This window comes from Oryza brachyantha, chromosome 9, assembly GCF_000231095.2.
Source record: "Oryza brachyantha chromosome 9, ObraRS2, whole genome shotgun sequence".
NCBI lineage: Eukaryota > Viridiplantae > Streptophyta > Magnoliopsida > Poales > Poaceae > Oryza > Oryza brachyantha.
The window spans coordinates 10,872,561-10,929,875 of NC_023171.2; the positions used below are offsets into that span (position 1 = coordinate 10,872,561).

Below are 57,315 nucleotides of genomic sequence, written 5' to 3' on the forward strand. Positions count from 1 at the left end.
CGGTAGGCCTAAGGCCGCGACGTTGCATATATACGTGTCGTACTTGCTGTGATCTGTACATGCATGGATGAATGGATGGATCAGATGCTATTGAATGGCAATGTTGCATCGATCGCATTGGAAGAGAGAAGCAGAAACCTGCATTGTTCTTATTAAGCACGGCTGCACATATTGACAACGGTGTAGATAAACTTGACGATGGTCAATGAAGGGATATATACATATGGATCGAGCTGCGTGGCAGGCCCAAGATCGAGACGGCTTTCCCTGCGCTTTGGATGAGACCAAAAAGCTTTGCATGCTCCAATGTTGGCAAATGCTAGACTCTTTTAATTATCCAATCGGTTTCGTCATCGATCTAACGTACGTGCAATTAATATACGAGTACACCTGTACACGATCGACGTCGTCGATCGATCGGGCAAGATTTTGGCAAATTGGCTAGGGGTTTTGATTATTTTTTGATGATCGATCGAGCGAGATGACAACTCTGAAAATCCACGTACTAGCATAGTGCGTACGCACGGGCGTGGACGGCCGGTGGACTTATCCACACAAGAGTATTGCGGGTGTATACGTCGTATACATGTTGGCGTACGTATTGCCCCAGATCTCACGTACGTACGTGCGGCGGCGACAGAATGGACGTGTTCTTTTGTGATAAAGGATAAATGATAAAAATTATCTATTTTTTATAGATATTTAATGATGGAAACAATGAATTTAACTCTTAAAAGTTAAATTTTATCTTGAAAATATGAGATAATGAATTGGTATATAGATTTTTTTTCTAAAAAAGAATTGTTTAGCCATTCATAAAGTATACACGAAAAAGTTTTGGCAAAAATATGAAAACAATACGAATAAAAAAGGCAGCTACGCCATCGGTGGTCTGCATTACGGATTTGCATGCGGTTGCTCGATCGCCGGCGGGCGGCGGCGAGGGGCTGCAGGATATAATGGTCAAGCCAACTGCCTCCGATAGTCCGGCCGCCGGCGCCGCTTTTCATCACGGTGCTGGAAGGAGGGTACGTGCAGGCCAGGTGCTGCTCGATCGATCGTGAAGTGTTGATGCGCGCGCGCAAGCGAAACATCGCGGAAGACAAGAGCGCAAGCAAGCTACGTAGGAGCACGTCGATCCCGTCCTCGATCGGTCAGCATGCAGCTAGCTAGTAGAGTACTACTGTGTACGTGTGCGCGACGTACGCGTGGCTAAGCTAGACGTCCGCCATTGACCGCTTTCTCCTCCCGCTGCCTTTGCTTGCACCGATCGAAGGATTTCACGGGATTAATTGGTGCATACACCACCTGGATTCCTGGAATTAATGAGGATATGTTTCAGTTGCAGGTGATCGGTACAGGGACTTACAGGCACGTACGTTAACCGTCCGCGTGGCACTTGCAGAACCCATCCATGCATATGCATATCGCTGGTCCTAGCCTCCGAGGCATTGTATATATCTTGGGTTGTCATCCATTGGCCTATGTAAAATAAAAGACCAAACAATATATTTACAAATAAAAAATAATTTATGAATGAAATTTTATATATATATATATATATATGTGTTTTTGGCGATCCAAAAGATAAGGCTAAAAAATAAATTACAGTAAAAAAAACCTCAAAATCTAATCAAAATTTAAGGTTGAAAAAATAAAAATTTAGCTTATAAGTATAAACAGAAATAAAAAGATAAGGCTATATGTATTTAGACGTATTGTACTTTGACACTGGTACGTGGATCCAAGATTCATCGGACCCTTATATCAGTGACAAAGTCACGTGACTTTCAGGCATATATATTGATTCGTATATCTTAAGCTTCCCATAAAAAAGATATCTATGTTCAAGGGGAAACGGAGATAAATTTAGGGAGACGGAAAATCAGAAAACATTGAAAAATATCCTGACTGCGATTGTTGAATTTTGTGGGACTGTTAGGATTTTCCTTTCAATATATTTGAGATATTATGATATGGACCATTCTCTCTGCGGTCACAAATAAGTGACTCTTTGACGTAAAGTTTCGACTTTGACCATTAATGGAATTTTGATTAGTTTCGAACCAACATTTAAAAATGATATGGTTAGTATAATGCTATTGAAAATACTCCCTCTGCATAAAGAACAAATTCTTTTTTGTTCAAATTTGTCCCATAAACAATTTATTTTGGAGTCATCCACCAAGCAAGTACAAAGGAATTAAATCATGAGTGGATAACGAAAGGTAACAACCAATCAGGGGACTTAATAGAGTGCATCGACATCTTTTTATCATGATGCTGAACTTTATAATCTTTTCTTAAAAATTAATTCTTTACGAGATGGGGAGAGTACTCAACCAAATAAATTTCTTAGTGATCATATAGACGTTTATAACAACACTTAGGCCGCGTTCCTCTTCCACTGCTACTAATCTAGATTGCCACATTTTTGGTACACATACTATCCAGTAAAGGAGCATAAGTCAAATAGACCACTAAGGTCCTGTTCTTTCCCCTTCTTATTAACGTATATTTCCTCGTTTTTCGCGTGTACATTTTCAACAGTGTGTTTTTGCAAAAAATTTCTATAGAAAAATTACTTTAAAAATCATATTAATTTATTTTTTAATCTTTTATAACTAATAATTAATTAAGCATATACTAATCTAATCTATTGCTACTTTTTTCGCGCGGGATAAGTTACTGCCAAACACAACCTAAGTGGCTCTCGGGCCATCTTGACCCTGACTTATTTCAAAATAAAGCTACATATACGGGAGAGAGAGGTTCTGTTTAGGATTTTTTAAGTACCCACAAGATCATGAGCCATCCCTACTTTGGATTTAAGAGATACGATAGTGTTATAATACACCTCGTATGTATAGTAAAAATTCTATAAGATTAAAATTAGAACTAAAATATATAACTCTATAATAAAATTATGTGTCATATGTTATTTTAAAATAAATAAATTGATAAATATATCTTACCAAAGTTTGGAATATTTTATTTAATATACTTATAAAAATTCATAATTAGATATAGATTTTACTACACTACTACCACTACAAGTAAAATATACTATAACATTGCCATCTGTTTAAGGAGTTTAAGAGTGTGAGAAACATTAGTAAGAAACTAGCTTCACATCATCTGAAAAGGGTAGGTTTTATAGTTCTAACTTCTAGTTTATCTTCTAGATTGTAACAATATAGTCTCGTAATATAGACGAGAATTAACTTCTAGTTTATCTTCTAGATTGTAACAATATAGTCTCGTAATATAGACGAGAATGTAGGCTGTTTAATTAGAAGAGCTGAAATTCAAGAAGAAACCGTAGCTAAAAGAAAGTCCTTCAAACATACCCTTAGACTCGCTCATTTAACTCTTGAACTGAACCAAGCCAACCAGAGTGGAGCTAGCTCGCGGTCCCGAGTTTTTTTCCCCACCTCTACCCTTGCGGCTGCGAAATTAAGACGGCGCTGCCTTATCCGTTTGATTCGAGCCAATCCGGAACACATGGAGCATCCCGGCCGTCTATCCCCGTACTCTCTCTGTATAAATACTTGCCCGGAGGAGTGCCTTCTCCACACACACACAGCAAGAGTCGATCATTGTCCAAGGAGCTACCAGTGTCCAAGGCCCTGATCACCTGACGCCGCGAGCAGCAGCTGCAAAAGGGCCATTTTTTTTCTTCACCAAGTGTCCGGCCGGCCGCACGTACGTAGGCCATGGGGACGCAAGTCGCCGCCATGTGTGGCCTCGTCCTCGTGGCGTTGCTCCGGCTGACACCCGACGTCGCGCACGCACAGACGCAGATCCTCTTCCAGGTGCTTGATTGATCGATCGATTTAACCTGCAGCCAAACGCACGACTCTATATTCACCTGCAGTATTTCTGCAAAAACTATTCACGCGCGGCAAGTCTATCTCACGGCTCGTGCCTGCTTGGTTTTGTGCAGGGGTTTAACTGGGACTCGTGGAAGAAGCAGGGCGGGTGGTACAACATGCTCCAGGGCCAGGTGAACGACATCGCCAGCGCCGGCGTCACGCACGTCTGGCTCCCCCCTCCAACCCACTCCGTCTCACCTCAAGGCCAGTAAAATTTGACCATCTAGTTACACTTAATTCGATCTCTTGGTAACATACGTGGGTCACGGCTAGCTGATTCTGCAGGCAAACATGTGTCTCAATCAATTCTTTGTATGCGTGCAGGCTACATGCCGGGGCGGCTCTACGACCTGGACGCGTCCAAGTACGGCACCAAGGCGGAGCTCAAGTCGCTCATCGCCGCCTTCCACGGCAAGGGCATCAAGTGCGTCGCCGACATCGTCATCAACCACCGCTGCGCCGACGACAAGGACAGCCGCGGCGTCTACTGCATCTTCAAGGGCGGCGGCCCGCAAGGCTGCCTGGACTGGGGCCCCTCCATGATCTGCAGCGACGACACGCAGTACTCCGACGGCACGGGCCACCGCGACACCGGCGCCGACTTCGCCGCCGCGCCCGACATCGACCACCTCAACCCGCTCGTCCAGCGGGAGCTCTCCGACTGGCTCAGATGGCTCAGGAGGGACGTCGGCTTCGACGGCTGGCGCCTCGACTTCGCCAAGGGCTACTCGGCAGCCGTGGCCAAGGCGTACGTCCAGAACGCCAGGCCGGGCTTCCTCGTCGCGGAGATATGGAGCTCCCTCAGCTACGACGGCGACGGGAAGCCGGCGGCCAACCAGGACGGCGAGCGGCAGGAGCTCGTGAACTGGGTGAAGCAGGTGGGCGGCCCAGCCACGGCGTTCGACTTCACGACCAAGGGCATCCTGCAGTCGGCGGTGCAGGGCGAGCTGTGGCGGATGCGGGACAAGGACGGCAAGGCGCCGGGCATGATCGGCTGGCTTCCCGAGAAGACCGTCACCTTCGTCGACAACCACGACACCGGCTCGACGCAGCGGATGTGGCCATTCCCGTCTGACAAGGTCATGCTGGGCTACGCCTACATCCTCACCCACCCAGGAGTCCCATGCATCGTACGTACTGTTACTGTAACCAACTTCTCAAACTTGTTAATTATTCCATCCATCATGCTTGCATCGATCATTCTTACGGAACAAATTAATTCGTTGTGTTTCCGTGTGGTGTTTAGTTCTACGACCACGTGTTCGACTGGAACCTGAAGCAGGAGATCAACGCGCTGGCGGCGGCGAGGAGGCGCAACGGGATAAACGCCGGGAGCAAGCTGCGCATCCTGGCGGCGGACGCCGACATGTACGTCGCGATGGTCGACGAGAGGGTCATCACCAAGATCGGACCGAAAACGGACGTGGGCAGCATGATCCCGTCGGATTTCCACGTCGTGGCTCACGGCAATGACTACTGCGTGTGGGAGAAGAGCGGTCTCAGAGTCCCAGCAGGGCGCCGCTAGAGAACTGCTTGCTAGTCGCTAGCTAGCTGCACTGTTCTTCTTAAATTGTACTCCGACAAATGCTTCGTTTCTGTTTGCAGATACAGCTCGTAATAAGATCTTTTCAATCATTCGCTGAAATTAAGCATAAACAAAATAACTTATTAAGGATTACAAATAACTTAAGGGTATGACATTTATATTTGTTCTATGCAATCTAAAAACAAAAACTAAAAAATAAACTAGATAAAAGACCCTAAAGTCAACTTCGATTTAAGTTTTAAAATTTAAAATTTGCAATATATAAGACTCTCTTTTCTACGTCAGTTCAGCTAGGCAATGTGATCAACTTGTCACATCAGATTTCCCTAACTTGGATATCATGCATATATTTCAACTCAAAATTTTCAACATGCAAGCAAAAATACAACTAAAATATGCAGGACCTAAAATGGTCCTTTACTTATGGTAAGAGCCTAAAAGATGCTTAGGGAAGGTTAGATGGGCTTCTGGTAAAAGTGAAAGGAAGAAAAAAGATGAAGAGGCTAAGCGAGCTTCTCGCGAAAAGAAATGGAAGACCGGAAGAAAGCAGCTTGGGTTGGGCGTCTTCTCAAAAAAGGGAGTCAAAGGAGGAACCAAGCTGCATGGGCTTCTCGTCAAATGAGAAAACAAACAATCAAGAAGGCTATACGATCGTCTCGTCAAAAACAAACAATCAAGAAGGCTGTTATATGGGCTTCTATTCCGAAAACATACAAATCAGAAAAAAGGCTACATGGGCTGCATGTTGAGAAAAAAAAAAGGTTCATACGGCATGGGCCTTAGAGACTTTGCCAGTTTCATGTTTTCTGGTCCATACTCCAGTTCCACTTGCCTCTAGATGCTCTTTTACCAGCTTTTTTTTATAAAAAAAAGGACCCTATCCTACCAATTAGTTAAATGTGATAATCAAATACTCAAAGAGAAAATTTACAGGCGAGTTCAAACTTCAAAGTCACAATTACTCTAAACTAAAAGTGAAGCCATTTTATTTTAAATGTATTTACTATGACAGAGTTAGCGACACTATGAAGATTATATATGGTATACCCTAAGATCATGAAGATAGACACAGAGAATACCGCATATCGAATATTATGCAGAAGGTGCGAGTACAAGAAATGATAGTAGCATAAGTAAGGTGATTGCAATGACCGATCTAGGTATAAATAGGATTGTCCTGCGATATGGCAAGAATGCCCCTAGTTCTACTTGGAGGAGAGGTTCTCCACCGTATAAATACAGGGCCTCCTTAGAGCGAGAGAAATCGAATAAACATTATGGTTTTGTTGATGCCACAAGCAATCCAGAAGTTCATCGTCACGCTTAAGTGGAGCTCTGTTTATTAGTGCATCAGCATCTCCTTCGTATTTTTGGTTTCGTTAGTTCTGGTTGTTTTCTTTAGTTTTCTATAGCTCTTCTGTTTCTGTTTGACTGTTGGCGTTGTATTTATTCCTTCAGTACATATAGCTTGATATCAAATAAATTGCTTCTCACTCCAGGAATTGACGATACGACTGATAGTACATCTTCAAGAACTGAGAACTCCACTTATTGAACCGAGCATGGTTTGTTGAGTGAAAATATTAGTAGCGAAGCATGCTAATATAGTACTGTTACTTATTCAGGTACTTGGAGAATGTGAAAACCAGGAATGGCTAGAAATGACTGAGGTTCTGGTGGCTCTCACTATATAATAGATACAGAAGACGCCCACCACTTTCATACCGAATGGCTGATTCTACCATCTGTCTGGAACTTGTGCATATGATTTAAGTGAGTCTGAATAAAATTAGATCACCGCTAGAGGGGGCAAAAATCCTCACTCAAGAATAATGCACGGAACTCTGATTCATCAGGGCAAAGTTTCATAATTTATTGAATGAAATCACATACAATCATACCCCGAGTAATTAACATGCTTAAATTTCTTATTCCAGGCATAAATAGTCCTGAAAGATAAATATTTATCTGTCATTCATATTTTTGGTTTCGTTAGTTTTGGTTGTTTTCTTTCAGTTTTCTATAGCTCTTCTGTTTCTGTTTGACTTTTGGCATTGTATTTATTCCTTCAGTACATAGCTTGATCTGCTATATTAAATAAATTGCTTCTCACTCCAGGAAATAACGATACGACTGGATAGTACATCTTCAAGAACTGAGAACTCTACTTATTGAACCAAGCATAGTTTGTTGAGTGAAAACATGCTAATATAGTACTATTACTTATTCAGGTACTTGGAGAATTTGAAAACCAGGAATGGCTAGAAATGACTGAGGTTCTGGAGGCTCACTCACTATATAACAGGTACAGAAGACACATTTTCATACTGAATGGCTGATTCTGTCGGCTGTCTGGAACTTGTGCATATGATTTAAGTGAGTTTACATAAAATTAGTTCACCGGTAGAGGGGGGGGGGGGGGGGAAATCCTCACTCAAGAATAATGCACGGAACTCTGACCCATCAGGGCAAAGATTCATAATTTATTGAATGAAATCACGTACAATCATACCCTGAGTAATTAACATGCTTAAATTTCTTATTCCAGGCATAAATAGTCCTGAAAGATAAATATTTATCTGTCATTCAATGGTTTTCTGGTTATTTAAGATATCATTTAAATATCTCAGTCCAGGCACCAAATAGTCCTGAAAGAAAAATACTCTTTGCCTAGTGGTGCCGCCCTGCTGGAACCCTGAGACCACTCTTTTCCCAGATGCAGTAATTGCTGCCATGAGCAACGACATGGAAGTCCGACGGGATCAAGTTGCCCACATCATACCGTGTCCCAATCTTTGTGATCACCTTGTCATCGATCATGGCAACATAGACATCTCCATCGGCAGCAAGGATGTTCAGCTTGCTTCCTGGATGAATCCCATTCCTTGACCTCACAGCTGCCAACGTGCTTATCTCCTGCTTCAGATTCCAGTCAAATACATGGTCGTAGAACTGCATAAACAGTGAAAGGCACCTTGTTAGCCAGACATTATACTTAAAAAGTTCATTTGATGGAGTTGGTGTTTATGCAGCTGAGCACTCACGATGCATGGAACTCCTGGGTGTGTGAGGATGTAGGCATAGCCCTGCATGACCTTGTCAGAGGGGAATGGCCATGAATTCTGTGTGGAGCCAGTGTCATGGTTGTCAATGAATGTGACAGCCTTCTCCGGCAGCCAGCCGATCATCCCCGGGGCCTTGCCGTTGCCGTCCTTCATCCGCCACAGCTCGCCTTGCACCGCCGCCTGCAGCACACCCTTGGTCGTGAAGTCAAACGCCGACGCTGGGCCACCCACGGTCTGCGCCCAGTTCACCAGCTCCTGCCGGTCAGCGTCCTGGTTCCACGACGGCTCGCCGTTGCCGTCGTAGCGCATGTTGCTCCATATCTCGGCGACGACGAAGGACGGGTCAGTGCTGTCGACGTACGTCTTGGCGACGGCCGCCGAGTAACCCTTGGCGAAGTCGAGGCGCCAGCCGTCGAAGCCAAGGTCATTCTTGAGCCAGTTGAGCCAGTCGGAAAGCTCGCTCTGCACACGCGTGTTGAGGTGGTCGATGTCGGGCGCGGCGGCGAAGTCGGCGCCGGTGTCGCGGTGACCGCGGCCGTTGGAGTACTGCGTGTCGTCGCTGCAGATCATGTCGGGGCCCCAGTCGAGGCGGCTGTCCGGCGTGCCGCCCTCGAAGATGCAGTAGATGCCGCGGCTATCCTTGTAGTCCGCGCACCGGTGGTTGATGACGATGTCGGCGACGCACTTTATGCCCCTGCCGTGGAAGGCGGCGATGAGCGACCTGAGCTCCGCCTCCGTGCCGTACTTGGACGCGTCCAGGTCGTAGAGCCGGCCCGGCATGTACCCCTGCGGCGCGACGGAGTGCGACGGCGGAGGGAGCCAGACGTGCGTGACCCCGGTCGCGGCGATGTCGTCGACGCGGCCATGGAGGAAGTTGTACCACCCGCCCTGCTTCTTCCACGACTCCCAGTTGAACCCCTGCGCCAACAACATCATGTCAACGTGCACATGTACGCGAAGTTTGTTCAGAGCCGTTACATACAGCGTAATATATTGTCATGCGGAGGCTCACCTGGAAGAGGACCTGAGACTGGGCCATGTGGGAGCCCAAGCCGAGCAAGACGAAGACAAGGAGGCAGCTCATTGTGGTGAAGCCCTTGGCCATTGCGTGTCTCCGACACAAGACGCCGCAAACCTGCTCCAGTTGAGCTGTGTGGATTGCGGCATTGCTGGTGCATGGGAATTTATAGGCGCAGCTCGACCGGCATGCAGACGTCGGCGGGTGAATGGATTGTATAACGGATAAGTTCAGTTGCTCCTAACGAGAAGAACACCCAACAGCATATATAGCTTCTACGGCGACGAGTTGCGTTCATTTATAAGAGGATAAAAAGGAGGCCGAGAAGATGTTAGAAAAGGCCTCGGATAGCGGTTGTGGGCTGCAGGTAAAGTTTCGTTTCGTCCTTCCCGTTCCTGGGGCCTGGTCGCCTGGAGGAGGCGAGGACCGAGGGCCGCTCCTGTTGGCTGCTGCAGGCTGCAGTGGTCGTTCTCGTCCCTGTTGGCGCCCATCCGCTGAAGTCCGGCTGGCTACATAATTAATTTGAACGTTTTTTTTAGTATAGTTATATTTATTTCTTTTCCAACGTTTTTTGTTTTTCTTTATTCATGTCCAAATAAAATTAGACCACGAAGCTAGCTGCTCTTCGTTATTTTTTACTTTCGATAAAGAGGGGAAAAAAATCCCCTCCCATTTTCATCAATAGAAATGACTTGAAAACACAAGAGTCTGTGAAAAATTAGTTGTTGGAGTCTGAGAGCTCCACAATCTAACAGACTAGACTAAGGCCGCGATCTTCCCCCTTATAAGTTAACTTATTTCTTTCGTTTTTCGTGTGCATACTTCCCGAACTACTGAACAGTGTATTTTTTATAAAACTTTTCTATAGAAAAGTTGTTTTAAAAATTATATTAATTTATTTTATATTTTTTTAATAATTAATAATTAATTAATCATATACTAATTTATTATTACGTTTTCTATGTCAGGCTAAGTTAACATACCACCCTCAAAACAAACGCGGCCTAAACCAACTTTCCAACCATTGTCATCGATGGTACAAAAGATCTCAATCGCCACTTTTACCTGGAGTGATCAACCTACCACCGAAGCCAAGCAGAAAAACAAAACTAGCAGAGTACTACAGGTGACTAGTCACAGAAGAAAACAAAGCATAGCCCAATCAGTTCAAACACACAGCCATTGTTTCATCCCAGTAACCGCTTCATCTACAGATTCCAGCAATGCCTCGTGCCATACACTTCCTCAGCTATTTTCTTCATCAATGTTGCTCTACCTTCAAGCTTTCCTGCCTCGTCCTCTGCAATGGAGACAATAATGAAATGTAATGAGCAACCTGAAATATAACCTCTACAGGATCAACTGGAAATTTATTTTGGAAACAAGCAGTATTTTGAATTTTCCAGATTGACCACAAAATAGCTGCAATACTAACAGCTATTAGATTCCTTATGGTTTTTAAACCATTCATCCGACTGCCAATCAACTCGTTTTTATTTTCCACTGTCTTAATGCCAAACACACATCTAAACACACTCCAGATAAAACGAGCTAGAACACACAGGAAAAAAAAAGATGATCAATTTCCTCCTTAGCACAAAATTGGCATTGCTTCGTTTTTCTCTTCCATCCTCTCCGGTACAGATTATCCTTTATAAGGATCGCAGTTGCTAGGTGCACGCTCCCGATCCATCATTCTATTTTTTTTAGAAGAATCCATCTCCAGTTTATATTGTAACTTTGTAAGACATTTTTTTTATTTATCTATTGATCAATATTATTTGCATATGTTTAAATTTATTAGCATCTATATGAATCAAGCTAATGCTAGATCGTCTTATATAAAATAGGAAGCATATAAAAGTAAGGCTTCGGTAGAAGGCACCGAGTTTTCCTCTATCCCTATATAATTGAGCTGTTTGTTATAGAAGCAGGAAATTCAGAAAGAAAAGGAACGGTGAAGTTTGAACGTTCAAAGTTGAATCTTGCAACACTCTATGTACTAGTTCGAAACCGTGGGTCACTTCCCTCTTGAACGGCCATAAGCCTAGTAAAATACGCTGGAAATTACCGCAATGCACAAACGAGCATGAGCTATATTGTGCGGTAGACCAACGAAACCATCGCAAAAATGTGTGTTCGCGGCCAGTGCCGAAAGTTCGTGTCTTTCGGGAGCTGATGCGATCAAAACTCGAAAGACCATGGGCCAATATGCTCAGAAAGGGCGCTACAAACCGAAGTCGCGCGCACGCATCAGAAACGCGCGCAGTAACGGACCACCCATACCCATACGTGCTTTTTATGCTCTGCCCGCGGCGTCCCTGAACCTGCAACCGCACGCCACCCGAGGATGCACAGCACGACGCACACATATCTGCACGCGTCCTTTTTATCTGCTTATAAATGAGATAGCCCACACAGGCGCACACAGCAGGCGTCGCCGTTCCTCTTCTTCTCGTTGGGAGCAGCCGAACTTATCCGTGCACCGGCTGCACTACACCTATAAATTCCCATGCACCAGCATGCCGCTCCACACAACTCAGCAGCTACTTGAAAGAAGCAGCAATGGCAAAGCGATCAGCCGCAGTGTGGAGCTTGCTACTATTCGCCTTGTTCTGCCTAAGCTCCCAGTTGGCACACGCCCAGGTCCTCTTCCAGGTGAGCCTCCTTCCTGGGCAATGTCACATTACTGTAGGACACCGAGGAGTCTCTAACTCCGAAGAATTTGACGTACGTACATGGATGTTGACATGGCTCTTGCAATGTTTTTGGTGCAGGGGTTCAACTGGGAGTCGTGGAAGAAGCAGGGCGGGTGGTACAACTTCCTCCATGGCCGCGTCGACGACATCGCCGCGACCGGGGTCACGCACGTCTGGCTCCCTCCGCCGTCGCACTCCGTCGCGCCGCAGGGGTACATGCCGGGCCGGCTCTACGACCTGGACGCGTCCAAGTACGGCACGGAGGCGGAGCTCAGGTCGCTCATCGCCGCCTTCCACGGCAGGGGCATCATGTGCGTCGCCGACATCGTCATCAACCACCGGTGCGCGGACTACAAGGATAGCCGCGGCATCTACTGCATCTTCGAGGGCGGCACGCCGGACAGCCGCCTCGACTGGGGCCCCGACATGATCTGCAGCGACGACACGCAGTACTCCAACGGCCGCGGTCACCGCGACACCGGCGCCGACTTCGCCGCCGCGCCCGACATCGACCACCTCAACACGCGTGTGCAGAGCGAGCTCTCCGACTGGCTCAACTGGCTCAAGAATGACCTTGGCTTCGACGGCTGGCGCCTCGACTTCGCCAAGGGTTACTCGGCGGCCGTCGCCAAGACGTACGTCGACAGCACTGACCCGTCCTTCGTCGTCGCCGAGATATGGAGCAACATGCGCTACGACGGCAACGGCGAGCCGTCGTGGAACCAGGACGCTGACCGGCAGGAGCTGGTGAACTGGGCGCAGACCGTGGGTGGCCCAGCGTCGGCGTTCGACTTCACGACCAAGGGTGTGCTGCAGGCGGCGGTGCAAGGCGAGCTGTGGCGGATGAAGGACGGCAACGGCAAGGCCCCGGGGATGATCGGCTGGCTGCCGGAGAAGGCTGTCACATTCATTGACAACCATGACACTGGCTCCACACAGAATTCATGGCCATTCCCCTCTGACAAGGTCATGCAGGGCTATGCCTACATCCTCACACACCCAGGAGTTCCATGCATCGTGAGTGCTCAGCTGCATAAACACCAACTCCATCAAATGAACTTTTCAAGTATAATGTCTGGCTAACATAGTGTCTTTGACTGTTTATGCAGTTCTACGACCATGTATTTGACTGGAATCTGAAGCAGGAGATAAGCACGTTGGCAGCTGTGAGGTCAAGGAATGGGATTCATCCAGGAAGCAAGCTGAACATCCTTGCTGCTGATGGAGATGTCTATGTCGCCATGATCGATGACAAGGTGATCACAAAGATTGGTACACGGTATGATGTGGGCAACTTGATCCCGTCGGACTTCCATGTCGTTGCTCATGGCAGCAATTACTGCATCTGGGAAAAGAGTGGTCTCAGGGTTCCAGCAGGGCGGCACCACTAGGCAAAGAATATTTTTTCTTTCAGGACTATTTGGTGCCTGGAATGAGATATTTAAATGATATCTTAAATAACCAGAGAACCATTGAATGACAGATAAATATTTATCTTTCAGGACTATTTATGCCTGGAATAAGAAATTTAAGCATGTTAATTACTCGGGGTATGATTGTACGTGATTTCATTCAATAAATTATGAATCTTTGCCCTGATGGGTCAGAGTTCCGTGCATTATTCTTGAGTGAGGATTTTTCCCCCCCTCTACCGGTGAACTAATTTTATGTAAACTCACTTAAATCATATGCACAAGTTCCAGACAGCCGACAGAATCAGCCATTCAGTATGAAAATGTGTCTTCTGTACCTGTTATATAGTGAGTGAGCCTCCAGAACCTCAGTCATTTCTAGCCATTCCTGGTTTTCAAATTCTCCAAGTACCTGAATAAGTAATAGTACTATATTAGCATGTTTTCACTCAACAAACCATGCTTGGTTCAATAAGTAGAGTTCTCAGTTCTTGAAGATGTACTATCCAGTCGTATCGTTATTTCCTGGAGTGAGAAGCAATTTATTTAATATAGCAGATCAAGCTATGTACTGAAGGAATAAATACAATGCCAAAAGTCAAACAGAAACAGAAGAGCTATAGAAAACTGAAAGAAAACAACCAAAACTAACGAAACCAAAAATATGAAGGAGATGTTGATGCACTAATAAACAGAGCTCCACTTAAGCGTGAAGATGAACTTCTGGATTGCTTGTGGTATAGGGAAAGGAGATGTACTGCAGAATTGGATTGTTGTATTGAGCCTCCAAGGGGCGGCACATATAGGAGTACAAGACTTGGATGTTAAGGAATCCCAAGGAGATAAGATAGAAACTAATCTAACCTACCATAACAATTTGATCCTATCTAATCCTATCCATATACTCTAACAACCGGACATTTACTGTTCACCATACGATGGCACTGGATGTCCTCAACTAATAATTGGAATCATTAATAGGAATCCATTGAAACGCTATATCAAGGTCTATGTGAAGCATATCCTGGCACACCTATCTAGATTCTAGACACTTCATGTTTTATGTTCTTCACAAGGTATATGCGAACAAGTACTAATGAAATATCTCAAAAAGGAAAACTTTTAGACTATTGTTGGTACGTGGCCTGGAAGGGATTATGTCAATATGTAGCACACAAGGTCTAAAGGTTGAGAAAATTTTACGGTCCTTGGGGTATTGATGTAGGAGTGAATTTTTATCATTTTTTGAAACATTTTGTTTTTTAATTCTAAAACTAAACCATCCCAAAACTAATATCTAGATCTAAACCTTTTGACCACGGCACCCCGTATGGTGTGGCCAAATAACATTGCCATGAGATGAGGGCTTAGTTTAAAATTATTAATTTAAAAGGTTCAATAAGATTTTACAAATCAGTTGCAATATGCATATCAGAATCTACTATAGTAATGCGTTTTTTTTGTTTTCTTGTGAATTCCTCAGGAATCAAGCTACAAAAGGTAAAATATAGAGCAAAGAAGTGGGAAAAGTTATTGGACACAATCAAACGAATAGGTAATTGATAGAACTAGGGCAGAATTATGGGCGTTGTCTCAAGTTGCATTTGTCTATCTATGATATATATATCACTCCCTCCGTCACAAAATAAAGTTATTTCTAGCACCCACCTTTTGTCCCAAAATGAAGCTATTTCTCTAAATATCTCATCATTTTAAATCAATCACAACCATTCTCCATTTAATTTTCTCATATACATTCTCTTCTCAATTAATCACAAACTTTCTCCAATTATTCTCATCTACTTTTTTTTAATGATTACACATTTTCTACATACATTTGTTATGTCAGTAATATTCAGTTAAATTGCTTTATGGAAGTTAAAGTTTGCCCCAAGCATGTAAATTATTACTCCCTTTGTCCAGGAATATAAGAACATTTAGAGTTTGAAATTTCTTCAAGAATATAGGTTATCTCTACTTAGTTCACAATCTCAACTAATCGCAACAATCCTTTGCCTGAACCTTAACCTCTGCAAACAACCCTTTTCTTATATTGTTGGATGGAGGGAGTAAATGATTTGTTTACCGGCTTATTCAAAATTAAGATTTTTTTTTCAATCTGTTAGCTCATCTATAGGCGACATTCTTTTGAACACATATGTCAAATACCAGTAATACTACTAACAGAACTACATAAGCCTGAAAATTGCACTGCTGCGTCACCAACTATACGTTGCTCATTTGTTCGAATCAATTTACTAGAGAAGCCAACAAGTAACGCCACAGGATTTCATAAGTCAAACAACTTAAGCAGTTAGTTTAATCAAACAACACAAGCTGTGCAGAAATCAAACCCAAAAAATTACTCCGCTGCTGAAACATGCTTATACTGCAGCAGAAGCATTTGAATAATGGCCTAATGGGTGCGTTTTATACGGACACTATACTCTAATTCTACGAGCGAGGCGAAATCAGTCAAATCGAGAGGAGAATTCCTTACCGGAACCGAAGGAACCAGCCCAGATGGATCTCCGTTCCCCGCCGATCCAGTACAGGGGAGACGACAAGGGAGAGAGAGAGAGAGAGAGAGAGGACTCCGGCGCGGCGTTCTTCCGCAGCGGAGGAGACAATCGACGGTATGGCGTCTGGCGGGCGGTGGCGCCGCCGGGTTGAGGGGAAGGGGAATCGTCGCCGCCGACGCCGAGGAGGGGGGCAATCTGGTAATTATCGCGAGTTGACTACTACTATTATCTAGAAGCACTCAGTGCTGCGTTCGGATAAGCCACGTCATCTTTGACTTTTCCCGGTAGACTATTCTCCTCCCCCCTGCTCTGCTTGCTGCTTCTGGTGGTGGCGCCCTCTCGCTGACCTCACGTCTGAAGTCAGCTTCCACACCTCACCTCGCCTCGCCTCGCCGTCAGGCACTCCACTGCCCAAATCCGCTCAACGCCACACGTTTTCCACAGGGCTAAGCCCCCTGACCCCGAAGCGGAAAGATCAGCCGACGACGTGGAGCATATGCCCTGGCGCCGCTCTGTCCGAGCGTGTTGCTGCCCGTGTTGCTTTCGACGTTATTCTGGTCTCCGCCTATATATAACCGCCTCCACTCTCCCAGCTTCAGCTAACGACACCAGGCACACTCCCAGTCCCAGCTTCGGCTCACTTAGCTCAGCAACAGCGACTCAGCAAGCTCTCACTGATCGGGATCGGATCACGGGAACTCTCATGACCAAGAAGCTGATGCCGGCCATGGCGGCGGCAAAGCAGCAGGACTCTTGCAAGACCAGGCTTGAAGACCGTGGGATTAGCCAGGCTTCGAGCCCTGCGCGGCGGTGGATCTCCGCCGAGCAGGAGCATAGCATCATCGTCGCGGCGCTGCGGTACGTGGTCTCCGGGTGCACCACGGCGCCGCCGGAGATCGTCACGGTGGCGTGCGGGGAGGCGTGCGGCCTGTGCGGCATCGATGGCTGCCTCGGCTGCGACAACTTTGGCGCCGAGGCGGCGGCGGGGACGGAGGAGGCGGTAATGGCGACTGGTTATGCTGGCGCAACGACGGCGGGGCCGGCGGCGGTAGAAGGAGGCGGGCTGAGGGTCAGGCGGAGGAGGAAGAAGAACGTGTACCGCGGCGTGCGGCAGCGGCCATGGGGGAAGTGGGCGGCGGAGATCCGCGACCCGCGCCGCGCGGTGCGGAAGTGGCTCGGGACGTTCGACACCGCCGAGGAGGCCGCCAGGGCCTACGACCGCGCCGCCCTCGAGTTCCGCGGCGCGCGCGCGAGGCTCAACTTCCCGTGCTCCGAGCCATTACCCTTGCCCAGCCAAAGAAACGGCAATGGTGGTGATGCTGCCGTCACGGCGGCGACACCGACCGAGCTGAGCCCGACGCACTCGCTGTGCAGCGCGGATGCCGAGGAGACGGCACCGGTGGATTGGCAGACGGGTGTCGACGAAGCCGGCAGCAACCAATTCTGGGATGGCTTGCAGGACCTGATGAATCTGGATGAAGAGGACATCTGGTTCGCGCCATTTTCCGGAGCAGCGTCAAGTTTTTGAGCTCGTGGGATTGGATCTCAACCGTTGGATTAGATTACTGAAACGTCATTCATTTATTCGTTTTATTGCATAGCTATACTGCATTGTTTGCGAAGAGCACGGTTTTTGGGCTCGTTGTTAGGGTGATAGGGTCAAAAAAATTTGTACATAGTGGAAATTGACAATAATTGTATATTGAACACTTATAGAAGACATTCTTTTCAACTTTTTTTTTTGTCTAATATGTTTGCCATGACTTGGACTGATTTCGCATGTGGCGTGTTGGGAGAGCGGAAGATAATCACTTAAAACAAGATAACTCATTAGTGGATGATTAATTAAACGTTACTGTTATAAACTTGAAAATAAATTATTTATAGAGTAGCTTTTAGATTAAAAATATTAAAAACATATGTTTAGTAATTGGAAAAACATACTTGTACTTTATTTAAAAATTGTTAAGTTTTCAACCAAACTAGTACTCTAAACGGAGCCTACGATTTGAATGAGAGCAAGTAGAGTAGCAGTCTACAACAAGTGAACTATAAGCTTACGTGAAGATGAGAGAAATATATAAAAATTGGATCACATGTCATAAATAGGTTTACACATGCTCTTAGATATATCTATTAAATACATAAATAAAAAAATAGAAAAAATATTAAAGCCAATCGTATAGATAATTTATTGTATATGCTAGATCTAATATAAATTTATAGCCGGAGTTTGGTTTACTTATTAACATAAACTTGATCCGAGCAAACACCTATTTTCCATTGAGTATCTGCGTGCTTAACATAGTTGTACGAATGTTGACAAACCGTATGCCTGTGAATCTCGGTTGGTTCACCTGATGACTTTGTCAACATCAAAATCGACAAGTGAAACTCAGCCAACAATTTTCGCTCGTGGAACAAGCAGCACGAGAGCGAAATCACCATGGCGACAGTGACCTGGAAACAGAAGGCAAGCAAAAGCAAGCTGCACACGACGGCAGTTTAAGTATAGTCTACTCGTCAACTCGTTTCCAAGGACCAAACCAAGCCGGGAGGAGAGCAGCGACAGCGAGAGAGAGAAGCTTTGGATTAGTTTACTCGCCACGGCCAACCACACCCCCACCCCACCTTTCCCACCACGCGACGCGACTGCAACGTGCTTGCTCCGGTAGTGGTTGCCACCTGCCTCACGCAGCGTCGTCGTCGCTAGCGGAGGAGGGATCAAACCACCGCGGTCCGCGCGCGGTCACCGTCGCCGCGGGCTCGCGGCTTGATGAAGCTGGGGCGCACCCGGGTGGGTTTCCTTCCGCGGCGGATTCGAGAAGAGAAGAAGCGCCCGCGCGGCTGCGGCACCCGCGGCTCCAGCTGTGTGCGTTGATAGTGCTCGTTTCGTCAGCCAAAACTGGGAGCTGTCGCTGATAGGCTGCCCTGCCCGTCCGGGACCACCGGCCACATCCGTGGCCCGACGGTGGGCGGAGCCCTTTTTGTCTCGGGGCGATCGTTTGGGCCATTAAAAAGTGTGAATTAACTTATTTGTAAATAAAAAAATATATATAAAGCGATTTAAAAGATAAGCCGAAAAAATAAACTTTGGTAAAAAAATCTCAAAATGTTGAATTTTTAAATTTTAGTTTATATTAGTATAGGTATAAATGAAAAGATAAGGGTACCGGTGTGTAATCTAAAATATTTCACTCTTTTCGACACCCTAATTATAAGCTGTGGTTAAATTTTTAGATTTAATTTTAAAATTAATTCTAAGATTTTTCTGGCTGTAGATTATTCTTTAGCCTTAAGCCAAGAACATCTATCATTTTGAAGTTGGCCTCGGTAACTGGCCAACCCATTTGTCCACGTAGCATACCAAACTTACTATATAAATCCAAAATATTTACTTAAAAAATGATTTAGAAGAAAATAAAGAAAAACAGTCTTACAAGTCTTCTCGCCGCCTTGATAGAAGGGGAGTTGTGAGGTTCCCAACGCTAAGGCAGCATGCCACCTCCTCTGGTGTAAGGTCGTAGATCTCCGTATGCATGCAATTTTGCATTTTCACCCCTATGTAACGTGAATATGTCTTAATTAGCCTATGCTCCACTAAAGAAATAATGTTAAAAAAATATGCTAATTCGACTTAGATTTCTAAGTAATGGATTCAAAGCCATTTTGATATGCAAGATTGAAAAAAAAAGTTAAAATAGAAAAAAACATATGGGAGTTAAAGAAATGCAAATGTAAAATATATGGTTGAAAGAAAAGGAAAACAGACCGTCCAAATGGATGGTACGAAAAAAAAAACAAGTTAGAGGAGAGAGATAACTCATACAAAGATTTCTATAAGATTCAACCTCATGCTAACTTTCCTCTGTAGTATTGTCTTGAGCTATCCCATGGGAATTTATGGGATGTTATAGGATTGTTAAAGTCCCAATCCTTTGTTTCGAAATAAAGAACCACATCGATAAGTTTTCTAATGGATTAAAATCCTACAAAATTTTTATGTTTTTCCAACAGATCAAAGGACCCTTGATTTCTTGGTCCATAATTGGTTAGTTTCAACTAACCACTTAACTTAAACTAACTCATAAAAATTATGATGCTTTGTATGTCTTGAAGTATGATTAAGTATTAACCCTTAACAATATTATGGGCTAAAGTAGAAGTAACACTCAATAATATTCATAGACTAAAAATTAACCTGCACGCCAATAGGTGCACCCATTTTCTAGTACATAAAAAGTTTTACAAATTATATTTGTCAATAGTAAGTTGTTACAATTTATAATTAATTACGGTCAATCTATAGATATTGATTTATTTCTTTTCGTGATAACTATATTTTCAAAGTGACAACCACCAATTGAACTATGGTGTATAAGCTTGAAAGATACTTGAATACCATCAAGTTGTGAGAACCGTGTTAGTAGCTATTGAAGTTTGGCATCGGACATGTATTGTTTGGTTGGTGCTATAGCTTTTGCAAAAAGTTCTAAAACCAGGCTAGACAAGTCCCTGTTCTTACGGAATAACACATCTCCACATCCTAAAAATAGTGGTAGTTTTTATGTTTGGTGGACTTGGGGTGTCCATGCACATTGTGCAAGGTATTGCCTCCCTGTTTTTTCTCCCCTTCTCTTTTCCCCCTTCCTCACAACTCTAATATCTCTTATCTACGAAGACTCGAAGGGAAGGAATAACCAAAGATCCAAGAGGTATTGCAAAATCCCACATAACTATTTTTCTACATTTTGCTGGCCAATTTTTTTTTAATGTTGTTGTGTGTTTTTATACTACGCCATCATGTATTTGATTTGCATAAATTTCCATGTATCTATCTGTGTAGGTGCATCATGAATGACAATTACAGATTTTCTTCAGATTAAACAGAGTCAAAATTTCTGTTTATGACAAATAACAAAGTAATCGAGGATCATGTGAAATTAATTGTCCTAATATGAATTGGAAGTGAAAGGGATATTGCAACATGGTAGAGATCTATTATACATTTGTTAACACTTTGCATGGCTACATGTTATATACTCTTTTAGATAAAACTTAGGAGACCACCCAACCAAATAGATTAATGAAATGCTTTTAGTCTATCCAATCACTTCTTTCATATGTATCCCAATGTGTCATCGTGATGTAAATATTTGTGGATAAAACTTAGGAGAACACCTAACCAAATCAAACCAAATATTTCTATATTTTCTCCAGTTACCAAATTTGGGTATCAACAGGATGCTTTAGTTTTATCGAGACTATATGGGAAACTACATTACGCAGATTGATTTAGACCATAAGGTTACTAGCATGCTAATTTACATGACTCCAATATTTAGAAAAACCAAGCCCTACACCTTTTTTGTCCACGGACATGAATACCTTAATACTTTGATGATTTGACCAACATGGTGTGTAAATGACCCTTCCTGATATCATACAACTCATATAAAAAGGGTTAAGCTATCTCATACAATATTATATTTGTCATGGATTTATGAGCATAGTGTTTAATTATAGTTTTTTTCTTTTTAAATGGCATGATAATCACCTTTTCAGGCACCCATTAGTAATTCTCTCCATCATAATTATTTGAAGCATTATTTGGTATTATCCCACATGCCAGGAGATGGAGGGCTTGAATGTTGAAGGGATTACTCAAGTGACTGTTGATCCAAACTTTGTTGATGTGTTGTCAAGCTCACATGAATCAAAGACTACCTATTCATCTAATTTTCCTTCAAGTTTCTCGATTGGTCATAAGAGACATTCAAGTGAAGATTTAAGTTCTCTTACAATTAATAATTTACGCCTGAATGATGGAGAGGAGAATCACCATAACCATTTTGAAGAGAACATAAAATATAGACATGGTCACACAAGACGTTTTAGTGAAGATTTAAGTTCTCTTACAATTAATGATCTATGTGCAAACAAGGTAGATAAGAATTGTGATAAGCAGCTTGAGAAGAAGGAAATATATCGTCATAACTCAGCTGGAAATATTTTTAAGGCCGCAGAGATTGCTGAACGCTTCATTCAAACCATCGACAATCGAGTTCTAGTTGATACTAGAGCCCCAATTGAATCCGTTAAAGATGCTGTTAGTAAATTTGGAGGGATACTTGACTGGAAAGAGGTGATTTTCTAATGCTTTTAAATCTACGTTATTGTTTTATTTTAATGAAAAGAATACTTAAGTTAATTAAAATTATTTGGTGTAGAGACGAAAACATGTCCAAATTGAACTTGACAAGATGCAGCAAGATGCTACTGAATATCAGATAAAAATAGAAGCTACTAGAGTTCAAAAAAGCAAAGTTCTTGAGGAGTTGCGTGGTACTAGGCGAATTATAGAAGGGCTAAGAATAGATCTAGACAATGCCCAGGTTGAGGCAATGCAAGCTCAACAAAACTTAGAGCTTGTTGAGATTCAGTTTAAAGAGATACAACAAGGCATTGCCCATAAAGAGAATGGTATATTAAAGGAAGAGATTGGACTTGTAGATGAACGACGTGCATCAGTATTAACAGATTTGCAGTCGGTGAAAATGGAGCTAGATCAACTTCAAAAGGAATACACATCTCTAGTTTCTCAAAGGGATATTACGGAAAAAAAAGCATGTGAATCTTTTGTTGCATCACAGGAAATTGAGAAGATCGTTGAGGATCTCACCATTAAGATTATCAACATGAAAGAGTCGCTAGCCTCTTTTCAAGCTGCCCATATTATAGCCGAGGAACAAAAAAGAAATGTAGCTTTGACTTATCAACATGACAGGCTAAATTGGCATAATGAGCTCAACCAACTTGACGATGAGGTTCAAAAGTTGAATGATGACCTATCGGTTAATAAAGATCTTGAGTCCAAGTTACAGGCAGCATCAGTGTTGCTGATGAATCTAAGGGATGAGTTTATGGCTTATGTGGAAGGCACATTGCCTGAAGTGCCAAGTGATAATAAAGAGAAAGAATGTCCAATGGTTCTTCTTCGCATGAAGCTAGCACAAACTAGAAAGGAACTTGAAGATATGAGGATAGACATTGGGAGGGCCAAGAATGAGGTGAAGTCTTTGTGGAATGTTGCGGCTACATTACGTGCTGATGTAGAGAATGAGAAAACAAACCTTGCAGTGTTAAGGCAGAAAGAGAATCTTGCATTTGTTTCTGCTTTGTCTCTTCAGGAAGAATTAAACAAGATTGCATTTGATCTAAGTACGGTGGAAGAGAGAACAAAAGCGGCAAAAATTCCTTTAGAGCTACAACAGGCAAGTAAAAAGTTGGAACATGCAAAGAAGAATGTTATGTTCGCTAGGAATGAGATGAAAAAGGCTAGGGAAGAAGCAGATCAAGCCCAGGCAGAGATAAATGTTGTCCAATTGAGGATAGAAGCAACATCAAGAGAGATACTTGCAGTTAATGCATCTAGAGAAATTGCGGTGGCATCAGCAAATGCATTAGAGGACTACAAAGACGAAGTGGAATTAGAATCCCAAGTTGCACGAAGAAACAAAACTATCACATTGTCTATTGAAGAGTACAATATATTGTGCAAGAAAGTTCAAGACGCCGAGGACCTTGCTAAGAAGCGAGTGATCAGAGCTGTAGACAAGATCAAGGAGGCAAAGGAGGCAGAGGTGAGGAGTTTGGATAGGTTAGATCAACTAATCAAACAAATTGACGATAGAAGGATTGCACTAAGAGATGCCCATGAGAAAGCCAATGTAGCACATGATGGAAAATTAGCAATGGAGAATGAACTAAGAAAAAGGAGAGCCCAACATGAGAAACAACGAAAGGCCAGTGAGGCATCTCTTCCTATTGGTCAAATCTTCAGTCTAAAGAACACATCGACCTCTTTTGATGCAATAGGATCATCTACCTCTGATCCTCATAAGTACCAATTGCTACCTAGAGCCGACACAATAGGAACAACTACAATGACAGAGTCTAGGCCACGAAAGTCGTTCTTCCCACGGTCCTTAGTGGCAATGTTCATGTTTAGGAGAAAGACACATTTGAAATGATAGCCTTTCTCCTTGCTAGTTTGTTTATTTATTGTTTATTTTGTACATGTACCTACAAAATATTGGCATTAAGGTTGTAATTGCTTCTTGAAAATTATATAAAAAAATTAAGCTAGAAGTCTTTGTTGTATCAATACTCTAAATAAGTTGGAACCATGTTATAGAAATCGAGGCTTTGTGTCATCATGCATATTAACAAATTTTCATCGTAATTGGTCATATGTTGTTCACCTTATGAACATTTCATCTTTAAGAAAGTGCATTTATGTACCTAAATAAACCATGTTTTAAGAAATTTTACGATCTTGATGAAAATACTTGTAGGTACTTTTTTTAAAAAAAATTTGGTACCTCGAGTGATGTAGTAGAGCTACCAATTTTCTAACTAGAAAATATGTTAGCTCAGATACCTCTTCAAGAATATTAAAATACCTCCAAATTTTACACCAAAAAAATAAAATTGTTGTGTGCTTATTGTTTGCCTAAAGACGGGGTGTCAGTACCTTCTCCAAGACAACCAATTGCAAGAAAGGGTCTAATGTGAACTCCTCGTCGGGAAAGTATTCTAAACCTTCGAGGGGATATCTCTTCGTCTATTGCATGCTATCCAAATAATTATCAAAAAATTTGAAAAAAATTATGCAGATAGATTAATATAAGATATATCACTACACAAACATACGAGCTCAAATATGGCTTTTATAATCCACAACAAAAATAACAAATCGAACTCTAAATAGTATATGTATATTCATAGTCATATTTATTATTTTTGTTATGGATTGTAGAAGTCATATTTAAACTTGCATGTTTGTGTAGTTATATATCTTATATTAATCTATCTTTATAATTTTTTTTAAAATTTTTTGATAACTATTTAAATAGCATACAATAAATGAGGAAATGTTCGCTTCAGAGTTAAAAATCCACTCCCTGTCTTTCAACTAGGAAGGCCATATTACATTTGCTTTCCATGTAATTATTCTACGGTTTTTCTTCTTTCAACTTATCACTGGAACCTGTGTTTTTTCCCATCCAAATAACTGAAAAGGTATCTCAAAATTAATTAGTCATACAATTTGAGACCGTCGGCCACATCCTCGCAGTGCCTGACATGCCGCAGAACTGCACCAAGGTCTCCATCCTTCTTGGCCCTGCAGTCATACTTCGGCGGCGCATGGAAGCACGGTTCCATCGAAGTCGTCTGGATGCAGGGCGGGTTGGCCGCCGTGGTCTGATTCCTCGCCGCTAGCAACAGGAAGGACTTAACCCCGGCGAGGCCGTGGCCGACGTACCCCGCCGTCGACCGCCCGCTAACCACCGACACGTCGCAGTAGCTCTGCAGGAACATCTCCGCCAGCGTGTTCTGGTTGGACGCCTGCCTACGGGCGGCGCCGGCCGGCTGCAGCACGCTGACGGACTCGCCGGTCACCGTCGTGTGCTCGTAGTACATCGCCTTCAGCTTCTCGGCGTGCTCCGGCTGCGCCGAGCTGACGAGCACAGCCTTCGACGCCGTCCCATTAACGCTCGACGTCGCACTTGGGTCGATCTCCGGCAGAATCTTCTCCTGACTCGTGCAAGCGACGATCTGCTTGAAGTGCTCCTCTGAAGACACCTTGCTCCCGGAGAAGGTCGTGGTCTGAATGCCAATCTTTTCTTCAAACTTGGCCATGTACGACGTGTGGTACCTCGTGATGAGCTCCCACACCTTGTTGGAAGGGTGGAAAAGGTACCTCCCGATGTGGTGGAACACCGTGTCCCTCGCCGGGAACATCCACCGGAGCTCGTTCTCGAACTGCGGCACCAGGAACAGCCCTGGCGTGAAGTAGAGATCGGAGCGCAGTATCAGCCAGTTCACCTTCGACAGCACGGTCTGGTCGTCGTCGCAGAAGAAGAGCTGGTCCGGCTGCTGGTAGTCGTGCTCCAGGTGGACGTACGCGTACGACGGCAGTGACTCGGACCGCACGCCGGCGGGGTCGTCGGTCTTGATCTTCTTGGCCTGGAGCAGGTTGGCGTAGCTGTGCTCGCTGCCCCGGCGGAGCTGTGTCAGGTTGTGGACGTGGAAGCCCTGGGGGAGCTCCCACGACGCGGCCGGGAAGGGCTCGCAGAAGAGGCCGGCCATGTCGTCGGTGACGTGCACCACGAAGACGCGGTGGGTGAGGAGCGCGTAGAGGAAGGCGGACGCCATGGAGAGCATTCGGTCGCCGAGGTGGCTGCCGCTGCACGGCGTCCAGACCAGGTAGTTGCACTCGACGAGGCCCATGCTGTACGCGGAGGTGAGCTGCATCAGCGACTTCTTGTAGAAGAGAGTGCCAGGGCCACATTTGCGGTGGAGCGCCTCGTATTTCCGCAGCCGGGAGACGAGGTACGGCGACGGCGAGTGCGGCGACGGTTTGCGGTGGAGCGAGGACTGGTACCGGCTCGGGCACGCGCTCTCGCCGATGTCCGGCGAGAGCAGCCCGCCGAGGAGCCTGTCCCAGCTCGCCGGAGAGGGTTCCGACGAGTTCGCCGCTGGATCCTCTGCAATGATCAAGAAACAGTGAACTCGCCGGCTCGCCGCGCAATGATGTTACAGCAAGAGCGTCGACAGCTACGCACCCTCTCGCACGGGGGCCACCGTGACGCCCATCTGCCACACGTCGGACAAGCTCGGCCGCGCGCGTGACAGCGCGAGGAAGAGCGGGAGAGAGGCGAAGCAGAGAACGACGAGCAGCGCGACGGGCCACGCGCCGCTCGTCTTCGACGGCAACGGCGGCGGCCGCGTCGGCTTCCTGTCCATTTTAATCTCTCGGCTTCGTCTGCGCCGAGAAAGATGGAAGCTTCCGGTGCGCGAGCGAAGCAGAAACGTAGATTGGCTCCGATCTGATGCAGGGTCGTGGTGTCGTGGACTTGCGGCATTGCGGGGGCTCTCACCTTTTTGCAGCTCGAAGCAAGCAGCAAATGGCGTTGTGTAAGATGCAAACTTCCATTTGTTTACGCTTCTCTTTTTGGTTAGGACTCTGTCCAAGGACGATGAAAACACTAGGGCCCAACTAAGCAAGCCCAGGTATGTCCACTTACGGCCCATATCCTAAATTCGTTGCTTTATAGTACTTAGGTAATTAATTAATTATTAGTTATAAAAATAATTATTAATAATAAAAATATAAAATAGTTTAATATGATCTAAAGTAACTTTTATATAGAAAAATTTTAAAAAACATAAGTTTAGCAATTTGAAAAGTGTGTGCGGAAAATGAGAAAATCTCGTTTACGAAGCCGAAGGTACGAACGCGGGTATTTCAGCTTAATTGATCTCGGTGACTCGGTCCAACATATTTCAGCTGTATAGACTGAAGGGAATCGAGGCCTTTTTATGGTAGGCCCAAGTTGGCCCGTGTAACTTCAGGCCTAACCGGCAACTGATTTGTCAAAAAGTCATCGAACCCAGCAGACGACTGTTTCCTAAAAAAAAGGGAAAAGAGGAAACAAAACTCCTCAATTGCAAGTTTTCAACTGTGTAAATCCCTCGAAAAACAAAGTTTGCAACTGTGTAGAAACATCACAACATCAATATTCATATGGACATATAAGTTCATACGCATGAGGAATTTTCGGGCAGATCTTGTCAAATTCGCCGTTCTTCTCATACCGCTGATTGCGACGGGATCCCGGCTCGGCACCAATCATCGCCATGTTCAACGTATTTCCGTGTACAGCGTGGCACAGGCACATATCAAACTCCACCTAGTCTTTCATTTTTTTTTTCAAGATGATTGCTCTTTTAGAACAGACTGTTCCTTTGGTTTAGCAAGCGTTTTCTAAGTTGTTAAAAGGTATATTTTTTTATAAAATATTTCTACATATAAGTTTAACCTCTAATCTTTATAGGGTAGATTTTCAATTTTATAAAAGTTAATTTCATCATATATAATTAAATAACTATAAAAAATCATATAATCTTTAGTCTTTTATCAACTTTGATGAACACAACCCTAGTGTACCACGAACAAACTTAGGGCAGTAATCGTTGATCCAAGCACGTCCCACGAACGTACTAGTATCAATCACACACCACCCATCTGAAACTAAAAAAAAACTGCGAAAAGATTCAGCTAGATCGGTGCAGGCAAGCAAGGCACAACACACCCACCACGTCCACGCCCCCACGGCGAGCACGAGACGCAACGAATAGATCCCCAGCCTGCAGCAGACTCAGTCCCCCTCCTATCCAAAGTTCCAAACGCTTTCCACCCCCAAGCAAGCGCAAAATGGCACTTCCTTCTTCACGATCCAAACCTGCATTGGTGCCGACTAAAATAACGTCGAGAAAAAAAGATGCCCTGTTTGTGTTCCATTCCAATCATAGATTAATCATTGTGTCCTGTACTGCGTGTCTGCAGATTTGCAATGCAGTTCTATGTCTTGGAAGAGACCATACATATGTAAACAACATGTGTTCCACCAAGAGCTGATGAGAAGAAATTCAGAGGGAAACAAAAAAGGATTCAATTTCTGAAGAAACTGTCGCCGGCCCAAGCTAAACAAAGCAGAAAATGCAGAAGTCTCAACTGTCAAGCCGGCAACGAGCCAACGACTATCTCGTTGTGGTTGCACACCTGCACCTTCCGATGATCCCCTTCTCCCTCCTCGCCGTCGTCCTCGTCTGCGGCATCGCCGGTGCCGATGGCCTTGCAGGTGATGAACGAACGTGACAGCGAGGCATCGCGACGTGCAGTGTAATGTACCTGGGCAGTTGATGAACATCGTGCGGTGCGTTCGTTCGCAGGGTGCCAGATAAGTTGCGGCGCGACGTCGGAGAAGGTGGTCGGCGACGTGACATGGGTCCCCGATGCCGGCCGGTTCGTCGGCGTCGGCAACGCCACCGATCTGAAGTCACCGGGCGTGCTGCCGGTGCTCTCCTCGCTCCGGTACTTCCCGGACACGTCGGCGAGGAAGTATTGCTACGTGGTGCCCGCCGAGAGGAAGAGGAAGTACCTCGTCCGCACGACGTACTTCTACGGCGGGTTCGACGGCGGCGGTGCGCCGCCGGTGTTCGACCAGATCATCGACGGGACGCGGTGGAGCGAGGTGGACACGGCCGGCGACTACGCCAGGGGCCTCGCGACGTACTACGAGGCCGTGGTGCTCGCCGCCGGCAAGGAGGTCAGCGTGTGCCTGGCCAGGAACGCCGCCACCAAGTCCAGCCCCTTCATCTCCGCGCTCGAGGTGTCGCCATTGGAGGACTCGGTGTACAACTCCACCGACTTCGAGTCCTACGCCCTCAGCACCATCGCGCGCCACAGCTTCGGCCATGACGGCTCAGCCGCCGTCAGGTCAGAGGAACCCCCTGCACCGCCCGTTTTCTTGCTACGGATTCATCGCGTTCTTACTGCTTGATCTCGTGGAATTTGTGAATTTTCTCTAGCTATCCACCGGGTGATCGTCTCAACCGGTTCTGGGAGGCGCACAGCGACGGGATGCCGGTGGTGGAGAGCCAGGCGAGCGTGTCGCCGGCGGCGTTCTGGAACAAGCCACCGGAGGAGGTGTTCCGCCGAGGCGTCACGGCGGCCGGACGCGGCGAGAGCCTGGAGCTCCAGTGGCCGCCGGCGCCGCTCCCCGCTGCGAGCTACTACCTGGCACTCTACTTCCAGGACAGCCGCGCGCCGGGCCCGCTCAGCTGGAGAGTCTTCGACGTCGCCGTCAACGGCCAGACCTTCTTCGCCGGCCTGAACGTCTCGACGGCGGGGTCGATGCTCTACGGCGACAGGTGGCCGCTCTCCGGGCGGACAAAGATCACGCTGACACCTGCGCCGGGTTCGCCGGTCGGACCGGTGATCAACGCCGCCGAGCTGATGATGGTTGTTCCGCTCGGAGGGAGGACACATCCCAGAGATGGTAACTTGCAACCGAGAAAACCTCACGATCATGGCGAATTCGTCGTTTGTTCATCAAAATTATCCATGTCTCTTCGCCTCGTGTTGCTGCAGTGATCGGCATGGAGGCGCTAGCTAGAGGTTTCGACAGCACGCCGCCTGACTGGGCCGGCGATCCATGCTTGCCTCAGGGGAACTCATGGACTGGCGTCACCTGCACCCAAGGGCCGCTTGCTCGAGTGGTTGCTCTGTAAGTGTAGTACAGTACTGAGTAATTTCCATCTCTAATTATGCACGCAACGCAAGCTAAGAGTGTTCTCTTGTTGATTTCTGAACAACGAACTGTTGGCAATTGCAATGCAGGAATCTCACTAATTTTAGTGTTGGAGGATCAATATCTGACGGCATTGCCAACCTGACTGCAGTCTCAAGCATGTAAGCTTCCTGAAACAAACAAATGCCAGAGATTTGAAAAACAAGATTAAAATGCTAAGTAAATATTGATTGCCTGATTTGGGTGTGGTGATTGCAGTTGGCTTGTGGGGAACAATCTGACCGGAGCAATTCCAGATATGAGCCTCCTACATCATTTGGTTTCTCTGTAAGCAACTGCAGCAGCTAGTACTCCGTAGCTACACATACTGCTCAATAAATGTTTCTTTTGAATAATTGTTCAGTAAACTGAAGATCACCTGGTTGCTTTTTATTTTTATATGAAGGCATCTGGAGAACAACCGACTGACAGGGGTGATTCCTCCATCGCTAGGAAATCTGCCAAGGCTTCGTGAACTGTAAGTGGCTTCAACTAGTAGTTTATACTTAGTCAAGTTATTGCTCCATTTTCCAGTTATAATCTTGATATGTTGACCTATGGTAGTTGAATTTATCCAGAAGTTATGACCGCTTGAGCCTTTTCCTTTACAGGTTTGTGCAGAACAATACATTGCAAGGGATGATTCCAAGCAACCTCAAGAACAGGACAGACATTATGTTCCAGTGAGTGATCACAAAATGTTGCATTTTAAGCTTGTGATTCCTTATTTCTATAGTGACTGATAAAAACCAAATAATCTTACTCTGACAGATATGCACCCGGGAATAACCTTAGCTAACAGATTCACCAACTAGAAGCTTGGTCAGGTTCAGATCAATCCGGTGTTCACAAGATAAAGAAAGAGTTATGAACATTCGATGACATGCTTGCATACATACAACAGAATAGTAATCATATACCAATGTTTTATCTATTCTTTTGGTTCTTTTGGATTTTGATAGTGTCCGTTTTTGCTCCAAGTTTCTTTTCTTTTTGAAAAAAAAGGTCCTCCTGAATGTACTTAAGCCTGCAACTGTATGGTACCTGATTATTGATGTACATTTCAACATGGTAAAAGTGTTTTGCATGAAACAATACAACAAATTGAACTAGCAAATTCAACTAAAATTTATCTAATTTTTTAGATGAACAAGAATCAAACATGTATCAGCCTGAGATTTCTCCCTAAGATGGAGAAAAGGAGAGAAAATGACATAAGCTCAGAAAATCTACTAGTCCATGTTTGATACGGCTTTAGATCCAAAATTCACGTCGCATGTGGAGATTGCAAGTTAAAGTAAGGAGATTCTAAGTTAAAGCAAGGTGGTTTAAAATCGTATATATTTATCTAAAATAGGGATAACATGATTCATTGAATTGCTATTTATATGATCATAGTTTAGATTCGTCTATTTCTTGAGCTAGAAATACAACACACATTCTCCTTTTTTTTAAAAAAAAAATGTGAATCTAGAACTATGGCCATGTTTGGCACCTAGGATTAGAAGTCTGTATGTTAAATTATAGTGGTTTAATTTTAACTTTCATCTAAAATGAGAACAAAATGATGCAAATGTTACCGAAGTACGGATTTCATTTTTAGCCTATCTCACGTGTACCCATCAAAGTTATAAAACTAAAATATCCTTCAATTTTTTAAGGAATAAGTCTACATAACCCCTCAACATTTTACCACTGATCTCTCGACCCTCTCACCTAACAAATCAGGTATTTAACCCCCTAATCAATCTAATACCGTTTATATTACACCCTCACGTTAGTTTTGGTGGTTTTGCTCCTTGTTTTGCCATGCTTCAGAATTTTTTAACATGATTTTTTGATGCCTTATATATTACACTAATTTAGGTGAATATGATTGCATATGGACTAATTCAGGTAGTTTGTATATTGCACTAATTTTTTTTAATGCCATGCTGAACATGATTGCATATGAACTAGAAAACTGAAAGCTAACGGTTCCATTTGCACTAGAAAATTGAAGCTTTTTGGCCATATCGTCAGAACTGTAAGCTAACGGTACCATTTAACCACTTTTCCCTTTATGCTAAAGTCGAAAAAGGAAAAATTAGTTAAAATTGTACCGTTAGCTTCCAGTTTCTGACGATCTGGCCAAAAAGCTTTCAATTTTCTAGTGCAAATGGAACCGTTAGCTTTCAGTTTTCTAGTTCATATGCAATCATGTTCAGTATGGCATAAAAATTAGTGCAATATACAAACTACCCGAATTAGTCCATATGCAATCATGTTCACCCAAATTAGTGCAATATACAAGACATCAAAAAATCATGTTGAAAAAAGTCTACCGCCATGGCAAAACAAGGAGCAAAACCACCAAATCGCCCGTGAGGGGTAATCTAAATGGTATTAGATAGATTAGGGGGTTAAATACCTGGTTTGTTAGGTGAAGGGGTTAAGTGATCGGGTGGTAAAACATTGCGGGATTACGTAGACTTATTCCATTTTTTAAACTCCAATGTATTTATTCCCAATCTTTTCAAATCCCAACGTATTTGTCCCCTTTTACCGAAACACAGTGTAATAGCTTCTTAAAAATAATAAAATCTTTACAGAACAAACAACAAAAACTTTAAAAGAAAAAAAAATTTGGACGGAAGAAAAAACTTTAAAACCCCACAACATTAAATTGCGGATCCTATGTGGCTGTTTGGATCTATAGACTTTTTTTTAGTCCTTTATCACATCGGATGTTTGAACGTTAATTAAGATTATTAAATATAGACCGATAACAAAACTAATTTCATAAATAAAAGCTATTTCATTAGACAAATTTTTAAAGCCTAATTGATCCATGATTAGCAAATGTTTACTGTAGCATCACATTCGCTAATCATGAACAAATTAGGCTTAATAGATTTATCTCGCAAATAGTCCAGAGTATGAGGTGAGTTTTATTAATAATCTATATTTAATACAAATATTCGATGTAACAAGTATTTAAAAGAAATTTTAGGAAACAAACAGGCACTATAAACCAGCCCAGTAAAGTTGGGCAGCCCATGGGCCGAGTGACCGGCCCATTAGCGGCCCTCTCTCTCAAGATATCTCCCAGCTGTCCCTTTTATTTTTTTTATTTCTTTGTTGTTATCTGTACCTCCTCCGCCGCGCTCCTCGTCGCCACATCGCTTGCTTCCCCGTCACTCCAACTACTCCCGTTCCCACTCGTCGCCGGCGAGCGATGATCTCCGCGTCCCGGCCGCAAACCCCACTCCCATCCCCATGACTCCCGCGAACCCCACCCCGCTCCTCTCCTCCCGCCCCAACCCTTCCCTCCCCATCCCCCGCCGCTCCCGGCGCCCCCGCACGCCGCCTCCGCCGGCGCCGGCGGCCAACACCACCGGCGCGGCCTCTTCGCCCGACTGGTTCCGGCCCAGGGCGCCGCCCGACGCGGACCCTTCGACGTCCGGCGGCCGCGTCGCCGCCCGGGATCCCGGCGTGCGCGTCAGGGCCAAGGAGGACGCGGGGGAGAGTAAGAAGAAGGGGAAGGGGAGGAGATGGTGGGACTGGTGGTCGGGGGACAGGGAGAGCTACCTCGTCGATGACGTGGAGCCGCTTCCGCTGCCGCTGACCGTTCCGGATACCGAGCCGATGTCGCGTGAGGAGCTCGACCGCCGCCTCAGCTGCGACGTGGAGATCGAGGTGGGTGCGGTTGAATCATAGAGATATTGATTTTGTTTTTTTTTGTGATCTGAAGAGTATATTTGGTGACGATTGGATTTGGATTTGAAGGATTGCAAGACTGTCTCGTACGAGTGGACGGGCAAGTGCCGGAGCTGCCAAGGGACTGGGCTGGTGAGCTATTTCAGGAAGAAGGGGAGGGAGACCATCTGCAAATGCGTGCCGTGCGCTGGCATTGGTGAGCTATCTTGCTCGTGCATTCCCGATCTTGTATTGCTCTCGTTGGTAGGAGAAAACAAACAATGTCTTCTTGTTGTGAAAGGTTGCCGTTTGCCTTCAATTTAGGGGTTGCACTTGGTGATTAGATACAGTCTAGTTTTGATGAATTATATAGATAATTGGACGGAAAGCCTTGGTCTCCGGTTAGGATGTTGTAAAATGGCCAGCAGTAGTATGAACGTGAACCTTCACGCCAAGCTTTTAAGTGCAGCTTTTATGCCCCTTTTGTTCAAAGACCAAGGCTGCAAATATCACTGGTATGCACTAAGGCCCTCTTTGTTTGGACTTATAATCCAACTTTTAAGCCAAAAAGCAAGCTGAATCCGAATTATGCATGTCAATTGCAGATAATGATGAAAGCTTATCTTAACAATCAAGGACAGTTAGTCAACATAACTTGGGTGGAAATGAACTACTGATAAAACTGTATACAGTGCCACAGCTATGTAGCTCTTGAAATGTTGCAAATGATTAATGGGTAACTGAACCTAGAATTCAATGCTTTAGTTTCTCTCATCTGTTCAGGAATAACTGGAAAAGGAGTATCTGTTTGTTTGTTTTCTTTTTGTTTTGTTATGTTTTTGAGAAAGAGAGGGTAGCCTCTCCAATTTCATTATCGAAATGAAGCAAAACAGACTACTAGTATTTTTTACAGGGACAACGCAGTGCACCCACTGACTACCGTTTCTACAGGCATCCAAGCAAAGTAGTTTTTAACCAGTTACAAAACAGAGCAACTCAATCTGATGAGATAAAGCAAAGTAGCCTACAGACATCAACAAACATTACACTGATCTTCCAAAAGCAAGGTTTTCATCCGTATGATTCATCTTCAGTTGCTTGATGTCAGGTTGCCACCCATGCCTGGAGCTGTATATATCATCGGCGACCTTTATCAACACCGCACCCCATTTCATCTTTCTTTGTTCTTCCTCCTTTTTCTGCAAAATGGACCATGACTGAATCCAATGGCAAACATCAAATATTAGCTCACTTGGATCATATGGCATCTTATTGCGAAAACATGTAGAATTCCTGGCTTTCCAAACCACCCAAATTACTGTTACCACACCCACAGTCACCATATTTTTTCCTCTTGTTTTCTGAAACTATGTATCCAGCACCAAAAATATGGTGTATCTTGTTCATTTGTTTCAGGTTAAAAGTACAGGAGACTATACATTCCAGACAAACCTAGTGAGGGGGCATTTCAAAAACAAGTGTTCAATTGCTTCATCAGCTGAACAGAATTGGCATTTTCTCTCTTTCTCTTCCAACATCTTCTTAGTAGATTATCTTTAGTCAAGATATAGTCTTCAGAAATAGCCAAACAAAAACTTTGATTCTAAGTGGACTTTTGACTCTCCAAATGCCCTTGAACAGAAATAGTCCCGAATTTCCAATTTGTCCGGTTCATCAGTCAGCACAATAGGCTGACACAATTTTTGCAATTTATTCCATTCTATTGTTTGTCTCCAGTCTCCACTAACTTCAGAATTTCAGACAGTCTAGTCATTCCCCTATCATCTTTGCCACCAGAACATTCTTTGTCAGGGTGGCGTTGTACAGTACCAACTGTGAACTGTCCTCCCAAAACATGTACACTTACCATCACCAATTTTCTTCTCACAGAATTTATAAAATAATTATTTGATCCCGCCCAAAAATCAGTCTCTAGATCTCAGTTTTTTTAATATCTTATCAGAGTTTTTATGGATATGTATTTGTTCTTCAGAATCTCCTGCCATATGCCTTGTTCACTTTCTAACTTCCAAACCCACTTTCCTGGTAAGGTTTTTATTCATGTTTTCCAGTACCCCCCATAACCTCTTGATCTTTTGGGGTGCACACTGTTGACCAGTTAACCCGATGATTTTTTTATCCCCTGTTCCTTCTGCCACATAAATCTGGCTCTAAAAAATCCATCCTTTTCTTCACCAGAGCTTTAGTAGAGCTTTTCTAATCAGATGATACTGACCTATTGTGAATAAAATTGCAATTGATATGCCACCGAGTAACTTTGGAATGGAAATTTTAACAGATACTGAAGTCAACAATAAGGATGCGATACTATTATCTATCCAAAAACTCCTTGAAAAGTTCCAATAACAAGCAAAGTTAGCTCTTGAATCTGACCTAATAGATAATACTCCAGATAGAAATTGCCATAAAACTTGCATGTACATGTGTGTTGGGCACTTAATTGTTATCCCTATGTCTAACAGATGAGTAGGTATTTAGATGGTTGCTGCCAAATTTTGCAGGATTCGTGCCATGGAAAAGTAAATAGCTTGAGCCAGCTAGACATTCCAATAGAGCTTGTGAGATTAACATTTGTTGATAGCTGAGATATTTCTAATACTATTCTAATATAATGTGATTTCTTGTTACTGCCTTCACTCTTTGTTACTCTTGGTAAATATTTTATATATTGATTTATTGTTATGACACCTGGGCGGGTTTTCTACCTATTCTGTAGGTTATGTTCGGAAAATGACATTCCGCGAGGACGTTGAAAACATGGGTGAATTAGACAACGGAAAACCACCATAGTTTGATGGCCCTGTTCGCTCTGCAGCTGTAATTTATTAACTGCTGCTGGATAGATTGCGTTCACATCTTGGACGATTTAACCAGTGATTCTTTCTGTTACATGATGGGGTGCCATTTTTTAAATGTTGTAAACCATTATCTGCTAATAATTGGTGCCCTTTGTTCTTATCATTATAGTTGATAAAGAAAAGGAAAGAAATTATTTCAAGTCAGCCTTTGGTTCAGTTTGTACATCTCTTCCGCTATCCTTACCCCAATTACCAAACAGCTATAGTAGATTCTTACTTTGCATGCTGGCTGGTCCATCTTTTGCCCTTCTTTCTGGTTTGAGATAACCTACAGTGCAAGTTCTGGAGGAATCACATTTCCTGAAACTTTCTGCAGTTGTCAGGCATCTATTCCATATATGCACCTTAGCCATGTTCAGGATAAGAGTCCAATAAACTTTCATGAAGTATCAATCATCCGTAGTTGCAGCAAACCAAATCCAAAATGTCTCATCTGAACCTTCTGGACTTCAAGTACAATCTTGAGAAGCTCAAGTCCAAGGCCGCCGGCCGGCCAACCGGGCGGCTGCTGTCGGCCAGGGACAGGCAGTTCTCCGACCTGATGATGATCTACAAACCCGACGACGACGAGATGAGGAAAGTGTTCGACAAGATCGCCGGCGAGCCCGACCGGATCTCCAGGAAGGATCTGAGGGGGCTCCTGGAGAAATTCGGGAAGGCCGACGCCGCCGACGAGGCGAGGCGGATGATCTGCGTCGCCGACGCCAAGAAGGACGGCCACGTCGACTTCGAGGAGTTCATGGAGGTGCACAGGAGCGGCGTGCCTCTGGGGGACATGCGCCGGGCGTTCTTCGTGTTCGACAGGGACGGCGACGGCAGGATCAGCGCTGAGGAGGTGAAGGAGGTGCTGCGCAAGCTCGGGGACGAGTGCAGCCTGGAGGATTGCAGGAAGATGGTGAGGGAAGTCGACAGGAACCATGACGGCTTCGTGGACATGGACGATTTCATGGCCATGATGACTCGCTCAAGGAAGAAGCCTTGAGCCTCCTGGGTAATGCCTGTGAGGTCATCTGCATGTTGTATGGAAGCAGTTTTTCTAGTACACCCGTTACTTGCATGTCATCTAAATAGTTATAAAAAATATAGAAAAATTTAACAAGATGGTTTAATATTAGTTATATCACTCCACTAACATGCAAGTTTAAATTCATCTTCTACAAGTTATAGCAAAAATAACAAAAACAATTATGAATATGCGTATAGTTAGTTTTAATTTTATTTGTTTTTTTTGCTACAACTGGTAGAAGTTGAATTAAACTTGCATGTTTGTGAAGTGATATAACTTATATTAATCTATCTTGTTAATTTTTTCATATTTCTTATAACTATTTAGATGGCATGCAAGCACAAGGGTGTATATAAACCCGTGTGCTAAAAACTGTTTTCCATATTCTATCTCATCCCTGAGCATGCATGTATGAATTGTGAGGGAATAAATAAATTAGACTATTTCCTGCTCTATTAGATTACCCCCCAAATCCCGTGAATTTCCTGCAATTTAGGGGGAGAAAAACAAAACGTTAGAAGGCTACGCGATAAACAAACAAGTAAACAACACTGTTTCTCTAGCGTTACACAACATGAAGAATGTAATGTCCAAATTGTCTGTCGGACACAAGGTCATACCAAAACAGATGTGCAAACTACGACACAATTCATACAACTCCGTCAGATCCTTCGATCCAAAAACAGTGCCTTAGGTTAGTTGCACGGTTAATTGAAGCTCATATTAAAGCATCAAAATTGACAAGGACGTGAGAGTAGGTGTGCAGTGCACTTGTGCAAACTACGACACTGTTGTTAATCACCCATATTTGTTTACTTATGTTTTTCTTATACTTATAAACTGAAATTTGATCTTTTTTAATTTTAACCTTGATTTTTATATCTCTAAAAATATATAAATAAGTTATTTATAAATTATTTTTTATTTATAAATATGCCGATCCCCTGGGAAGATATTTAGTTTATTATTCATAAAACCTTGCATGAAGTTAACCATATTTGATTCTAAGAAGATGTTTAGATGGGGCTAAATTTTTTAGCCTCATGTCACATCGGATGTTTCGACATCAATTTGAAGTATTAAATATAGACTAATAAAAAAACTAATTTTATAAATGAGAGCTAATTAGCGAGACGAATTTTTTAAGTCTAATTAATCCATAATTAGCAAATGTTTACCGTAGCATCGCATAGGTTAATCATGGATTAATTAGGCTCAATAGATTCGTCTCGCGAATTAGTCCAAAGTTATGAAATGGATTTTATAATTAGTCTATATTTAATACTTTAAATTAGTGTCAAACATCCGATGTGACATGTACTAAAAATAAATCTCTCCTTCCCAAACAGCACCTAAAACACTATGAAACATTATATGTGATTATAGAATCTTGGAGACAACTACACCCACAATAACGCGTCACATGCCGAGGCTTGGAATCATATTCCAGTTTTTGTTCTTTTTTTTAGAGACATGTATATCTAGTCAGTTTTCTTAATTACACAGCCATCCAGTCGAGGCCCCTTCTCATATTCCACAATATGCGCTATTTCATCTAGTCATAAATACATTGTGTTTATGATAAGATTCGACCAAATATTTTGAGCTTTGACCATCGATTATATTATTACAAGTTTATAAAATATAATAAATTTATGATATTATAATACTACTTTTTAAGATAAATCTAAGTATAATATTTTTTAAAACTAAGCATTTGAGAAGTCGTTGATTGCCTAATTAATACAAAATGTTGAATCAAATCATATCTCAATCATCAAATATTTATGACTAGAGGTATTTCTATATATTTGATACATCAATAACCAACCTTATTGAGTTGCCCCGTCAGTCCATGTGCTGTAGACTCTTGATGCATTCGTGAGTGCATATTTTACTCTAGGATAAGTATGCTCGAGGGGGATCTCCGGTCAATATTTATCTAGAACAAAAGTTATTTTCAAAAGAGGTCAGAATAAGTTCTCGCTGCTAACTTTATCTGTCAGACTAACAACAGGTGTAAATTAACCAGATAAAAATCACACATAGAAATCCGTCTGTTGGAACCTTGACGAGTTGACGGGCTAAACACACTCCTTGCTTCAAAGGCCTGAATCCCAGCCTATTTCGGGCATGAGCCAATAGTTGTGGCTTACCATCAACCCATCAAGAGTTATCTTCTTAATCCGTTTCATAATATAAGATGTTTGACTCTTCTAATTGCAATGTTTGACCATTTATCTTATTTAAAAAATTATAGAAACATCATTTATTTTGCTTGTGATGTGTTTTATTATCAAAAGAACTTTAAACATGACTTGTCATTCTTTATATTTGTATTAAATTTTTAAATAAGACGATCAAACATCTTACATTATGAAATGGAGGCAGTACGATAAATATTTCTAGCTACATGAAGAGATTCAAAGGTAGAACTATCTATGTTCAGGAGCTAGGATAGGAATGGCTAGGATATGAATCAATATAAACTTTTTTTTATTGAGTTCATAAATCTATGGTTCAATAGATCAATCCATGCCGTGCTTAATGTGTGGATAGGTTATCCATGAACAATTAAATCGTTAACCCAATTAGTAAGTGAAGAGACATACGTGAGTCTCATATGTAGAAATGGATCAAAATTCAAACAAAGTTGCTCCTCTACATAATAGACAATTTCGCTAAATTTTAGTCAAATTTGATAACTTTTATAGTATAATCATAAGTTTAAAAAATTTAGGTCAAAGTCTATACTTACTGAATGGGTATGAACAAAATGGGTAAAAATAGGTAAAACATCCATAAGGATTGATACACAGATCATAGGTTCTTAAGGTTATTTAAATCCTAGGTACATGGCCTAAATTGATGGGAAGGATGATCGAAAGGAGGACTAGGGCCGTGTTCGGTCAGGGGTTAAGTTATCTTAACCTCTCGTTTTCCGCGTGTTCAAGCTGGTAAACGGTGTATTTTTTGTAAAAATGTTCTATAGAAAAGTTGTTTTAAACAGTCATATTAATCTATTTTATATTTTTTAATAATTAATAACTTTAATTATGTACTAATCTATTACTATGTTTTTCACGCTGAATAACTAATATTCCTTCTCACCCCAAACGAACGCGACCTAGGCCTGTCGATTGCTTGCTAGAGATAAGGAACACGGTGGTAAGGAGAGGGACGAGCTTGAAAGGGAAGAGACATCAGCCGCCTCGGCCTATGGCGTGATGCGGAGTGGGGAATAGATACATTTCCTAGAGAAGTTAGATAGAGCGTTTGGTAAATAGCTATCCTGCAATATTTATGTTTATGTATGTGTGTACGATCACCTAAAAAAATGTATCAACTAGAGACAAACTTTCAGTTAGGAGATTTATTATTTGAACTTTAGCCCACTTTAAGCTTTTTTACCATTCTTGAAAAGTACCTTAAGGACTTTTTAGCGTAAAAGATGTGGTATCTTGAGGTACATTGTACCTTGAGGTATCAAAAAATTGTACTAAAATTTTGGATACCTTAAGGTACTTATCAAGGATGGTAAAAAAAGCCCTACACTAAAATATGTAGTATTTTGAGGTACTTTTTCAAGGATGGTAAAAAGGCTTTTGAACTTTATTTAGAAAGAACTTTCAAGTTCAAACCACTTTTGATTCAAGTTGAATTTTAGACCAACTCTTAATTAATTCAAATAAAGTCTATCGGTAGTTTACATAGGAGGATGAAGATGAAACCGTTGGCAAAGTGGCGAGGAAGTGATCATGCACGATACCTATTTATATTGGAACACGATATTAGTAGATGATAACATAGGTGATGACATGATGATATTGAGAACGATGTCTGGATATAAATATATAACATTCATATTGGAACACGACATTAGTGGATGATAACATAGGTGACATGACAATATTGTGAACATGTTGGACATAAATATACAACCAGGATGATCAAACACTTGGATGTGATCAGAGGCAGAACCAGAACGCATATTGAAGTCTAGGGCTGAGCTAGCATGGTCCAAATAATTTTAAAATTTATATGGTAATTTTATATAATTTGATTTTGGACCTAGGTTTGGGCCTTAAGCCCTAATTGCCCTAAGCTTGGTTTCGCCATTGGATGTGATCATGTGAGACGAATTGCTCGAGTGTTAACCGTGAGATCGTCAACGAGCGGTTGATCGTGAAATAGTGATTAATTCACCCCCAAACCTGCACGTACTTATCCGAGTGAACAGATAGTGTCAGGATATGGAGGCATATATTTCTTGTCATGGTCTCTTTTTTTCACAGATTCGTGGAGGCCGTGCACACACGAGGATATATATGCACTTCACTCTGCAACTGCAAGCCTAAGAAAGTGGAGGCATTTCTGCCGATCAGCCAGCAGCTCCGATCCTCTGATCATGGAGGCATTTCTGCCCTGCTTCGGTGTCGAGATCAGGAGCAAGCGCGGCATCGTCGACGGCGGGAGCCGCCACCACCAGGTGGCGCTCGACGAGAGGACGGTGCGCGAGTTCAAGGAGTGGATCCGGCGGTTCGACACCGACGGCGACGGCCGGATCAGCCGCGACGAGCTGCGCAACGCCCTGCGCGCCGTGGGCGCGCGGAACAGGTGGCTCAAGTGCAAGCTCGGGATGATCCACGCCGACGCGGACGGCGACGGCTACATCGACGACGGCGAGATGGACAGGCTCATCGAGTACTGGGGGAGACGCCTCGGCCTTGGTATCCGCGTCTTCTAGGCATCTGGATCGACTGCACATATGTCATCTGACTCTCTTCCATTTCTCTGGCCGGACCATGTACAATAGTAGGATATAAACCAGTTATAAATATATTTTAAAGAGATAAAAGATGAAAGAGAGCCAGCTGCAGTATGAGCTTCAAAATACAACGTGTAAACATGTATTAATGTTTTATAAATAATTATTATATGAATTAGTTATTAAATTGACTATATATGAATTGAAGTTGTAGTTAGCTATACTATTGAACTTGATCTCTGAAGTGCGGCTATATGCATACTGTATATATCCTTGGATATGTCTCATCAGTCCATGGCCTACGTTGCTCTGGGACTTGGTATGGGTGTACAGCCGTATGGTGTACGGGTAACGGGTGTAGTATATGTTTTTTCTTTTTCTTTTTTCCTTTTTGAAGCCACGGGTGTAATATATGTTGTGTGCCTTACGAAAAAAGTTAACCAAAAAAAAATGGCTGGATCGCATGCTTTATGCTTCATCTACACTTCCAACAGATTACAAATAATACAGTACACCATAGACACATTACTATTTTAACATAATCTAAATAAGAAATAAGTTATCATAGAGTGGTATTTGGGCTTGTTTGGAGAGCTTTTAATTATGAGAAGCAGCTGTTTGGTAGCCAATTTCTGATAATCTAGAAAAACTCTGAAATCCAGCTTCTGTCTCCAATTCAGCTTCTGGCAGAAGCAGTTTTTTTTTCAAAAACTGCATCTGAGAGAAGCTCCCCAAACAGATCATTTATAACAGTTCATAGGGGTAGACATTTGGTTCAATCAATTCGATTCTTTTGGTCATAGGGGAAATTCCGTTATCACAAACTTGTAAACAGGACATCTACCCCAAACAATTATAATACCATTTATGTAACCAAAAAGCTTCATAGTGCCGTTCATATAACCTCTAAGGTAGATTTGTAATGTGATATTTTTGGGTCTAATTTGGATATATATTAAATGAGTTTTGACTATGCAGTATATACACATTGAAATGTTAAAATCTTCACTTAAATATTTGTTTTCAAAAGCTCTTATTCTTTCTTACTTCCAAACGAATACCGATATAACACTAGTTTGACATCAATGCATAGTATTAATCGGGGACTGATGATTGATGATGTGTCAGTTTGTCATACTCGTTATTTAAAACCACTCACTTTCATTTCCAAATAAGCAATCACCATTTGAAAACACTTTAGGGGCTAATATGAATATTATTGCAGAATGTTAAGCATTAGATGTCTACTTTTGAAGTTTAGAGTGCTAAACAGACTTTTATCCAAAGTTTATGTGTGTGTGGGTTGGGGGGGGGGGGGGTTATATGGACGTTTCTTATGTGCCCGTGAAGAGCGGAACGAGAATCCTAATTACAAGATCCAAGATCAATCAACCCAGCTTACAACAAATTCCCCAGAGGTTTTGGTAGGATTTGTTGACAAACTGACACATCTCAACCATGTTTAACAGCATGACATGGAAAATCCACACATAATCTATCAGATTAAGCCGAAAAGGACGGTCAGGCTTTGCAATAAACGAGACGCAAGTTTCTCAATATTGCTACTGGAATTTTGACGAAACAGAACAAACAATATGAAAAAAAAATGTTACTAGGTGCATGTGCATGTCCTACTTCACAGTAGTAATTGTAGCACAACATCTTGGGGCTCGGTTTCGATTGTCAGTGAAAGAATCCTCTAATTGATTGGTGGTATGACTGCATTTATCGAGTGCGAGAACAAAAGAGGAAGAGATTAGAGCAGGTTATAATTAATCCAATAGCTAATTTATTTAATAGTTACCTATAAAACATTAATACATGGTCTCACATGTCATACACACTATATTTTGGAGTTCATGTGCAACTGCTATAAATTAATAGTTTATCTATTTTCTCTTTCCTCTTATCTCTTTCAAATATGGCTATAGCTATTTTACGTGCTCTTAAAGTACATCATCATTCTAATTGCTTGGCCAGCACGGAGTGAGTGGACCGAATTTTCCGTAGTGTGGAGCATATTACACAGCGGATCATTAACGAGGAAGCCGTCCTGGAAGCAAAGATTTTACCATCATCGATAAAATACCAATACCTCAAATTTTAGTATCGCAAGAAGTTAACAGATTTTAGTTTTTTTTTAAGGATGATAAAACTGTTCTATTAGGAGGTAATTGCCACGAGCTTTTCATGTTTAGCGCTATGAGCGTCACATGTACAGAAACCTCTGTACTATGCTTTTCTCCTTCAGATAACTTGAGGTCGCCACTTTGCTGGATCTTTCAGATAAAAAAAAAACTGCCTGTCACGTTGAATGTTGACTCCATATTTCAGGGCTACACCATGAGAAAAACTACATTATATACTACTCCATCGGACAGGAGAATTTTACACGCGAATATACAATAATGCAAACCTTTACTTCAAAGAAAACAATAATGCAAACCTAATCTTGGCATCGTGTTCCATCTTTAATTCAGAAAGCCACCATGCCAATCTTGCTCTGAAAAGATAGAGAAACCCAATTCCCCTTTTGCAGATTCCCACATTGTGCGGCCGTTCATAGCTTCAGACAAGACTTTATACGATTCCATCCGATATGATTTCACTCATCAAATGCATATATATATCTCCAACTATTTTTTCTTTCTTACCCCTTTTCTCTCCAGCCACTTGGTGCAGATTCTTGCTCCATTCAACGAGCATCGTCTGCACGCTGGTCTAGAGCGCCCCCAATCATATCTGCCGGCGATAGATTCTTAGAACTTCAAGTGGAGGTGACCTGTTTGTCCACAACCAAATCCAACGAGGGAGAGAGATCTAGAGAGAAGCTACAACACGCGCGTGATAAGTAAGCTACTTCCTCCATGTGCTAATATATGACGTTGGCTGAATAGTCAGCGTCATACAAAAAAAGTTTGGAGGGAGTATATTGTAAAAGTTCGCAGCGTAATTAGCAAACTAGCTGCTCACAGGGTTTGAAATTTCGGTATGCACTTTTATACACATCGGGGGTTTTGGAAATTTCAAACTGAAATTTTTAAATTCAAATGCTAATAACGATCGTTTTCTGAATAAACGCATGAATTCTGAAAATTTAAATGATGATTTCGAAATTTCGAAAAATAATACTATTACCGGACCCCACCGGCATTCGTTCCGAAATTGTAATCCATGGCTGCTTGATAAACGTAAGCTGGTGGTTTTTGACGTATTTTAAGCCGTTTGCGTGCGTACGTGGCGCAGGCATTTCCAGCTTATATAAGAGCACAGGGCTAAACATGCTGCTGCGCATTCAATTCAGATCTCAGGTGAGCGAGCAGCATCGATCTCGTCTCGTCTCCAACGTTGGCTGATCGCAGTCGTCGCAGCAAAGCCGGAGAGAAGAGGGGTTCCGGTCGATCAGATCGATGGCGATCAGGAACATGACGGTGGCGACGACGCGGTCGCTGGACGGCGACATGACGGTGGACGAGTTCAAGGAGTGGCTGAGGCGGTTCGACGTGGACCGCGACGGGCGCATCAGCCGCGACGAGCTGCGGCGCGCCATGCGCGCCATCCGGGCGCGGTTCACGGGGTGGAGGAGCAGGCAGGGCATCAGCTACGCCGACGCCGACGGCGACGGCTACATCGACGACGGCGAGGTGGACGGCCTCATCGAGTACGCCCAGAAGAGCCTCGGCCTCAGGATCGTCGCCTACTAGCAAGCCAGCTAGCTATACCCATGGCTAGAGCTAGCTAGCTCCTAATTGCAGCTCGAGCTCGATCCAGCCGGCCGGCCGGCCGGACATGTGTGCGGCCTAAATAATCTCCCATCTTGATCGATCGCTTGTTACGACTTCATCTCTTGCTTTCTTGTACTTAACTTAATCAACTTCGTGTACTGTGTGTGTGTGCTTGTGATCTACCCTGTATTAATTGGTGTGTTACTGATTGCTCTTTTGAGACAAGAGAGATCAATTGACCATGTATTTTCTTGATCCACGAAACATAACTGGTTTTTATGAACTTAATTACAACATCGACCTCTGGTCTGCATGTGGATAAACAGAAGCAATTCAGATGGTTCTTTCTTCTATGGCTGATGCAAGTCAGGCAGCTAGTACTGCTACCGTAAGATGCAAAACTGTGCAATCAGAATCTGGCATGTTCTCACGTCATCCTATCCTATATGGGCTGCTTTCGGTAGAAGGCAGATAAGTTAACTTATGATGCGTTTGGTTGGTGGTCAAGGTGGGATATGATATGACCATTTATATTTTTAGGGATATGGTAATCCAAACTTATGTTTGGTTGGATGGATGAAACGATCAAATATTTTGTTTGGTTGGATGGATGGGATGAACATATTTAATTACTAATAAATAATAATATTAATTAATCAACATAAATATTATCCTAAAATTAGTATAAATTAATAATAAAGTATATCTCTCATCATTAATTAACACTAATTTAAACTTGTTAATTACTAATTAATAACAAAACACGCTAATTATCACTGAACAATTACTAATGAACATCGATAGTCAGGTGGATGAGTTCATCCAGCCAATTTGATCGGATACACTCATCCAACATCTTCATGAAATATTTCTTTTCTAGGCCATCCTATTCAGCTTCGCCCGCGAACCAAACACATCAAAAAACTAGGCGGACATCTCCCATCCAGGGAAATCCAGCCAACCAAACACAACACACTCTTATCCGGCACGAAAAACATAGTAATAGATTAGTACATGATTAATTAGTTATTAATTATTAATAAAATATATAAAATAAATTAATATAATTTTTTAAAACAACTTTCTTATAGAAGATTTTTGTAAAAAATACATAACGTGCGTGCGAAAAGCGAGAGGGTTATTTTAACTGGAGGGAACATGGCCATGACCCTATCGAACACGTAGGCAACACGGCCCATAAATAAATGCACAATAGAAGCCCCAACTCCGCCCACATAGTAGGCCTATTACAAGCCCAAATCACTATATAGAAAGTTCATTTGAGTCCCAAAACTACAGGGCAAGTAGGGGTAGGTACTCGGTCGTCACGGTCTTGGTGTTCGATGTTAAACTAAATTTTGGTTATTAGAAAGTTAGGACCAGCCAGTATTAAAAACTTTGAACTGAAAATTTTGGTCTCAGTTTTTTCGGTCTCGATTTTGATTTTAGCCATGACAGAAATTTAGGGGAAATTTTTGAAAATATATACATTTATCTCGTTGTACATGTATATACTTGAGAAATTTAGGGAGTCAAAATACACTTCATCCTTGTATAGGCCTAATTCCAATATCTCGAGGGCCTTGTTTAGATAGGCTGAAGTACCCAACCATGTATCCACATGCGAGCTCAAAAATCTCGGCCTGTAGACATGTATGGGCTAGGAATAAGGCCCAACCAGACAGGTTCCCCGAAGTGTTAATCACTCTCTCCGGTTTCATATTTGCTAATACCTTCATATCAAAATAAAAATCATTTCAGCACACAAAATGTATGAGGTTTTGACTAAAAATTCATTACATTTAGGATAGAGACAGTATCTTCGAAGCCTTTGAAGAAAATTTTGTCCATTGAAGAGATTTGCGAACGAATTAGAGCAGCTTATCCCTTGTAATTATGTTGTCGTGTTTTCCGACGTGAGAGAAACTCTTAAGTTCAAAAGCATTTTTAAATGAGAAGAATAAGAAATAGGTGCCATAAATAGTTACTTCTCGGTACATTAAGAGTAGATTACATCCAAAACGACAAAATATGAAACATATGGATAATATTATACTACTAATCCGTTTCATAACATAATATGTTTGACTTTTTTGTTTGAACGTTTGACCATTCGTCTTATTTAAAAATTTAGTATAAATATAAAAAATGATAACTCATGCTTAAAGTACTTTTGATAATAAACTAGGTCACAAGCGAATAAACGATATTTCCATAATTTTTTAAATTAGCCAAATAATCATATATTGCAAGCAAAAAGGTCAAACATCTTGCATTATGATATAGAGGGAGTATTGTTTTTCCTTGTGTGCCATTATTATTTTTTTCTTACAATGCTACACCCTATGTGAGAAGGGAGGTTCAGTGCCATACCTACAGTAACAGTTCGAATAAACCAACAGTAAGCAGAGCATGTCGCCCCTAGGTAGTAAGGTCACCGATTAAGACAACATTTTGTCGTTTAGCCTATGGCCCCTCTATGCATGCAAAGCAAACCACCCTAGCTAGCTTTAAGTGGAGTAATTAATCAGCCTAGATAGGTAGGGTTTGCATTTACTCATTTGACTATTAAGTTGGAGTGTTGACCATTGACCACACCATCTCTGGTGGCCTGTGCATGGCTGGCCCCACCATTTCTCTCTCTGTTTTTTTTTTTTGCCCTTTTGCCCAACACTCCAACAGGGCATGCATGCATGTGACCACAGGTTAGCTCATTGCCATGGCCCCTAAGGGCATGAACTATGTAAGTCACTCTCTCAGAAAAAAGATGGTGGCAAGTAGAACAGAGCTACACATACCACAATGTATGGAGTTTCGAGTGGGTTCCATTTTTTATTTTTAATTCTTTTCCTCACCCCTCTCTCTTCTCTCCCGACTCTCTCCCTCCCTCCCATCTCTCCCCTCTCCAATGCTCTCCTCTCTCTCTCCCGGTGACTGGTGGGCTCAGCGGACCTGGCGGCCGACGGAGGAGCCCAACGACGCGTCCGGCGGGCGGCGGACCCCGGCAGTGGCCGCGTCCCCGTGGCAACGCGGCGGATCTGGGGAGCGGCGATTCGTCGGGCGGGCGGCGGATCAGCGGTCGGCGCGCGGCGCCGGCGGACGGGGCGAGGTGCCGACAGACGGGCGCGGCGGATGGAGCTCAGCTGAGGACGGGGCGCGGCGGATCTGGGGAGCGGCGGCTCGTCGGGCGGTCGGGGGTGGCGTCGACGGACGGTGCGCGACGCTGACGAACGGGGCGCGGCGACGACAGACGGGGCGTGGCGAACGGAGCTTGGCCGAGGACGGGGCGCGGCGGATCTGGGGAGTGGCAGCTGGTCGGGCAGGCGGCGGGTCAGCGGTCAGGGGCGGCGTCGGCGGAAGGGGCGTGGCGCCGGCGAACGGCGCGTGACGACAGCGGACGGGGCGCGTGTTCCGGCGACGAAGGCGGAGCTCTTCACTCTTCAGTTGTTAAGTCTGACAAAAAGCTGACAAAAAGCCTACAAGGCATGTGTCTCTTGTAGAGGAGACGAGAAACTTGCTTGGGGAACGGTTCTGTCCTAGCTGGAGGGGAATCTGGCTGAGACTCCTTGACACATCATTGCATTGCATTGTGCATGGCCTAATCATTAAAATAGAACCAAATCAGCCCGGCCGGTGATGACGCTTTTGGGCTTTTGGAGAACATCATACTCAAGCCTCCCCAGAAGCTCCAAAGACAATAATGTAATTAACTAGGTCGGCCTAATTATGTATGGATGCATTTACCAAAGGGAGATGAGGTGACATGCGCTGCTCATGGCATGCACAGTTCCCACTTTGCCCCCAAGATCGGAGACCGAAACAAACTCACTCTTATCAAGATCGAAGAGCTTGCAGATGCATGAATATCACATGGACTTACCACTGGTGAGCTGTGGTCATCGATTAGAGCAAACCCAGCCATAGATAAAAATCCCATCTGTATCACCTTGCACTCCAAGAGATCATCCATAACACATCATTCATATTTATTTTATAAATATTTTATAACCACTTGCTGTCATGTTGATATTACTCTCTCTTCTTGTGATTGGATATTGAAATATGCATGAAGAAGAGAGAACATCTAAATTTGCATGACCTCTTTCTAATTTAAATGACCATTTATTTTTGCATGATGGGATGCACATGATCTGCTGGAGCTTTTTTTTTCTTCGTATCATCTATTTTCCATATGGATAATGGGATGCATGATCTATTGGGTTTGCTATTTCTAGTCCATAAGATGACAAGAGGTAATTTAGCTTTGTGTGTGGAGTGTACTATTAATGTATCATCAATTTGTGTGTTACCTTTGACTAACTAATTAACTTGGAGCTTTTGTAGCCTAGCTGGCATCCCTCTTTACAAGACAGCTGCTCAAATTGATGCCATGTTACACTTCATTGGATTTATGTGTCTCTACTTCATCAAACGGTTTTTTCGAAGTCCTCGCTCTCGTCAAACTCGTCGGCAGACAAGTAACTAATAATTGGAGGAAAGATGTATTAAAATAAATTACTGGGAGTAAGTGACACTCACATATAAGAATCCCAACTGTACACTATGACTCTATGAGTGGTAGCGAAGCTGAAGTTGTATTGTCCAGTTTGTTAGTAAAAAATACGTGTCTTTTCAAATATGGACATGTGCATATTAGTGTTCGCATATGTTACTAGGTTATATTTGTTCAATTAATGGTGTCAATCTAAACAATATGATTTTTTTATCGCTAAACATTATGCTCTCTCTCTGTTTTATTCGACGTCGTTGACTTTTATATCTATATTTAACCATTCATCTTATTTAAAAAAATTATATAATTATTAATTATTTTGCTATAATTTGATTTATTACTGATAGCACTTTAAATGTGACTTATATCTTAAATAAAAGATAAATAAAAATGGTAAATATAGATTTAAAATGTAATGGCGTCAAATAAAAAAGTGCAGCGTCCAATGTTTGTCTTAGATAAGACTAGTATCTACGAACTGCTATGAGCTAGCAGGCCTCGTGCAAGACACTGTTAGGTGGTGGTTAGTTGCCAAAATTTTTGGGTAAAAACATCACATCGAACGTTTGACCGGATGTCAGAAGGGATTTTTGGACACGAATGAAAAAACGAATTTCACGGCTAGGCTAGAAACTGCGAGATGAATCTTTTGAGCCTAATTAATCCGTCATTAGCACATGTTAGTTACTGTAGCACTTATGGCTAATCATGGACTAATTAGGCTTAAAAGATTCGTCTCAAGATTTATTTATTTCATAACTGTGCAATTAGTTTTTTGGGATCATCTATGTTTAATGGTTTATTTAGATGTCCAAAATTCGATGTGATGTTTTTGGAAAAAAAATTGGGAATTAAACAAGGCCTTAGCTAGTACTCCCTCCTTCCACAAATAATCTATATATTATTTTTCTTTGCTTTTTTTAAATTAATGTACATATAACATTTGTCTCTTTTGGTTTGGTTGCCATCTTGAATATATCACACGTCCAGAGCATGCATGCATGCAAACTTGATCCAAATACATACTCCCTCCAGTTTGATAATTTGTCTTCTTTAATTTTTTTAAAAATATATAAAGTTATATATATGCATAAAAGTGCATTTAAAAATATATAAAATAATATAAAATAATTAATAATTATGTAATTTTTTTGAAAAAGACGAATAGTCAAACGTGTATAAAAAGTCAATAGCGTCATATATATATATATATATATATATATATATATATATATATATATATATATATATATATATATATATATGAGATAAATTGGATATAAGGTTGGCTCTAATTTTTATCTTCTATCTCTTTCTCTCACTATATATTTAATATATTTTTTGGAGTATGTGTTGAGACAGCCCTTGCATAAGAGTCGATCTTACTTTTTTTTCATTCTATTTTTTAAAATCAGTTTATAGACAATTTATAGTCTACTATATATTATGCTTACTCTAAGCGGTATCGATACCCAAATCCGGCATCAACGGTTGTTTATGGTCGGTAGCCCTTTCTAGAGGAGTGTATGCATGGTTGTGTATATTTAGCGGTGTTTAGTTGGTGAAATGAATAATTTTTGCATGGCACATCAAGACGTTTGACTAGATATTGGAAGGGGTTTTTGGATAACAATGAAAAAACGAATTTCACGGCTGACATGGAAACCGCGAGATGAATCTTTTGAGCCTAATTAATCTATCATTAGCACATGTAGGACTAATCATGTACTAATTAGGCTCAAAAAATTTATCTGACGATTTCTTATATAACTGTGCAATTAGTTTTTCGTTTTATCTATATTTAATACTCTATTTAGATGTTAAAAATTTTTGGAACTAAACGAGGCCTTATGGAAGAGATGGGCCTTTTATTTTCCTAGCTAATTTTGCGCGCCATGCAAAAAATGATCGATAAAAATCCCCTAGACAGCATCTTGCAACCAGAGCTAGCCATGATCTGGTTTCCACTGACCCAGCCGCGCCGGCCTTGTCCTGTACGTGTTCTTACAAATGGAAACCATGGGTAGCCATTGGACGGTCAAACTGCACAGCCCAGCTCTCTGGCCGGTGCAGCTAGATATCTCCTCCATCCAACGCCCACAAAACTGCGAAGAATCAGATAGGGTGGACGCCGGCCAGTCAGACCGCGCCCTGCCTACGCATTCAGCGACTTTACGCCAGAGTAAGGTGATTGATAAAAACAGAGTTAAACGACGTATTTATAAATAAAAAATAATTTGTTAACAAAATTTTTAGATACGTATTCTTGATGATCTAAAGTCAAGCCTAAAAAATAAACTTTGGTAAAAATCTTAAAACCATAAATTTAAGGTTAAAGATTTATAAATATAAATCAGAAACGAAAAGACGAGGGAAAAACATGAGTAGCTCGCATCCATTCCAGTCCAACTGCTTGCTTTCAAATAGTCTAATCCTACCAGAGCTCGCTAGCCACACCACACACACAAAAAAGATAAAAGCTTCGCGCGTTGCAGCCACAGAAAAGAGAGCAGCTACGGCACCAGTAGGCACTAGGCAGGCTGCAGCCCCTGGCTAGCCTGCCTGCAGCCGCATGCTGATCTCGCCGGCCTCCACTGGTTGCTGCTGTTGCTCCTGCTCGCCACGAGCTCGTTCAATTTGCTCGCTCGCTGGCCATGGCGGGCCACGCGAACGATCATGCCTGCAAGGCGCAAGCTTTCTCGATGATCAATCATCGGCGATCTCGTTTTCTACTAGCATGTTGGATTTTTTTTTTTAATGTAATCGCCTCTTGGGCTCTTGGCTGCATGAGGACATGTATAATAGTATAGTTATTGTCTACTTTTATATACGCCTATTAAAACGGATAAATTGTAGAATGAATTATCTATGTGTTTCTCTAACATATTTAATATATTATTTTTTATACTTGTTAGATGTCACTAGTGTATAAAGTTTTTCAGAAAAGAAGCTCAAGAGCACGTACGTAAATATTCGATGAGAAAAAAATGATGACTAAGTTTTTTTTAAGTTAACTATACCCCGTAAAATGATTAGTGTAACGTGATACACCGTTTTCTCGCTGTTGGTACATGTCATGAGCTCGCCTGCAGCCTGTGGACGTTCTGGAAAGTGCTGTTTCCGATGTGGTTTTTATTGCTCCGAGCGACCCATGCTGCAGCTAGCTAGCCGCATATAATGCCGCGCGCCGGGCGGGGGCGCCGGCCGCGGGCCAACACGGGAACCCAGAAAGAAGTCTGGTCTTTGAACAAATTTACCGTTATTTATGTGGAAAGCCGCGCCTCTTTGCAGCTGCTCTATCTGTCTCAAAACAAATCAATTTTTTATTTTTTTATCTATAATATTTAACTCTTCGTTTTATTAGAAAAAATTATGATTAATATTTTTGTTTTTATTAAATGGTAAATTATGAATAGGATTTTACGTGTGATTATTTTTTTAAAAAAATTAAATAAAATAGATGATCAAAGCTGTACATGTAAACTGAAACCGAAAGATTCGTTTGTTTTTGAATGGAGAGAGTACAGACCACAGGCGTCGCTGCACGCCAGAATGTTGAGGAGTAGTAAAAAAAAAAAGGTTTGGTCTTGTTGACCTAGCTCTGCCACTGGCCACTGGTATCAAAATTTCACCAGCTGGTACGTCGGCCAGGTCCAGGCTAGGGAGGGGATGGATGAACAGAGGATGCTTTTTTTCCGGACAGTGCAATTTACTGCCGCATTATCGACGAAAGATTATCTAATAGGACTATAGGAGTACTATTTTATAGCTATTTAATTTTTACAATAGTAAAATTAACTATTGTAAAATTAAAAATTTACTTAAAATAAGACATGAGCTTTTTTATATAAATATTTTGTAAAAATTACCTCGTAAACCATTGAAAACATGCGCACAAACATGACAAATAATCTATACTCCACGAGATCACGACGAAGCAAAGCTGCTGCACTTGCACTCCACTTTACTTACCCAGGAGACCATTTGTCTGATGCTTCACGTGGCGAAATAGTAGCAACGCAAGGCCGTCCATGCATATGCATGCAGATGACACCTTCTTTTCAGTGATGCACTGGCCAGTGAGAATGCTCACTTACCCCAGCTAGATGCTACTGGATCTGTAGAGAGCGCTAGCTAGGTCCGTCCATCGGATATACTGCTCCTTTTAGCCTAAAAATAAAGCTATTTCTATCCCTCACCACTTATATATCTACTCCTCCGTATCATGACATAAGATGTTTGACTTTTTTATTTGTAATGCTTGATCATTTGTCTTATTTAAAAAAATATGCAAATATTATTTATTTTGCTTGTGACTTACTTTATTAAAAAAACTTTAAGCACGACTTATCAATTTTTTATATTTGTACTAAATTTTTGAATAAGACGAATGATTAAACGTTGTAACTAAAAAAAATCAAACATTTTACGTTGTGAAATGTAGGTAGTAACTTTTATTTTAACCAAATCGCAATCGCTCTATATTTATTTTTTTACCCACATTTTCTTCTCAACCAATCATAATATTTCCTTAATCATTTATATCAATTTTTAATAGATATGTTCAACTCTAGAAATAATTATATTTTAGAATGGATATTACTAGCTCGGAGGATTGGGTCATGCTACGTAGTACAGTATTATCCACCATGAAAAGATTCAGGTCACCTACGTCGCCAAATAGCTAGCATCCTAGATACCTTTCATGTACTAGTTATGCCATTCATGTGCCACTCAAGACGACGATCTAGTCTATGATACTATTCACGTTTCATGTGTACGTAAAGAAGCCAATTTGTACTCCAAGCAATCATAGGAGAACGACGTGACATAGGTACTCTCTCCGTTCACAGATAAAATTAGCTAGAATAGGTGTGCTCACACCTTTAAGGGCTTCTTTAAAGTGAGGGTTGAAAAAAAAAAGAGAGTGTAAGTATAAAACTGGGAAGTCCAAACACAAAAAAAGTATATATATAAATGTTTGTTTGCATGAACTATAGGAAAAACGTAGATCAGCTGAGAGAGATAAACTTATATACATAAAATGTAATTATACACATACTCATACCAACTTAACAACAAAATTATAAACAAACCATGATAAAAAAACCATAAAATAAATATAAATTAACTTTTAAAATTTAGCTTATAAACTATTACAGCTGCAAAGCTGTCCAGCCGTCCGTCCGGCCCCCGTGCACCGCGTGGCGGGGCAAGCAGGCATGGCTGCAGGCGCGTGCACGATGTCGAGGGCCGCGCGGCCCGGACACGCACAGTTCCCCTGGGCTCCGTGCAGTGCCCTCGTCGTCGTCGTCGTAGTCGCCGCGCGCGCTCCGATCCCGCCGGCGCCGGGTCAGCCGCGTGCGTGCACGCACGGTTGCCGATCACGGTTAACTACTGCTCGCGCGCTCGCCCAGTTCGGGGAAAAGATAGAAATAGAATCGATCCATGCCCATGCATGCGCGTGGAGAAGATCGAGCATGGTAGCACTGTGCAGAGAGCAACGAGCAACAGTGATCGTCTCCTCCCCGGCCGCCCGTCACCTGTGTACCGCCGGGCCATTTATTCTTCCCGTTTTGACCAGGGACCAAAGTATTTAAAATGGCACCACGTACGCGTTGTCCTCCTGGCTCCTGCTCGTACGTGCGTCTCCCCACAAGGGGTTCACGCACGCACCGATCACGCGTGGACCTTTGCAGCGCGCACATGTAGTGCACTCGATCGAGCTCCGGTGCCAACCGACCGAAAAAAATGTCGCCAACCAGTAATGATACTGATGATCGTGGAACAAAATGGCATGGTAAATATATGATTCTAATCATGCAGCCAGCCTAGGCCGCGTTCAACACGAGAGATATGAGGTTTAATTATCCGGCGTAGAAAACATAGTAATAGATTAATATATATATAATTAATTACTAATTAATAAAAAAATATAAAATAGATTAATATGATTTTTTAAAGCAATTTTTTATAGAAATTTTTTATAAAAATACACTATTTAGTAATTTGGGAAGCATGCGTGTGAAAATGAGAGAATATGGAGTTATGAAAATGGATAGCCTAACGCGGCCCTAGTCTAGTGGTGAAGGGTCAGGGAGACACAAGGCAAATATCCATCCATTTTTAAATATAATTGTTTCTAAGATTTGAATCTTCTTTAAAATATAATCATTTTTATCATTATTCATAACACTGATCGTCACATCAGCCAAGTCACATTTTGAATTCTTCTCATTTTATCCTCATCCCTGTCTCTCACTCTCATATATTCCTTATTTGTTAAGATAATCATATTTTGAAATTTTGAAATAATTACCAAACCGTACGTATGTACGGCGACCAACGAGTTCACTACGTAAGGTTTGAAATTTTGAATCAACAGGCAACAGCGCTAGCTCAGCCAGG

The 57,315-nt window shown here is 42.5% G+C and overlaps 11 protein-coding genes and 2 long non-coding RNA genes across 14 annotated transcripts; 10 read left to right on the plus strand and 3 right to left on the minus strand.

Moving 5' to 3' along the window:
- The first annotated feature begins 3,716 nt into the window (after nt 1–3,716).
- LOC102712659 (alpha-amylase isozyme 3A) lies at nt 3,717–5,502 on the plus strand. The gene is made up of 4 exons (XM_006660634.1): nt 3,717–3,815; nt 3,947–4,079; nt 4,200–5,005; nt 5,122–5,502. Exons 1-4 carry the CDS (start codon nt 3,717–3,719, stop codon nt 5,398–5,400), a joined length of 1,317 nt encoding a protein of 438 aa, XP_006660697.1. The 3' UTR covers nt 5,401–5,502.
- A 2,036-nt stretch (nt 5,503–7,538) lies between these two features.
- Nucleotides 7,539–8,116, plus strand: LOC121055309. The gene is made up of 3 exons (XR_005812422.1): nt 7,539–7,561; nt 7,653–7,726; nt 8,057–8,116. It is a non-coding gene; the product is annotated as an uncharacterized LOC121055309 (long non-coding RNA).
- On the minus strand, nt 7,989–9,591 carry LOC102712931 (alpha-amylase isozyme 3C). The gene is made up of 3 exons (XM_040527424.1): nt 9,499–9,591; nt 8,466–9,404; nt 7,989–8,373 (listed from the first exon to the last, which is right to left on the minus strand). The coding sequence occupies exons 1-3, from the start codon at nt 9,589–9,591 to the stop codon at nt 8,092–8,094; spliced, it is 1,314 nt and encodes a 437-aa protein (XP_040383358.1). The 3' UTR covers nt 7,989–8,091.
- Nucleotides 9,592–12,069: 2,478 nt separating this feature from the next.
- On the plus strand, nt 12,070–13,743 carry LOC102713298 (alpha-amylase isozyme 3B). The gene is made up of 3 exons (XM_040527444.1): nt 12,070–12,162; nt 12,282–13,220; nt 13,313–13,743. Exons 1-3 carry the CDS (start codon nt 12,070–12,072, stop codon nt 13,592–13,594), a joined length of 1,314 nt encoding a protein of 437 aa, XP_040383378.1. The 3' UTR covers nt 13,595–13,743.
- LOC107305008 lies at nt 13,541–16,349 on the minus strand. The gene is made up of 3 exons (XR_001551099.2): nt 16,116–16,349; nt 13,954–14,027; nt 13,541–13,630 (listed from the first exon to the last, which is right to left on the minus strand). It is a non-coding gene; the product is annotated as an uncharacterized LOC107305008 (long non-coding RNA).
- A 405-nt stretch (nt 16,350–16,754) lies between these two features.
- Nucleotides 16,755–17,852, plus strand: LOC102713571 (ethylene-responsive transcription factor ERF109-like). The gene has a single exon (XM_006660636.3). The coding sequence runs from the start codon at nt 16,841–16,843 to the stop codon at nt 17,663–17,665; it is 825 nt and encodes a 274-aa protein (XP_006660699.1). The 5' UTR covers nt 16,755–16,840; the 3' UTR covers nt 17,666–17,852.
- Nucleotides 17,853–20,735: 2,883 nt separating this feature from the next.
- On the plus strand, nt 20,736–24,348 carry LOC102707428 (protein WEAK CHLOROPLAST MOVEMENT UNDER BLUE LIGHT 1-like). 2 transcript variants are annotated; one of them, XM_015841100.1, is made up of 3 exons: nt 20,736–20,852; nt 21,703–22,282; nt 22,368–24,348. In XM_015841100.1, the coding sequence occupies exons 2-3, from the start codon at nt 21,773–21,775 to the stop codon at nt 24,168–24,170; spliced, it is 2,313 nt and encodes a 770-aa protein (XP_015696586.1). In that variant the 5' UTR covers nt 20,736–20,852; nt 21,703–21,772; the 3' UTR covers nt 24,171–24,348. The 2 variants fall into 2 exon arrangements, with proteins under 2 accessions (XP_015696586.1, XP_006661311.1); XM_006661248.2 differs by having other exon boundaries at nt 21,770–22,282.
- Nucleotides 24,349–25,082: 734 nt separating this feature from the next.
- LOC102713846 (galactoside 2-alpha-L-fucosyltransferase-like) lies at nt 25,083–26,993 on the minus strand. The gene is made up of 2 exons (XM_006660637.2): nt 26,769–26,993; nt 25,083–26,690 (listed from the first exon to the last, which is right to left on the minus strand). The coding sequence occupies exons 1-2, from the start codon at nt 26,947–26,949 to the stop codon at nt 25,237–25,239; spliced, it is 1,635 nt and encodes a 544-aa protein (XP_006660700.1). The 5' UTR covers nt 26,950–26,993; the 3' UTR covers nt 25,083–25,236.
- Nucleotides 26,994–28,631: 1,638 nt separating this feature from the next.
- Nucleotides 28,632–31,363, plus strand: LOC102714120 (probable LRR receptor-like serine/threonine-protein kinase At1g67720). The gene is made up of 9 exons (XM_006660638.2): nt 28,632–28,847; nt 28,939–29,485; nt 29,578–30,047; nt 30,140–30,275; nt 30,389–30,460; nt 30,558–30,626; nt 30,745–30,816; nt 30,950–31,021; nt 31,110–31,363. The coding sequence occupies exons 1-9, from the start codon at nt 28,706–28,708 to the stop codon at nt 31,135–31,137; spliced, it is 1,608 nt and encodes a 535-aa protein (XP_006660701.1). The 5' UTR covers nt 28,632–28,705; the 3' UTR covers nt 31,138–31,363.
- Nucleotides 31,364–33,467: 2,104 nt separating this feature from the next.
- Nucleotides 33,468–37,039, plus strand: LOC102707708 (protein disulfide-isomerase SCO2). The gene is made up of 3 exons (XM_040527635.1): nt 33,468–34,016; nt 34,107–34,233; nt 36,754–37,039. Exons 1-3 carry the CDS (start codon nt 33,597–33,599, stop codon nt 36,825–36,827), a joined length of 621 nt encoding a protein of 206 aa, XP_040383569.1. The 5' UTR covers nt 33,468–33,596; the 3' UTR covers nt 36,828–37,039.
- Nucleotides 37,040–37,128: 89 nt separating this feature from the next.
- Nucleotides 37,129–38,016, plus strand: LOC102714399 (calmodulin-like protein 30). Its single transcript, XM_006660639.3, has one exon. It carries the CDS (start codon nt 37,320–37,322, stop codon nt 37,875–37,877), a length of 558 nt encoding a protein of 185 aa, XP_006660702.1. The 5' UTR covers nt 37,129–37,319; the 3' UTR covers nt 37,878–38,016.
- A 4,218-nt stretch (nt 38,017–42,234) lies between these two features.
- LOC107304951 (polcalcin Cyn d 7-like) lies at nt 42,235–43,126 on the plus strand. Its single transcript, XM_040527760.1, has one exon. The coding sequence runs from the start codon at nt 42,310–42,312 to the stop codon at nt 42,646–42,648; it is 339 nt and encodes a 112-aa protein (XP_040383694.1). The 5' UTR covers nt 42,235–42,309; the 3' UTR covers nt 42,649–43,126.
- Nucleotides 43,127–45,937: 2,811 nt separating this feature from the next.
- Nucleotides 45,938–46,720, plus strand: LOC102714671 (probable calcium-binding protein CML15). Its single transcript, XM_015841113.2, has one exon. It carries the CDS (start codon nt 46,080–46,082, stop codon nt 46,371–46,373), a length of 294 nt encoding a protein of 97 aa, XP_015696599.1. The 5' UTR covers nt 45,938–46,079; the 3' UTR covers nt 46,374–46,720.
- The last annotated feature ends 10,595 nt before the right edge of the window (nt 46,721–57,315 follow it).

What these genes read in the sequence shown, in the direction of transcription:
- LOC102712931 (XM_040527424.1), bottom strand. Translation starts at nt 9,591, where the DNA reads ATGGCCAAGGGCTTCACCACAATGAGCTGCCTCCTTGTCTTCGTCTTG. An exon ending in AGTCTCAGGTCCTCTTCCAG is followed by an intron (nt 9,405 to 9,498) that starts GTGAGCCTCCGC and finishes TTGTTGGCGCAG; the next exon opens with GGGTTCAACTGGGAGTCGTG. An exon ending in ACCCAGGAGTTCCATGCATC is followed by an intron (nt 8,374 to 8,465) that starts GTGAGTGCTCAG and finishes CTGTTTATGCAG; the next exon opens with TTCTACGACCATGTATTTGA.
- LOC102714399 (XM_006660639.3), top strand. Translation starts at nt 37,320, where the DNA reads ATGTCTCATCTGAACCTTCTGGACTTCAAGTACAATCTTGAGAAGCTC.
- LOC102714120 (XM_006660638.2), top strand. Translation starts at nt 28,706, where the DNA reads ATGCAGAAGTCTCAACTGTCAAGCCGGCAACGAGCCAACGACTATCTC. An exon ending in CTTGCTCGAGTGGTTGCTCT is followed by an intron (nt 30,276 to 30,388) that starts GTAAGTGTAGTA and finishes ATTGCAATGCAG; the next exon opens with GAATCTCACTAATTTTAGTG. An exon ending in CTGCCAAGGCTTCGTGAACT is followed by an intron (nt 30,817 to 30,949) that starts GTAAGTGGCTTC and finishes TTTCCTTTACAG; the next exon opens with GTTTGTGCAGAACAATACAT.
- LOC102713846 (XM_006660637.2), bottom strand. Translation starts at nt 26,949, where the DNA reads ATGGACAGGAAGCCGACGCGGCCGCCGCCGTTGCCGTCGAAGACGAGC. An exon ending in GGTGGCCCCCGTGCGAGAGG is followed by an intron (nt 26,691 to 26,768) that starts GTGCGTAGCTGT and finishes TGATCATTGCAG; the next exon opens with AGGATCCAGCGGCGAACTCG.
- LOC102714671 (XM_015841113.2), top strand. Translation starts at nt 46,080, where the DNA reads ATGGCGATCAGGAACATGACGGTGGCGACGACGCGGTCGCTGGACGGC.
- LOC102707708 (XM_040527635.1), top strand. Translation starts at nt 33,597, where the DNA reads ATGACTCCCGCGAACCCCACCCCGCTCCTCTCCTCCCGCCCCAACCCT. An exon ending in GCTGCGACGTGGAGATCGAG is followed by an intron (nt 34,017 to 34,106) that starts GTGGGTGCGGTT and finishes TTGGATTTGAAG; the next exon opens with GATTGCAAGACTGTCTCGTA. An exon ending in CGTGCCGTGCGCTGGCATTG is followed by an intron (nt 34,234 to 36,753) that starts GTGAGCTATCTT and finishes CCTATTCTGTAG; the next exon opens with GTTATGTTCGGAAAATGACA.
- LOC102713571 (XM_006660636.3), top strand. Translation starts at nt 16,841, where the DNA reads ATGACCAAGAAGCTGATGCCGGCCATGGCGGCGGCAAAGCAGCAGGAC.
- LOC102707428 (XM_015841100.1), top strand. Translation starts at nt 21,773, where the DNA reads ATGGAGGGCTTGAATGTTGAAGGGATTACTCAAGTGACTGTTGATCCA. An exon ending in GGATACTTGACTGGAAAGAG is followed by an intron (nt 22,283 to 22,367) that starts GTGATTTTCTAA and finishes TATTTGGTGTAG; the next exon opens with AGACGAAAACATGTCCAAAT.
- LOC102713298 (XM_040527444.1), top strand. Translation starts at nt 12,070, where the DNA reads ATGGCAAAGCGATCAGCCGCAGTGTGGAGCTTGCTACTATTCGCCTTG. An exon ending in ACGCCCAGGTCCTCTTCCAG is followed by an intron (nt 12,163 to 12,281) that starts GTGAGCCTCCTT and finishes TTTTTGGTGCAG; the next exon opens with GGGTTCAACTGGGAGTCGTG. An exon ending in ACCCAGGAGTTCCATGCATC is followed by an intron (nt 13,221 to 13,312) that starts GTGAGTGCTCAG and finishes CTGTTTATGCAG; the next exon opens with TTCTACGACCATGTATTTGA.
- LOC102712659 (XM_006660634.1), top strand. Translation starts at nt 3,717, where the DNA reads ATGGGGACGCAAGTCGCCGCCATGTGTGGCCTCGTCCTCGTGGCGTTG. An exon ending in AGACGCAGATCCTCTTCCAG is followed by an intron (nt 3,816 to 3,946) that starts GTGCTTGATTGA and finishes GGTTTTGTGCAG; the next exon opens with GGGTTTAACTGGGACTCGTG. An exon ending in CCACTCCGTCTCACCTCAAG is followed by an intron (nt 4,080 to 4,199) that starts GCCAGTAAAATT and finishes GTATGCGTGCAG; the next exon opens with GCTACATGCCGGGGCGGCTC.
- LOC107304951 (XM_040527760.1), top strand. Translation starts at nt 42,310, where the DNA reads ATGGAGGCATTTCTGCCCTGCTTCGGTGTCGAGATCAGGAGCAAGCGC.